Source organism: Oryctolagus cuniculus, chromosome 18 (assembly GCF_964237555.1).
Source record: "Oryctolagus cuniculus chromosome 18, mOryCun1.1, whole genome shotgun sequence".
Lineage (NCBI taxonomy): Eukaryota > Metazoa > Chordata > Mammalia > Lagomorpha > Leporidae > Oryctolagus > Oryctolagus cuniculus.
The window spans coordinates 9,624,218-9,696,306 of record NC_091449.1 but is presented as its reverse complement, the minus strand read 5'-3'; the positions used below and the strand labels follow the sequence as shown (position 1 = coordinate 9,696,306).

Genomic DNA, 72,089 nt, shown 5'->3' with positions numbered 1-72,089 from the left:
TTTGGTGCATCTAATAAGGGTGCTGCTCCCCTCCTGGTCCAGCTCCCTGTTGGTGCAGAAGGTGGCCCAAGTTCTTGGGTCCCTGTGCCAGGGTAGGAGACCTCAGTGAAGCTCCTGGCTCCTGGCTCCTGACTTCAGGCTGGCCAAACCTCAACTGCTGCAGCCATTTGTGGAGGGAGCCAGCTGATGGCAGACCTCTCTCTCTGCCTCTCTGTCACTTTCTTTCTGAAACTCTACCTTTCAAATAAGAAAAATAAATCTTTAATAAAAAGAATTTCTCGAATTTTTATGTAATTTCACCAATGATAATATGAATTTCTGTCTTAAATCATATAACTGCACTGTATATAATCTGCTCATGCCTTTGTAATGATATTAATTTTATTCTTTCTCAAATTGACCCCTCCAAAGGCATGAAGAAGACAAGTGGAGATAGCAGATGTTTTATTTGTATTCAATCTCAACACAAAAACTTTCAATATTTAGCCATTATGTGGTAATGTTGATGTGTAGATATCTTTCTTTCTGCTGTGTGATATCAATCTTAACCATTTCCAGGGGTGATTCTCTTGGTCACTGCTAGACTCTGCTTGGAGAGCACTGGATTCATTTCTACAAATTGTGGGACTGCTTCTCATTTGCTTCCTGAACGAGATGGCCTCAGTGTCATACTTCTCACACCAGGTTTATTTGGTTTTCCTGCAATGTGACTGACAGAGTGCTCCCTTTCTCTCCCTAGGAAGTGTTTATAGATGTTTTTTGTCCCACACCATTGAAGCATTCTCTGGAATTCCTCATGGAACGATTTTTTTCCTGCTGCTCAGTTTCATCCTGGGAAGCTCTGCAAGTTTGTGACTTTCTACAGTTTCATGTTTCTATGATGAGTTAAGTTTTCTGAGAATTTCCCAGTGTGTCTCAGCCTTCCAAGTTTATTAGCATAGTCATGATATCATGATATCATTTTTAGAAAATGCAATTTCTTAGTTGTGTTTTTTTGTTATTTTTTCCTTTTTTTATTTAGTAAATATAAATTTCCAAAGTACAGTTAATGGATTACAATGCCTTCCCCCCCATAATTTCCATCCCACTCACACCCCTCCCATATCCCGCTCCCTCTCCCATTCCATTCACATCAAGATTCATTTTCAATTATCTTTATATACAGAAGATCGATTTAGTATATATTATGTAAAGATTTCATCAGTTGGCACCCACACCGAAACACAAACTGTAAAATACTGTTTGAGTACTAGTTATAGCATTACTTCACATTGGACAACACACTAAGGACAGATCTCACATGAGAAGTAAGTACACAGTGACTCCTGTTGTTGACTTAACAATTTGACACTCTTGTTTATGGCATCAGTAATCTCGCTAGGCTCTAGTCATGAGTTGCCAAGGCTATGGAAGCCTTTTGAGTTCGCTGACTTCAATCTTATTCTGACAGGGTCATAGTCAAAGTGGAAGTTCTCTCCTCCCTTCAGAGAAAGGTGCCTCCTTCTTTGATGGTCCCGTTCTTTCCACTGGGATCTCACTTGCAGAGATCTTTCATTTAGGTCTTTTTTTTTTTCCCAGAGTGTCTTGGCTTTCCATGCCTAAAATACTCTCATGGGCTTTTCAGCCAGATCCACATAACTTAAGGGCTGATTCTGAGGCCAGAGTGCTGTTTAGGACATCTGCCATTCTATGAGTCTGCTGTGTATCCTGCTTCCCATGATGGATCGTTCTCTCCCTTTTTGATTCTATCAGTTAGTATTAGCAGGCACTAGTCTTGTTTGTTTGATCCCTTTGACTCTTAGACCTATCAATTGTGAACTGAAATTGATCACTTGGACTAGTGAGATGGCATTGGTACATGCCACCTTGATGGGATTGTATTGGGATCCCCTGGCACGATTCTAACTGCACCATTTGGGGCAAGTCCGATTGAACATGTCCCAAATTGTACATCTCCTCCCTCTCTTATTCCCACTCTTATATTTAACAGGGATCACTTTTCAGTTAAATTTAAACACCTAAGAATTATTGTGTGGTAATTACAGAGTTCAACCTTAAGTATTAGAACAAAACAAGAAAAAATACTAAAATGAATAACATTGTATATCAACAGGACAAGAGCTGATCAAGTCACTGTTTCTCATAGTGTCCTTTTCACTTCAACAAATTTCCACTCTGGTGCTCAGTTAGTTGTCGCTGATCAGGGAGAACATATGATATTTGTCCCTTTGGGACTGGCTTAATTCACTCAGCATGATGCTTTCCAGATTCCTGCATTTTGTTGCAAATGACCGGATTTCATTGTCTTTTACTGCTGTATAGTATTCTATAGAGTACATGACCCATAATTTCTTTATCCAGTCTACTGTTGATGGGCATTTGGGTTGGTTCCAGGTCTTAGCTATTGTGAATTGAGCTGCAATAAAAATTAAGGTACAGACAGATTTTGTGTTTGCCAATTTAATTTCCTTTGGGTAAATTCCAAAGAGTGGGATGGCTGGGTTGTATGGTAGGGTTATATTCAGGTTTCTGAGGAATCTCCAGACTGACTTCCATAGTGGCTTCACCAGTTTGCATTCCCACCAACAGTGGATTAGTGTCCCTTTTTCCCCACATCCTCGCCAGCATCTATTGTTGGTAGATTTCTGAATGTGAGCCATTCTAACCGGGGTGAGGGGAAACTTCATTGTGGTTTGATTTGCATTTCCCTGATTGCTAGTGATCTTGAACATTTTTTTCATGTGCCTGTTGGCCATTTGGATTTCCTCTTTTGAAAAATGTCTATTGAGGTCCTTGGCCCATCTCCTAAGTGGGTTGTTTGTTTTGATGTTGTGGAGTTTCTTGATCTCTTTGTAGATTCTGGTTATAAACCCTTTATCTGTTGCATAGTTTTCAAATATTTTTTCCCATTCTGTCGGTTGTCTCTTCACTCTCCTGACTGTTATTTTGCAGTACAGAAACTTCTCAATTTGATCCAATCCCAAATGTTAATTTTGGCTTTGACTGCCTGTGCCTCCAGGGTCTTTTCTAGGAAGTCTTTGCAGGGTTTCTCCAATGTTCTCTAATAATTTGATGGTGTCAGGTCATAGATTTAAGTCTTTAATCCATGTTGAGTGGATTTTTGTGTAGGTGAAAGGTAGGGGTCTTGAATCATGCTTCTGCACATGGAAATCCAGTTTTCCCAGCACCATTTATTGAATAGACTGTCCTTACTTCAGGGATTGGTTTTGGATCCTTGATGAAATATAAGTTGGCTGTAGATGTTTGGATTGATTTCTGGTGTTTCTATTCTGTTCCATTGGTCTATTCATCTGTTTCTTTTTTTTTTTTATCTTTTATTTAATGAATATAAATTTCCAAAGTACGTCTCATGGGTTACAATGGCTTTCCCCCCCATACCGTCCCTCCCACCCACCACCCTCCCCTCTCCCACTCCCTCTCCCCTTCCATTCACATCAAGATTCATTTTCGATTATCTTAGTATACAGAAGATCAGCTTATTATACCTTAAGTAAGGATTTCAACAGTTTGTTCCCACACAGAAACATAAAGTGAAAAATAATAGATGATTTTTTTAAAATGATGATGAAATCAGATCAGACCTATTGTCATGTTTAATCCCAGTGAGAGTCAAGTTGGGAATTGATAGTTTCTTTTTTTTTTTTTTTTTTAACAGAAGATCAGTTTAGTGTACATTAAGTAAAGATTTCAACAGTTTGCACCCCCATAGAAACACAAAGTGAAATATACTGTTTGAGTACTCGTTATAGCATTAAGCCTCAGTGTACAGCACATTAAGGACAGAGATCCTACATGAGGAGTAAGTGCACAGTGACTCCTGTTGTTGACTTTACAAATTGACACTCCTGTTTATGGCATCAGTAATCTCCCTATGCACCAGTCATGAGTTTCCAAGGCTATGGAAGCCCCTTGAGTTCTCCGACTCTTATCTTGTTTAGACAAGGTCATAGTCAAAGTGGAGGTTCTCTCCTCCCTTCAGAGAAAGGCACCTCCCTCTTTGAAGACCTGTTCTTTCCACTGGGATCTCACTCACAGAGATCTTTTTGCCAGAGTGACTTGGCTTTCCATGCCTGAAATACTCTCATGGGCTTTTCAGCCAGATCCGAGTGCCTTTAGGGCTGATTCTGAGGCCAGAGTGCTATTTAGGACATCCGCCATTCTATGAGTCTGCTGAGTATCTCACCTCCCATGTTGGATCACTCTCCCCTTTATTTATTCTATCGGTTAGTGTCAGCAGACACTAGACTTGTTTATGTGCTCCCTTTGACTCTTAGTCCTTTCATTATGATCAATTGTGAACTGAAATTGATCACTTGGAATAGTGAGATGGCATTGGCACATGCCACCTTGATGGGATTGAATTGGAATCCCCTGGTATGTTTCCAACTCTACCATTTGGGGCAAGTCAGCCCGAGCATGCCCCAAATTATACATCTCTTCCCTCTCTTATTCCCACTTTTATGTTTAACAGGGATCACATTTCAGTTAATTTTCAACACTTAAGAATAACTGTGTGATAATTACAGAATTAAACCAGTCATATTAAGTAGAACAGACAAAAAAAAAATACTATGAGGGATAATGTATTAAGTTGTCCATTAGCAGTCAGGGCTATGCTGATCAAGTCACCATTTCTCATAGTGTCCATTTCACTTCAGGAGGTTTCCTTTTTGGTGTTCAGTCAGTTGTCACCGATCAGGGAGAATATGGTATTTGTCCCTTTGGGACTGGCTTACTTCACTCAGCATGATGTGTTCCAGATTCCTCCATTTTGTTGCAAATGACTGGATTTCGTTGTTTCTTACTGCGGTATAGTATTCTAAAGAATACATATCCCATAATTTCTTTATCCAGTCTACCATTGATGGGCATTTAGGTTGGTTCCAGGTCTTGGCTATTGTGAATTGTGCTGCAATAAACATTAGGGTGCAGACCGCTTTTTTCTTTATCAATTTAAACTCCTTTGGGTAAATTCCAAGGAGTGGGATGGCTGGGTCGAACGGTAGGGTTATATTCAGGTTTCTGAGGAATCTCCAGACTGATTTCCATAGTGGCTTCACCAGTTTGCATTCCCACCAACAGTGGGTTAGTGTCCCTTTTTCCCCACATCCTCGCCAGCATCTGTTGTTGGTAGATTTCTGTAGGTGTAGCCATATTAATATCAGATGAAATAAACTTTAATACAAAAACTGTTAAGAGAGACAAAGAGGGACACTATATAATGATTAAGGGTTCAATTCAACAGGAAGATGTAACTATTATAAATGTATATGCACCTAATTACAGGGTACCGGTCTATTTAAAAGATATGTTAAGGGACTTAAAGGGAGATTTAGATTCCAATACAATAGTACTGGGGGACTTCAATACTCCACTCTCAGAAATAGACAGATCATCCGGACAGAAGATCAACAAGGAAACAGCAGATTTAATTGACACTATTGCCCAAATGGATCTAACAGATATCTACAGAACTTTCAACCCTACATCTACAGACTTCACATTCTTCTCAGCAGCGCATGGAACCTTCTCTAGGATTGATCACATACTAGGCCATAAAGCAAGTCTCAGCAAATTTAAAAGAATTAGAATCATACCATGCAGCTTCTCAGACCACAGCGGGATGAAGCTGGAAATTAGCAACTCAGGAAACCCCAGAAAGTATGCAAACACATGGAGACTGAACAACATGCTCCTGAATGAACACTGGGTCATTCAAGAAATCAAAAGAGAAATCAAAAACTTTCTGGAAGTAAATGAAGACAACAACACAACATATCAAAACTTATGGGATACAGCAAAAGCAGTATTGAGAGGCAAATTTATAGCAATAGGTGCCTATATCAAGAAATTGGAAAGGTACCAAATAAATGAGCTTTCAGCGCACCTCAAGGACCTAGAAAAACTGCAGCAAACCAGACCCAAATCTAGTAGGAGAAGAGAAATAATTAAAACCAGAGAAGAAATTAACAGGATTGAATCCAAAAAAACATTACAAAAAATCAGCCAAGCGAGAAGCTGGTTTTTTGAAAAAATAAACAAAATTGACACCCCATTGGCCCAACTAACTAAAAAAAGAAGAGAAAAGACCCAAATCAATAAAATCAGAGATGAAAAAGGAAACGTAACAACAGACACCACAGAAATAAAAAGAATCATCAGAAATTACTACAAGGACCTGTATGCCAGCAAACAGGAAAACCTATCAGAAATGGATAGATTCCTGGACACATGCAACCTACCTAAATTGAACCAGGAAGACATCAAAAACCTAAATAGACCCATAACTGAAACAGAAATTGAAACAGTAATAAAGGCCCTCCCAACAAAGAAAAGCCCAGGACCAGATGGATTCACTGCTGAATTCTACCAGACATTTAAAGAAGAACTAATCCCATTTCTTCTCAAACTATTCAGAACAATCGAAGAAGAGGGAATCCTCCCAAATTCTTTCTATGAAGCCAGCATCACCTTAATCCCTAAGCCAGAGAAAGATGCAGCACTGAAAGAAAATTACAGACCAATATCCCTGATGAACATAGATGCAAAAATCCTCAATAAAATTCTGGCCAATAGAATACAACAACACATCAGGAAAATCATCCACCCAGACCAAGTGGGATTCATCCCTGGTATGCAGGGATGGTTCAACATTCGCAAATCAATCAATGTGATTCACCACATTAACAGACTGCAGAAGAAAAACCATATGGTTATCTCAATTGATGCAGAGAAAGCATTTGATAAAATTCAACACCCTTTCATGATGAAAACTCTAAGCAAATTGGGTATAGAAGGAACATTCCTCAATATAATCAAAGCAATTTATAAAAAACCCACAGCCAGCATCCTATTGAATGGGGAAAAGTTGGAAGCATTTCCACTGAAATCTGGCACCAGGCAGGGATGCCCACTCTCACCACTGCTATTTAACATAGTTCTGGAAGTTTTAGCCAGAGCCATCAGACAAGAAAAAGAAATCAAAGGAATACAAATCAAGAAGGAAGAAGTCAAACTATCCCTCTTTGCAGACGATATGATTCTTTACTTAGAGGATCCAAAGAGCTCTACTAAGAGACTATTGGAACTCATAGAGGAGTTTGGCAAAGTGGCAGGATATAAAATCAATGCACAAAAATCAACAGCCTTTGTATACACAAGTAATGCCATGACTGAGAAAGAACTGCTAAGATCAATCCCATTCACAATAGCTACAAAAACAATCAAATACCTTGGAATAAACTTAACCAAGGACGTTAAAGATCTCTACGATGAGAATTACAAAATCTTAAAGAAAGAAATAGAAGAGGATACCAAAAAATGGAAAAATCTTCCATGCTCATGGATTGGAAGAATCAACATCATCAAAATGTCCATTCTCCCAAAAGCAATTTATAGATTCAATGCAATCCCAATCAAGATACCAAAGACATTCTTCGCAGATCTAGAAAAAATGATGCTGAAATTCATATGGAGGCACAAGAGACCTCGAATAGCTAAAGCAATCTTGTACAATAAAAACAAAGCCGGAGGCATCACAATACCAGACTTAAGGACATACTACAGGGCAGTTGTAATCAAAACAGCATGGTACTGGTACAGAAACAGATGGATAGACCAATGGAACAGAATTGAAACACCAGAAATCAATCCAAACACCTACAGCCAACTTATATTTGATCAAGGATCTAAAACTAATTCCTGGAGCAAGGACAGTCTATTCAATAAATGGTGCTGGGAAAACTGGATTTCCACGTGCAGAAGCATGAAGCAAGACCCCTACCTTACACCTTACACAAAAATCCACTCAACATGGATTAAAGACCTAAATCTACGTCCTGACACCATTAAGTTATTAGAGAACATTGGAGAAACCCTTCAAGATATTGGCACAGGCAAAGAATTTCTGGAAAAGACCCGGGAGGCACAGACAGTCAAAGCCAAAATCAACTATTGGGATTGCATCAAATTGAGAAGTTTCTGTACTGCAAAAGAAACAGTCAGGAGAGTGAAGAGACAACCAACAGAATGGGAAAAAATATTTGCAAACTATGCAACAGATAAAGGGTTAATAACCAGAATCTACAAAGAGATCAAGAAACTCCACAAAAACAAAACCAACAACCCACTTAAGAGATGGGCCAAGGACTTCAATAGACATTTTTCAAAAGAGGAAATCCAAATGGCCAACAGGCACATGAAAAAATGTTCAAGGTCACTAGCAATCAGGGAAATGCAAATCAAAACCACAATGAGGTTTCACCTCACCCCGGTTAGAATGGCTCACATACAGAAATCTACCAACAACAGATGCTGGCGAGGATGTGGGGAAAAAGGGACACTAACCCACTGTTGGTGGGAATGCAAACTGGTCAAGCCACTATGGAAATCAGTCTGGAGATTCCTCAGAAACCTGAATATAACCCTACCGTTCGACCCAGCCATCCCACTCCTTGGAATTTACCCAAAGGAGTTTAAATTGGCAAACAAAAAAGAGGTCTGCACCCTAATGTTTATTGCAGCACAATTCACAATAGCCAAGACCTGGAACCAACCTAAATGCCCATCAATGGTAGACTGGATAAAGAAATTATGGGATATGTATTCTTTAGAATACTATACCGCAGTAAGAAACAACGAAATCCAGTCATTTGCAACAAAATGGAGGAATCTGGAACACATCATGCTGAGTGAAGTAAGCCAGTCCCAAAGGGACAGATACCATATGTACTCCCTGATCGGTGACAACTGACTGAACACCAAAAAGGAAACCTCCTGAAGTGAAATGGACACTATGAGAAATGGTGACTTGATCAGCATAGCCCTGACTGCTAATGGACAACTTAGTACATTATCCCTCATAGTATTTTTTTTTTGTCTGTTCTACTTAATATGACTGGTTTAATTCTGTAATTATCACACAGTTATTCATCTGTTTCTGTATTAGTACCATGCTGTTTTGATAACAACTGCCCTGAGTATGTCCTGATACCTGGTATTGTGATGCCTCCAGCTTTTTTTTTTTGACAGAGTGGATAGTGAGAGAGACAGAGAGAAAGGTCTTCCTTTGCCGTTGGTTCACCCCCCAAATGCCGCCTTTGCCGGCATGCTGCAGCCGGCGCACTGCACTGATCCAAAGGCAGGTGCCAGGTGCTTCTCCTGGTCTCCCATGGGGTGCAGGGCCCAAGCACTTGGGCCATCCTCCACTGTACTCCCGGGCCACAGCAGAGAGCTGGCCTCAAGAAGGGCAACCAGGACAGAATCCAGTGCCCGACCGGGATTAGAACCTGGTGTGCTGGCGCCGCTAGGTGGAGGATTAGCCTAGTGAGCCGCAGTGCTGGCCCCGGCTTTATTTTTGTTGTACAAAATTGCTTTAGGTATCCAGGTCTCCTGTTTCTCCATATGAATTTCAGCATCGTTTTTTCCACATCTGAGAAGAATGTCTTTGGTATTTTGATTGGTATTGTATTGAATCTGTAAATTGCTTTTGGGAGAGTGGACATTTTGATGACATTGATTCTTCCAATCCATGAGCAAGGAAGATTTTTCCATTTTTTGGTATCCTCTTCTATTGCTTTCTTTAAGGTTTTGTAATTTTCATCGTAGAGATCCTTAACATCCTTGGTTAAGTTTATTCCAAGGTATCTGATTGTTTTTGTAGCTATTCTGAATGGGATTGATCTTAGAAATTCTTCCTCAGCTGTGGCATTGCCTGTGTATACAAAGGCTGTTGATTTTTGTGCATTGATTTTATATCCTGCTACTTTGCCAAACTCCTCTATGAGTTCCAATAGTCTCTCTTTTTTTCTTTTTTTCTTTTTTTTTATCTTTTATTTAATGAATATAAATTTCCAAAGTACGACTTATGGATTACAATGGCTTCCCCCCCATACCGTCCCTCCCACCCACAACCCTCCCCTTTCCCACTCCCTCTCCCCTATCATTCACATCAAGATTCATTTTCGATTATCTTAGTATACAGCAGATCAGCTTAGTAAACATTAAGTAAGGATTTCAACAGTTTGCTCCCACACAGAAACATAAAGTGAAAAATAATAGATGATTTTTTTTTAAAATGATGATGAAATCAGATCAGACCTATTGTCATGTTTAATCCCAGTGAGAGTCAAGTTGGGAGTTGATAATTTCTTTTTTTTTCTTTTTTTTTTTTTTTTTTACAGAAGATCAGTTTAGTATACATTAAGTAAAGATTTCAACCGTTTGCACCCCCATAGAAACACAAAGTGAAGTATACTGTTTGAGTACTCGTTATAGCATTAAGCCTCAATGTACAGCACATTAAGGACAGAGATCCTACATGAGGAGTAAGTGCACTGTGACTCCTGTTGTTGACTTTACCAATTGACACTCCTGTTTATGGCATCAGTAATCTCCCTATGCACCAGTCATGAGTTTCCAAGGCTATGGAAGCCCTCTGAGTTCTCCGACTCTTATCTTGTTTAGACAAGGTCATAGTCAAAGTGGAGGTTCTCTCCTCCCTTCAGAGAAAGGTACCTCCTTCTTTGAAGACCTGTTCTTTCCACTGGGATCTCACTCACAGAGATCTTTTTGCCAGAGTGTCTTGGCTTTCCATGCCTGAAATACTCTCATGGGCTTTTCAGCCAGATCTGAGTGCCTTTAGGGCTGATTCTGAGGCTAGAGTGCTATTTAGGACATCTGCCATTCTATGAGTCTGCTGAGTATCTCACTTCCCATGTTGGACCACTCTCCCCTTTATTTATTCTATCGGTTAGTGTTAGCAGATACTAGACTTGTTTATGTGCTCCCTTTGACTCTTAGTCCTTTCATTATGATCAATTGTGAACTGAAATTGATCACTTGGACTAGTGAGATGGCATTGGTACATGCCACCTTGATAGGATATGAGTTCCAATAGTCTCTTAGTAGAGTTCTTTGGGTCCCCTAAATAAAGAATCATATCATCTGCAAAGAGGGATAGTTTGAGTTCTTCCTTCCCAATTTGTATCCCTTTAATTTCTTTTTCTTGCCTAGTAGCTCTGGCTAAAATTGTGAGAACTATATTGAATAGCAGTGGTGAGAGTGGGCATCCTTGTCTGGTACCAGATCTCAGTGGAAATGCTTCCAACTTTTCCCCATTCAATAGGACGTTGGCCGTGGGTTTTTCATAAATTGCTTTGATTGTATTGAGGAATGTTCCTTCCATACCCAGTTTGCTTAGAGTTTTCATCATGAAAGGATGTTGTATTTTATCGAATGCTTTCTCTGCATCTATTGAGATAATCATATGGTTTTTCTTCTGCAGTCTGTTAATGTGGTGCATCACGTTGATTGTTTTGTGAACATTGAACCATCCCTGCATGCCAGGGGTAAATCCCACTTGGTCTGGGTGGATGATCTTTCTGATGTGTTGTTGCATTCTATTGGTGAGAATTTTATTGAGGATTTTTGCATCTATGTTCATCAGGGATATTGGTCTGTAATTCTCTTTCAATGCTGCATCTTTTTCCGGCTTAGGAATTAAGGTGATGCTGGCTTCATAGAAAGAATTTGGGAGGATTCCCTCTTCTTCGATTGTTCTGAATAGTATGAGAAGAATTGGATTTAGTTTCTCTTTAAATGTCTGGTAGAATTCAGCAGTGAATCCATCTGGTCCTGGGCTTTTCTTTGTTGGGAGGGCCTTTATTACTGTTTCACTTTCTGTCTCAGTTATGGGTCTGTTTAGGTTTTCTTTGTCTTCCTGGTTCAATTTAGGTAGGTTGCATGTGTCCAGGAATCTATCCATTTCTGATAGTTTTCCCTGTTTGCTGGCATACAAGTCCTTGTAGTAATTTCTGATGATTCTTTTTATTTCTGTGGTGTCTGTTGTTACGTTTCCTTTTTTGTCTCTGATTTTATTGATTTGGGTCTTTTCTTTTTTTAGTTAGTTGGGCCAATGGGGTGTCAATTTTGTTTATTTTTTCAAAAAACCAGCTCCTCGTTTGGCTGATTTTTTGTAATGTTTTTTGGATTCAATCCTGTTAATTTCTTCTCTGATTTTAATTATTTCTCTTCTCCTACTAGATTTGGGTCTGGTTTGCTGCAGATTTTCTAGATCCTTGAGATCCATTGAAAGCTCATCTATTTGGTGCCTTTCCAATTTCTTGATGTAGGCACCTATTGATATAAACTTTCCTCTTAACACTGCTTTTGCTGCATCCCATAAGTTTTGGTATGTTGTGCTGTTATCCTCATTTACTTCCAGAAAGTTTTTGATTTCTCTTTTAATTTCTTCTATGACCCATTGTTCATTCAGGAGCATGTTTTTCAATCTCCATGTGTTTGCGTATGCTCTAGGGATTCCTGAGTTGCTAATTTACAATTTCATTCCCTTATGGTCTGAGAAGCTGCATGGTATAATTGTAATTCTTTTGAATTTGCTGAGACTTGCTTTATGGCCTAGTATGTGATCAATCCTAGAGAAGGTTCCATGTACTGCTGAGAAGAATGTAAATGCTTTATGTGTAGGATGAAAAGTTCTGTAGATATCTGTTAGATCCATTTGGGCTGTAGTGTCATTTAAGTTTACTGTCTCCTTGTTGATCTTCTGTCCTGTTGATCTGTCTATTTCTGAGAGTGGAGTATTAAAGTCCCCCAGTACTATTGTACTGGGGTCTAAGTCTCCCTTTAAGTCCCTTAACAAATGTTTTAAATAAACCGGTGCCCTGTTATTAGGTGCATATACATTGATAATCGTTATATCTTCCTGTTGAATTGATCCCTTAATCATTATATAGTGCCCCTCTTTGTCTCTGTCTTTTTTTTTAAATATGGAACGCTTCATGAATTTGTGTGTCATCCTTGCGTAGGGGCCATGCTAATCTTCTCTGTATCATTTCAATTTTAGTATATGTGCTGCCGAAGCTAGCAATCTTTGTCTCTCTTAACAGTTTTTATGTTAAAGTTTATGTTGTCCGATATTAAGATGGCTACGCCCGCTCTTTTTTCATTTCTGTTGGCATGGTATATCTTTTTCCAGCCTTTCACTTTCAGTCTGTATGCATCTTTGTTGTAAAGATGTGTTTCTTGTAAGCAGCAAATAGATGGGTTTTGTTCCTTAACCCAATCAGCCAATCTGTGTCTTTTAACTGGACAGTTCAGGCCATTAATGTTCAATGTGACTATTAAATAAGTGGTAACTTTGCCCTGCCATTTGCCAAAGATATTTTCTAATATATGCTTTGAATTCCTTGTGATCTTTTGCTGTGAGGTTTCCTTCTTTTACCTTCTTTACTATTGATGACCGTGTTTCTGTGTTTCTGTGTGCAACACATCTTTAAGTATCTTTTGCAGGGCTGGACGAGTGGCGACAAATTCTTTCAATTTCTGTTTGCTATGAAAGTTCTTTATTTCCCCTTCATTCACAAATGAGAGCTTTGCAAGATATAATATTATTGGCTGGCAGTTTCTCTCTTAGTACCTGGGCTATGTCTCACCATTCGCTTCTAGCTTGTAGGGTTTCTGATGAGAAGTCTGCTGTGAGTCTAATTGGATATCCTCAGAGAGTAATCTGACGTTTCTCTCTTGCACATTTTAGGATCTTTTCTTTATGTTTCACTGTGATGAGTTTAATTACAACGTGTCATGGTGAGGATATCTTTTGGTCATGTTTACTAGGGGTTCTTTGAGCTTCCTGTACTAGGATGTCTCTGTCCTTCTCCAAACCTGGGAAATTTTCTGCTATTTTCTCACTAAAAAGGCATTCTAATCCTTTCTCCCTCTCCATGCCTTCAGGAACTCCTAGAACCTGAATGTTGGGTTTTTAAATAGTATCCTGTATATTCCCCACAATATTTTTTAGATTTCTAATTTCCTCTTCTTTTCTTTGGTTTGACTGTATGTTTTCCTGTTCTTTGTCTTCTAAGTCTGATATTCTCTCTTCTGCTTCACCCATTCTGTTTGTAAGGCTCTCTAATGTGTTTGTCATTTGATCTATTGAATTCTTCATTTCATTATGATTTCTCATCACTATCACAGTTTCATGTTCTACTAGTTGTTTCATTTCATTTTGATTCCTTCTTAATATTTCATTTTCACGAGAAAGATTTTCTATCTTGTCCATTAAGGACTTCTGTAGTTCAAGAATTTGTTTTTGAGAACTTCTTAATGTTCTTATCAATTTTTTGAGATCTGCTTCTTGCATTTCTTCTATGTCATCATCTTCATAATCTTGAATTGGGGTGTCTTTTTCATTTGGGGGCATCATAGTGTCTTCCTTGTTCTTGTTACCTCGGTTTTTGCATTTGTTGTTTGGCATATTGGAGATATTCTTTGGTTTCTTCACTGTGGTGTTCTTTCTTGTTATACTATGACTCTGGATTAAGTGGACTCTCTGCTTTTGATGGAGTCTTAGAGGCTTGAGATGGGTGTGGCCTGAGAGCTCTGTTTGGTTCCTCAGGGTTAAGGGTGTTCCAAAGGTGACACTCCCAGGTTAGGCGTGGTTAATCTCTCTCTTTCTTTTTTTGATTCAAAAGGGAAGTAATTCCGCACAGCTGAATGGAATTGGAGGTAGCTAGCATTCGAATGATATACCCACAGGAGCCAGAGATCGGAAGTTCTTTCCCAAGGAGCACACAGGGAATCTGTTCTGCCCTCAATGTGGGCTCAAGTTCTCCTGCAGTCTCCCACTGGATTGCCAAGGTTACCAAATTGTAGCGTCTCTGGAGAGTACTCACATGAATTCTGTGAGTTCTCTCCCCCACCGTCTCTTTTTTTCACAGTTTCAGTTCAGTAGCATCACACATTCACTAGGTCCTAATCTCCTGTTATTTCACCCCCCGTCCCCCAGAGTCAGTTTTTTCTGCTAGGTTCAGGGCTGGTGCAGACCTGAGGTCACTTTGCTTATGACGTATGTCCAAGATGGCACCTGCTCTTTGTCTTGCTCGCCTTTGAGAGGTGAGCGGAGAGAGAGAAACTCGTGTCTGTATTGGTCACTTTTTTTTTTCTATCTCTCTCTTCTAGTTAGCCTGGTGAACTTTTCCCCACGGGGTTTCAGACCTCGTTCCCTCTAGTCTCCTCTTTCCGCTTGCCTGTCGGTGTCTCGGTTTATTGAGGTTCGGCTCACCTTGCGTTCCAGTGCTGGTGTGTTGAGTCTGCCGCTGGTGTCTCGAACTGTGGGCTGCCACGCTCTCCATGCAGGTCCACTGTGAATCACTAGTTCCGGAAGAGTTTCCTCTCCTGTTTCTTCCCCTACTCTTCCTTGAACCTGCAGTATCTCCACTTTTATTAAACTGTCTCTCCCCGGACTATCAGTGTGCTCCCTTCCTATTCCACCATCTTGCACACTGTTCTTCTTAGTTGTGTTTTTAACATTTAAAGTCTGATGTTATTAGTGTCTTCTCTTTAGGAAGTGCAGCCATCTCTCTAGAGGGTGGTTAATTTTGTTAGTCTCTAGAAAAATGGTATTTTGAGTTTATTTTTCCACAGTGCATTTCACAATAGATTTTCCCACTTTGTTCTTACTATGGAATACTTTTCTTCTGAACATAGAAATCAGTGCTAAAAATTAAAATGTTCTTTTTGTAATTCCCCATAATTGTGTAAGATAACTTGTCAAGTTCAACTCTTCAGCTTTGCTCTCATTCACATCAGTGTTTGCTGTGTGGCTGCATTGATTACATGGTGCATGTGATAGCAGAAGAGTGGAGTCGGGCATTTGATAGTGACTTGTGTGTTGGTCAAGGCATTAGGTGCAGCAAGTGAATTCACGTGCTCCAGTTTTTGTAGTCTGTCCTTTTGTCTGCTGGTTCCATGGTTACTGAAGGACTTTGGTTAAATATTCTACTCAATGGTGGATTTTCCTGTTTTTAAAAAATCATTTCTTGGCCAGCGCTGTGGCTCACTAGGCTAATTCTCCACCTGTGGTGCCGGTACTCTGGGTTCTAGTCCTGGTTGGGGCTCCGTTCTGTCCCAGTTGCTCCTCTTCCAGTCCAGCTCTCTGCTGTGGCCCAGGAGGGCAGTGGAGGATGGCCCAAGTGCTTGGGTCCTGCACCTGCACGGGAGATCAGAAGAAAGCATCTGGCTCCTGGCTTCGGATCGGTGCAGTACTGGCCATAGCGGCCATTTGGGGCGTGAACCAACAGAAGGAAGACCTTTCTCTGTCTCTTTCTCACTAACTCTGCCTGTCAAAAAATCATTTCTTGTGTTTTTACATTAAATATTGATAAATACTTAAAATAAATATTTAAAATTTAAAATAAATATTGGTTTTAGTCCATTATTCATTAACTATTTCAGCTTTATGGAGGTATAATTGACAAATATAAGCTTGTATTTTTAGCTAGTATATTGGGATGATTTGATATGAATACTACCTCTAAGATAATTAACATAATACACAGAAACCTTTGTGTGCATGGTGACAGTTTGTAAGACCTATGATGTTATCAAAATTTAATTATACAATACATTCTTATTGTAATACATATATTATCAACTATATTCAACCCATGTTACTTTAGCTATCTAGAATTTATTCATCTGATAACTCTACAGTGTCACTAACACCTCTCCATCTCTCACCCCTGTTTCCCAGCTCAGGTCTATGTGTAGATCTGCCATTCTTTCTTTGTGTTAACTAGTGAAATACCATAAACATTTTACTTTGTTCGTAGTGCATTTCTCCTAATATCTAACATGATATCTGTTATATTAAAAAGCCTATATAACAGAATTTAGTTTACAAGATATCAGAAATTGTAAAAAGAATGGATAGCACAGGAATGCAATCGTGTGATTTTGTATTATCCTCTGCTGTGGAGTGTTGGGCAGAGTTTCAGTGCTCTGAGAGATGACTGTGTATAATGTTTGTGATATTATTTTGCTCTTGCCAGCAATGCCAAGTAAGACAGCATAAAAAAAGTGTGAGCTGACGGGTGAGCAGACTGACCTTGGTTTCAGTCCCTCAGTTGGACACTTCCTTGTTCCTATGACTGAGAGCTACATTTTTCCAGAAACTTCTTCCTTCCCTTCCTTGTAAAGCCCTTCAGCAGACTCAGCCAAAAGAGATCCTACTAGAGTTTGGAATGGTAGCAGTGGGATTTTGCACTTCTTTCATTTAATATTAAGTCATCAGACTCAGTGTAGCTCCCCATGGGCTACAGCTTTCCACTCGTCTTCCCCCAGGGCCCCCAAGGCTATGCATGTGCCCAGGGCTGCAGTTCCCTCAGTGTTGGTGCTACTCTGACACTTCTGCAGGTTCCCCTGTACAGACCAACCTTGATCAACCACCCAGGGACTGTGGATGTTCCCAGCATCTCCCCGCTGCCCTCCCAGTGAGCGCCCCACTGAGCTGTGTTTGGTGACCTGCTCTGTCCTCCTGGGTGCCCTTTCTAGGCTTTGAAGCTCCTCCCACCTTTTCATAGGCTCTGCTGTCCATCTGACTCCCTCTTCATTAAAGATTCTATTTCTCATGTTTTTTATTAGTGTAACTAATGTAACTTAACATGGCTATTTTAAATTCCCTCCATGATGACTCTACCTGGACAACCTGGTGCCTTCTTTTGGCATGTGTGAGGTGTGTCTCTGTCATGTTTTGCAAGTACTCGTGTGTCAGAATTTCTCTTGGTGATTTTGTTTTATTGATGATCAACAGCAACCACACATTGAGCTGTGAAGTTTACAGAGAGTGCCTGCCACATCCTATTTTGTTTCATTTTTCCTTTTTGAGTCCTAGTAAGGGCCTGATGGGTGCATGATAAACTGTGCAGAGCTGATGCTGGGTGGGTTCAGTTGAGAGGCAGATATTTAGCCAGGACCTCTCATGCTTGGCAGAAAGAGATCTGAAGTACATAAGTACTGAAGGGAATTTTGGGAGTTCAGCTCGATGATAGAATTCTGAGAGACTTTAAATTGTGAACAGCAGGTAAGTGGAGTGAGCAGAGAATTTGACTGAAGAAGGAGTTCTTGTGACAGGCCATGCTTGTGATAGCAGACAAGGAATGATGGTCAGAGAGCCTGAAGGTGAACCAGAAACTGTCATCCTGTATATTAAAGACAGGTTGCACTAAAAAACTAAATTCATATATTTGTTTTATGAAAGGAGACAGAGATTGGGAGGGAGAGAAGGAGAGAGAAAGAGTGAGTGAGCAAGCAAGTACAGACTAACCCAGTGGTTCCTTCCCTATGAACCTGAAACAGTAAGAGCTGGCCATGTTCAGGGATCAGGACTTCATATATCTCTTCCATATGACTGCCCTGGGCCAATTCCCTCAAGCCATAATCTGCTGCCTCCTAGAATATGCATTACCAGGAATGTTGATTCAGAAGCAGAGTCAGGATTCTAACCTGGGCACTCCGATATAGCTTTTGAGAATCCCAGAGTCTTTCCATTTCTCTTAATGCACAACCTAGGATTTAAAAAATATACATATATATATTTATTTTAAAGTCAGAGTTGCACAGAGTGAGAGAAAAGGTAGAGCCAGAGGTCTTCCATCTGCTACTTCACTATCCAGTTGGCCACAATGGCTGGAGCTGTGCAAATACAAAGCCAGGAGCCAGGAGCTTCCTCCAGGTCTTCCCATGAATGTGCAGGGGCCCAAGGACTTGGGCCTGCTATCCCAGACTACAGCAGAGAGCTAGATTGGAAGTGCAGCAGCTGGGTCTCGAAATGGTACCCATATGGGATGTGGCACTGCAGACAGTGGCTTTTACCTGCTACCCAATTGTGCTGGCCCTTCTAGGATGCTTTTTTAAAAATTAAGAGTAGTAGGCTGGCACCACGGCTCACTAGGCTAATCCTCTGCCTTGCGGCACTGGCACACTGGGTTCTAGTCCTGGTCAGGGTGCCGGATTCTGTCCCGGTTGCCCCTCTTCCAGGCCAGCTCTCTGCTGTGGCTAGGGAGTGCAGTGGAGGATGGCCCAAGTGCTTGGGCCCTGCACCCCATGGGAGACCAGGATAAGTACCTGGCTCCTGGCTTCGGATCAGCGTGGTGCGCCGGCTGCAGTGCGCTGGTCACGGTGGCCATTGGAGGGTGAACCAATAGCAAAAGGAAGACCTTTCTCTCTCTTTCTCTCTCTCTCTCACTGTCCACTCTGCCTGTCAAAAAAAATTAAGAGTAGTAACATTGTTGACCATATTAGGTGACACACTTTCAAGTAATTCCAACTAGCATGGTCCTAAATTACAAAGACATTTGAAGGCACAAATTCGAGAACAGAAGACGAGTACTCTGTATTGATGGTGTTTGTTACATGTAGGATTTCTTCTTTTGTTAGATGATTAGAAGCCAGCACTGTAGTAGAGTTGATGCCAGAAGACAGAGTTGTTGTGAATCTGAGAATGGAATATATATAAGTTCAGATACTCTATGAATGTGTTCAGATTGGAGGAGACACATATGTAATTCACTAACAATCTGTTTAGGAAGGAAGGTGATGCCTTACATGACAAAGACATGGTCTCTGAGGGAATGACAGAAGCAAAACTCCTTAGTCCAATAAACGGAGATGAAGCACTAAGTCAGCCTCAGTCATACTCTTCCTGTTCTGTTTGTGAACCAATGGTTTCTGTCTGCATAACAATGCACAAAAAATGTTGAGCCAAAGTTTTAGATGTGGTGTAGGGAGAAAGGCACAGGGATACTTTGTTAGACTGCGTTCATCAATCCTGTGTTTGTCTGCCTCTTGGGGCCAGAATGTTTGAGGGCTGTCCCGTGCATTGTGGGATGTTGAGCTGCATTCCCAGCCTCTACCCACTGTGTTTCAGGAGCTCTTCAGTGTCTGAGAACAAAAATGTCTCCACACGCTGCTGTTAGATAAGGAGAGGCAAAATCCTCACTTGGAAAACCAGTTATTCCTTTTCACATTTTAAAATTTAATTAATTGCATTTAAAATTAACAGAAAAGTGATCTCTGTTAAACATATGAGTGGGAATAAGAGAGGGAGGAGATATATAGGTTGGCACATGCTCACTCGGACTTACCTCCAATGGTGGAACTAGAAATGTGCCAGGGGATTTCAACTCAATCTTACTAAGGAGGCAGATACCAATGCCAGTGCACTTGGTAAAGTGATAAGTATAAATACACAATCAATCAAAAAGATAGGGTATGTGTCGATGAGATTTCACAAATAAGACCAGTGTAAGCAAATAATGAAGGATAGAATTAAAAGGGAGAGAATGATCCTGCGGGGGAAACAGGACATACAGCAGACTCATAGAATGGCAGCACTCCTGCCTCAGAATCAACCCTTGGGACATTCAGATCTGGCTAAAAGGTCCATGAGAGTCTCACAGGCATGGAGAGCCATGACATGGTGGCAAAAAACAATCTAAATGAAAGATCCTGATGAACAAGACCCCAGCAGAAGGAACAGGCCATCAAGGAGAAAGGCGCCTTTCTCTGAAGGGAGGAAGGAACCTCCACTGTTTATATGGCCTTGACTAAACAAGTTCAGAGTCGGTGAACTCAAGGGGCTTCCATAGCCTAGACAGCTCATAGCAAGAGTCTCGGTGATTGTTGACGTCATAAATAAGAGTGCCAATTGTAAATCAACAACGGGAGTCACTGGGTACATGCTCCCCACGTAGGATCTCTGTCCTTAATGTGTTTTACTATGAGACTTAAAAACAACACTACTAGTCGAACAATACCCTATACCTTGTGCAGTTGAGTGAGTACAGCCTGTTGAAATCCTTGCTTAGTATATACTAAGTTGATCTTCTGTATATGAAGGTAATTGAAAATGAAACTCGATGAAGGGCAGGGTGGGAGAGGGAGTGGGAGAGGGGAGGCCACGGGAGGGAGGGAGGTTGGGGGGGGAGCCACAACAATACAAAAGTTGCACTTTGTAAATTCACATTTATTAAATAAAAAACTATATAACAAACAAAAAAAGAAAAAAAAAGAACTTAATACTTTACCCTTTTAGTATTTTTTATGCTCTACTTAAAACTATTGGTTGAACTCTGTAATTAATACACAATTACTCTTAGGTGTTTAATTAGTGGTATAACTAGTACTCAAATAATATTTTACACTTTGCAAACTGTTGAAATCTTTTCTTAATATATGCTAAATTGATCTGTATATAAAGATAATTGAAAATTAATCTTGATGTGAATGGAAGGGGAGAGGGAGTGGGAGAGGGGAGTGTTGTGGGTGGGAGGGAAGTTATGGTGTGGGGGGGGAAGCTATTGTAATCCATAAGCTGTACTTTGGAAATTTATGTTCATTAAATAAAATAAAATAATACATAGCCTTAAAAAATTTAATTAATTGGGGCTGGCGCCATGGGTCACTTGGCTAATCCTCCACCTGTGGAGCCGGAATCCCATATGGGTGCTGGATTCTAGTCCCGGTTGCTCCTCTTCCAGTCCAGCTCTCCGCTGTGGCCCAGGAAGGCAGTGGAGGATGGCCCAAGTGCTTGGGCCCCTGCACCCGCATGGGAGACCAGGAGGAAGCACCTGGCTCCTGGTTTCGGATCGGCATAGCTCCGGCCGTAGCAGCCATTTGGGGGGTGAACCAACAGAAGGAAGACCTTTCTCTCTGTTGCTCCCTCTCACTGTCAGTAACTCTACCTGTCAAATAAATAAATAAAAAATCTTTAAAATTTTAATTAATTCTATTTTTGATTGGTATCATACCTGTTTTAAACTGCTCTGAAGTGTTAAAAATGTTCCTTGTTTGAAAGAATTGTCTGCACTGTAAATTCTAATAAAGCAGTTCAAGTGCACATACTCCACTTCATGCATTAGAAGTAGAATATTCTTCAGAGAGGTGAAGACTTACACATTGGTTTAGAGATTACAAGCACTCTATACTCTGAAGAAAATATCACCTGCATATTTTTCATTCATAGGGGCCAACATGTCCTCGTGGTAATAGATGGGAATGTAGCATATGACATTTGATGTCCACTGCTTCATATCATGTATAACTAGTCTGAATTTCAAAGGATGCCCAAAGTCCAGTCCCTGGAAGTATCACAGTTGGGTCTGAAATAGAGAAGATTTGAACATTTTACCACTTCTCTCAAAGAGAGCTGTTAGTCATTCTAGTTTTCAACTATTGTAATATTGGTTGTCAAACATTTCTGTACATATCCAGAGTGATTCGAGGTCTTTCCATATGTATTACCTTTCTCCTAAGTGTATTTCAGGACATCACTGTCAATCCCAGTCATTCTAAATGGGCATGGCTGAAACCTAAACTCTCCAAGTGGATTTTCCTATCTTAACTCTTTTTTTTTTTTGGGTCATCAACATGCTTATCTACACCTCATCATTAGAACTATAAAAGCTGGATTGAATTTCACTGTGATTGGTCAGGGATATGTTAATACATATTGTCAATCCCGGAAGGCTGTAGCCAATGAAGCAAGATCATTATAAGTATTTTGGTGATTCATGATGTAGTGTTCCTGGCACTGATGATCTGGTCCAGCCTCTACATGGTGTGGATCCTCTACAGACACTGCAGGAGGGCCCAGCACATTCACACCTCCTGCCTCTCTTCCAACATGTCTCCAGAAAACAAAGCCACCCACAAAATTCTTCTGATGGTATTTTGCTTTGTGTTCTTTTATTTGTCAAACAACTGTTTAACCCTTTATGGATTTTATGCATCTGTAAAACACAAGGTTGGAGGGTATTGGTGGAATTTTAGCATCATGCTACCCAACATTTTGCCCCTTTTTTTCTGTTGAAATGTAATAAAATTATTCTCAAATTTACTTCCTTCTTTTCAAATATGAGAATGACCTGTTGTCCACGAGATTTCAGTGGCTGATCTGACATCATCTTCAACAGAGGAGTCTCCTTCAAGATTTATATGAGGAAAAGAAGCCATAGGGCCCTGGGGCACTGAAAATGGGGCTAGTTTGAGTGGAACTATGCAGTCCATTTCAAAACATTCAGGTTTTGTAATGTTAACATGAATCAAAACATATTTATCTTTACATAGAACACACAGTAAAGTAACATTTTGGGTTAAATAAATGTGTTGTATATCATTAAGCTAATTTTATCTGCTTGCTCTTGTCCTTTTGAATGGAGCACCTAGAAAATACTGAGTCACATTTCAGCTTGCCTTGTATTTCTGTTAAAGTGGGCTGTTAAAAGACTTCTCTTATGCATTAAATAAATACCACCCACCTCACATATTTTGGAGACTCATCTAGATTAGATGTGCCCCAGTGACCTAAAGATAAAACAAAGGAAGTAAAGAGAGCCCTAAAATTATCTGTGATGCTGGAAAAAATAGTTGTATTTGTGAAAAAATCTAGGAAAAAAAAGAGCTGAGTAAGAGGATGGGAAATTGTGGAAGATTCAATCATTAATATTTAGTAAAATGCAGGTTCATCTCCCAGCATTTGCATAAATTCATCCGTATTGATCCCCACCCTTTTTTAAAATAAAAAGATTTATTTATTTGAAAGTCAGTGTTACACAGAGAGAGGATAGGCAGAGAGAGAGAGAGAGAGAGAGAGAGAGAGAGAGAGAGAGAAAGTCTTCCATCTGATGGTTCACTCCCCAATTGGCCGCAACAGCCAGAGCTGCACTTATCCAAAGCCAGGAGCCAGGAGCCAGGAGCCAGGAGCCAGGAGCCAGGAGCTTCTTCTGGGTCTCCCACATAGTTGTAGGGGCCCAAGCACTTGGGCCATCTTCTACTGCTTTCCCAGGCCACAGCAGAGAGCTCGATTGGAAGTGGAGCAGCCGGGTCTTGAACTGGCACCCATATGGGATGCCGTCGCCTCAGGCCAGAGTGTAACTTAATGGGACACCGCACTGGCACCTCCCCTCTCCTTTTTATGATGACGTTTATTTTTTGGATCCAAGTTTCTGAGATATCAGTGAGAATTATCTCTACATTTACATACTCATCAGCAAGGGCCTGATTCTTTTCATTGCTGCATGGTGTATTGGCTCACAGTATATTTGTTTTGCTAAACTTTTCTAACCATCAACATTTTTTTCTCAGTTTCATCTTCCACATCTTAATTTCTATGTCCTACTTCCCTCATTGTTCAGTTCCAGTCCCCAGGGACAGCACTCTGGTGACTGTAGCTTGAACCTTTGCACATATCTTTGTTCCCAAGGCTAAGAAATTCCACCGCGCCTGTCCAAAGGTTCCAAGGTTTGGAACCCAAAATTTCAAGAGCTCCCATTTCCCCTCTCTTCAGCTTTCTATGGATCAAACACATTATCTAATGCCAGAGGGAGGCTCTTCCCATGCAGGAACTCAGTATTCTCCATGAGCTTTTAAAATTTGTTCTTTATCCTAATGTTTCAGTCAGGGTGACGTCGGGAAACACACCTCAGAGACCTTCAATGTGGACACTGCTTCATTACTGCGTGGCTGTCTTTCCTCCCCAGTTGTGTTTCCCTTCACGAAGTGTTGCTCCTCATGCTCCTCATGCCCCGTGGACAGCTCTCCCCGCCCCGCCCTCCTCCCCGTCGTGATTTCATCCTTGTGATCAGTACAGTTTGACATTTTCTTTTCCTTTAATTTTCAAATTGAAGTCTTATGATCGGGTATCATCGCCTTCAAACTTTTTTTTTAATGTTTATTTATTTGAAAGTCAGTTACAGAGAAGTAGAGGCAGAGGCAGAGAAAGAAAGATTGATCTTCCATCTGCTGGTTCAATCCCCACATGGTTCGAGGGCTCCCACGAGGGTGCAGGGGCCCAAGGACATGGGCCATCTTCTGCTGCTTTCCCAGGCGAATCTGTAGGGAGCTGGATGAGTAGACTACCCGGGACGTGAGCCAGTGCCCATATGGGATGCCAGTGTTGCAGGCAGCGGCCGTACCTGCTCTGCCCACAGTGCTACCCCAACGAATTTTCTAGAAGTTATTTTTTAAGTAGCACAATACTCAGTTTCTCTTGCTCCATGAATGTTCACTGTGGCCACACCCAGGCTTCAGCACCCAGATCCAGACCAGCACAGCTGCCCTCACCCCTCACCCCTCCCTGGCTGTGCCCCGTGGTGTCTACTCTAGACTAACGACCCCACCACCGTGCCAGGTCACCTGCTCATGCCCATTCGTCCCAGATGTCACTACTGAGTGGCCCCTAATTTCGCAAAGGAAATCACGCAGTTGCTGTGACTGTGTGATCTGTCAACAGTAGCTGCTGAGAGAGTGCTGAGGCCACTGACGGCACAGGTGAAATCGCACTTCCGGGTTGGCTGATGCTCCCGCCACTGAGCCTCTCTTTTTTTTTTTCATATTTATTTATTTATTTATTTATTTTTATCTTTTAGACCCCCCCCCACCCACCCCCGCCTCTCCTTCTCTCTCTGTGTAACTCTGACTTTCCAGTAATTAAATCTTTTTTTTTTATCTTTTATTTAATGAATATAAATTTCCAAAGTACGACTCATGGGTTACAATGGCTTCCCCCCCCCATACCGTCCCTCCTACCCACAACCCTCCCCTTTCCCACTCCCTCTCCCCTTCCATTCACATCAAGATTCATTTTCGATTATCTTAATATACAGAAGATCAGCTTAGTATACCTTAAGTAAGGATTTCAACAGTTTGTTCCCACACAGAAACATAAAGTGAAAAATAATAGATGATTTTTTTAAAATGATGATGAAATCAGATCAGACCTATTGTCATGTTTAATCCCAGTGAGAGTCAAGTTGGGAATTGATAATTTCTTTTTCTTTTTCTTTTTTTTTTACAGAAGATCAGTTTAGTGTACATTAAGTAAAGATTTCAATCATTTGCACCCCCATAGAAACACAAAGTGAAATATACTGTTTGAGTACTCGTTATAGCATTAAGCCTCAGTGTACAGCACATTAAGGACAGAGATCCTACATGAGGAGTAAGTGCACAGTGACTCCTGTTGTTGACTTTACAAATTGACACTCCTGTATATGGCATCAGTAATCTCCCTATGCACCAGTCATGAGTTTCCAAGGCTATGGAAGCCCCTTGAGTTCTCCGACTCTTATCTTGTTTAGACAAGGTCATAGTCAAAGTGGAGGTTCTCTCCTCCCTTCAGAGAAAGGCACCTCTCTCTTTGAAGACCTGTTCTTTCCACTGGGATCTCACTCACAGAGATCTTTTTGCCAGAGTGTCTTGGCTTTCCATGCCTGAAATACTCTCACGGGCTTTTCAGCCAGATTCGAATGCCTTCAGGGCTGATTCTGAGGCCAGAGTGCTATTTAGGACATCCGCCATTCTATGAGTCTGCTGAGTATCTCACTTCCCATGTTGGATCACTCTCCCCTTTATTTATTCTATCGGTTAGTGTTAGCAGATACTAGACTTGTTTATGTGCTCCCTTTGACTCTTAGTCCTTTCATTATGATCAATTGTGAACTGAAATTGATCACTTGGAATAGTGAGATGGCATTGGCACATGTCACCTTGATGGGATTGAATTGGAATCCCCTGGTATGTTTCCAACTCTACCAATTGGGGCAAGTCAGCCCGAGCATGCCCCAAATTATACATCTCTTCCCTCTCTTATTCCCACTCTTATGTTTAACAGGGATCACATTTCAGTTAATTTTCAACACTTAAGAATAACTGTGTGATAATTACAGAATTAAACCAGTCATATTAAGTAGAACAGACAAAAAAAATACTATGAGGGATAATGTATTAAGTTGTCCATTAGCAGTCAGGGCTATGCTGATCAAGTCACCATTTCTCATAGTGTCCATTTCACTTCAGGAGGTTTCCTTTTTGGTGTTCAGTCAGTTGTCACCGATCAGGGAGAATATGGTATTTGTCCCTTTGGGACTGGCTTACTTCACTCAGCATGATGTGTTCCAGATTCCTCCATTTTGTTGCAAATGACTGGATTTCGTTGTTTCTTACTGCGGTATAGTATTCTAAAGAATACATATCCCATAATTTCTTTATCCAGTCTACCATTGATGGGCATTTAGGTTGGTTCCAGGTCTTGGCTATTGTGAATTGTGCTGCAATAAACATTAGGGTGCAGACCTCTTTTTTGTTTGCCAATTTAAACTCCTTTGGGTAAATTCCAAGGAGTGGGATGGCTGGGTCGAACGGTAGGGTTATATTCAGGTTTCTGAGGAATCTCCAGACTGATTTCCATAGTGGCTTGACCAGTTTGCATTCCCACCAACAGTGGGTTAGTGTCCCTTTTTCCCCACATCCTCGCCAGCATCTGTTGTTGGTAGATTTCTGTATGTGAGCCATTCTAACCGGGGTGAGGTGAAACCTCATTGTGGTTTTGATTTGCATTTCCCTGATTGCTAGTGACCTTGAACATTTTTTCATGTGCCTGTTGGCCATTTGGATTTCCTCTTTTGAAAAATGTCTATTGAAGTCCTTGGCCCATCTCTTAAGTGGGTTGTTGGTTTTGTTTTTGTGGAGTTTCTTGATCTCTTTGTAGATTCTGGTTATTAACCCTTTATCTGTTGCATAGTTTGCAAATATTTTTTCCCATTCTGTTGGTTGTCTCTTCACTCTCCTGACTGTTTCTTTTGCAGTACAGAAACTTCTCAATTTGATGCAATCCCAATAGTTGATTTTGGCTTTGACTGTCTGTGCCTCCCGGGTCTTTTCCAGAAATTCTTTGCCTGTGCCAATATCTTGAAGGGTTTCTCCAATGTTCTCTAATAACTTAATGGTGTCAGGACGTAGATTTAGGTCTTTAATCCATGTTGAGTGGATTTTTGTGTAAGGTGTAAGGTAGGGGTCTTGCTTCATGCTTCTGCACGTGGAAATCCAGTTTTCCCAGCACCATTTATTGAATAGACTGTCCTTGCTCCAGGAATTAGTTTTAGATCCTTGATCAAATATAAGTTGGCTGTAGGTGTTTGGATTGATTTCTGGTGTTTCAATTCTGTTCCATTGGTCTATCCATCTGTTTCTGTACCAGTACCATGCTGTTTTGATTACAACTGCCCTGTGGTATGTCCTTAAGTCTGGTATTGTGATGCCTCCGGCTTTGTTTTTATTGTACAAGATTGCTTTAGCTATTCGAGGTCTCTTGTGCCTCCATATGAATTTCAGCATCATTTTTTCTAGATCTGCGAAGAATGTCTTTGGTATCTTGATTGGGATTGCATTGAATCTATAAATTGCTTTTGGGAGAATGGACATTTTGATGATGTTGATTCTTCCAATCCATGAGCATGGAAGATTTTTCCATTTTTTGGTATCCTCTTCTATTTCTTTCTTTAAGATTTTGTAATTCTCATCGTAGAGATCTTTAACGTCCTTGGTTAAGTTTATTCCAAGGTATTTGATTGTTTTTGTAGCTATTGTGAATGGGATTGATCTTAGCAGTTCTTTCTCAGTCATGGCATTACTTGTGTATACAAAGGCTGTTGATTTTTGTGCATTGATTTTATATCCTGCCACTTTGCCAAACTCCTCTATGAGTTCCAATAGTCTCTTAGTAGAGCTCTTTGGATCCTCTAAGTAAAGAATCATATCGTCTGCAAAGAGGGATAGTTTGACTTCTTCCTTCTTGATTTGTATTCCTTTGATTTCTTTTTCTTGTCTGATGGCTCTGGCTAAAACTTCCAGAACTATGTTAAATAGCAGTGGTGAGAGTGGGCATCCCTGCCTGGTGCCAGATTTCAGTGGAAATGCTTCCAACTTTTCCCCATTCAATAGGATGCTGGCTGTGGGTTTTTTATAAATTGCTTTGATTATATTGAGGAATGTTCCTTCTATACCCAATTTGCTTAGAGTTTTCATCATGAAAGGGTGTTGAATTTTATCAAATGCTTTCTCTGCATCAATTGAGATAACCATATGGTTTTTCTTCTGCAGTCTGTTAATGTGGTGAATCACATTGATTGATTTGCGAATGTTGAACCATCCCTGCATACCAGGGATGAATCCCACTTGGTCTGGGTGGATGATTTTCCTGATGTGTTGTTGTATTCTATTGGCCAGAATTTTATTGAGGATTTTTGCATCTATGTTCATCAGGGATATTGGTCTGTAATTTTCTTTCAGTGCTGCATCTTTCTCTGGCTTAGGGATTAAGGTGATGCTGGCTTCATAGAAAGAATTTGGGAGGATTCCCTCTTCTTCGATTGTTCTGAATAGTTTGAGAAGAAATGGGATTAGTTCTTCTTTAAATGTCTGGTAGAATTCAGCAGTGAATCCATCTGGTCCTGGGCTTTTCTTTGTTGGGAGGGCCTTTATTACTGTTTCAATTTCTGTTTCAGTTATGGGTCTATTTAGGTTTTTGATGTCTTCCTGGTTCAATTTAGGTAGGTTGCATGTGTCCAGGAATCTATCCATTTCTGATAGGTTTTCCTGTTTGCTGGCATACAGGTCCTTGTAGTAATTTCTGATGATTCTTTTTATTTCTGTGGTGTCTGTTGTTACGTTTCCTTTTTCATCTCTGATTTTATTGATTTGGGTCTTTTCTCTTCTTTTTTTAGTTAGTTGGGCCAATGGGGTGTCAATTTTGTTTATTTTTTCAAAAAACCAGCTTCTTGCTTGGCTGATTTTTTGTAATGTTTTTTTGGATTCAATCCTGTTAATTTCTTCTCTGGTTTTAATTATTTCTCTTCTCCTACTAGATTTGGGTCTGGTTTGCTGCAGTTTTTCTAGGTCCTTGAGGTGCGCTGAAAGCTCATTTATTTGGTACCTTTCCAATTTCTTGATATAGGCACCTATTGCTATAAATTTGCCTCTCAATACTGCTTTTGCTGTATCCCATAAGTTTTGATATGTTGTGTTGTTGTCTTCATTTACTTCCAGAAAGTTTTTGATTTCTCTTTTGATTTCTTGAATGACCCAGTGTTCATTCAGGAGCATGTTGTTCAGTCTCCATGTGTTTGCATACTTTCTGGGGTTTCCTGAGTTGCTAATTTCCAGCTTCATCCCGCTGTGGTCTGAGAAGCTGCATGGTATGATTCTAATTCTTTTAAATTTGCTGAGACTTGCTTTATGGCCTAGTATGTGATCAATCCTAGAGAAGGTTCCATGCGCTGCTGAGAAGAATGTGAAGTCTGTAGATGTAGGGTTGAAAGTTCTGTAGATATCTGTTAGATCCATTTGGGCAATAGTGTCAATTAAATCTGCTGTTTCCTTGTTGATCTTCTGTCCGGATGATCTGTCTATTTCTGAGAGTGGAGTATTGAAGTCCCCCAGTACTATTGTATTGGAATCTAAATCTCCCTTTAAGTCCCTTAACATATCTTTTAAATAGACCGGTACCCTGTAATTAGGTGCATATACATTTATAATAGTTACATCTTCCTGTTGAATTGAACCCTTAATCATTATATAGTGTCCCTCTTTGTCTCTCTTAACAGTTTTTGTATTAAAGTTTATTTCATCTGATATTAATATGGCTACACCTACAGAAATCTACCAACAACAGATGCTGGCGAGGATGTGGGGAAAAAGGGACACTAACCCACTGTTGGTGGGAATGCAAACTGGTCAAGCCACTATGGAAATCAGTCTGGAGATTCCTCAGAAACCTGAATATAACCCTACCGTTCGACCCAGCCATCCCACTCCTTGGAATTTACCCAAAGGAGTTTAAATTGATAAAGAAAAAAGCGGTCTGCACCCTAATGTTTATTGCAGCACAATTCACAATAGCCAAGACCTGGAACCAACCTAAATGCCCATCAATGGTAGACTGGATAAAGAAATTATGGGATATGTATTCTTTAGAATACTATACCGCAGTAAGAAACAACGAAATCCAGTCATTTGCAACAAAATGGAGGAATCTGGAACACATCATGCTGAGTGAAGTAAGCCAGTCCCAAAGGGACAAATACCATATTCTCCCTGATCGGTGACAACTGACTGAACACCAAAAAGGAAACCTCCTGAAGTGAAATGGACACTATGAGAAATGGTGACTTGATCAGCATAGCCCTGACTGCTAATGGACAACTTAATACATTATCCCTCATAGTATTTTTTTTTTTGTCTGTTCTACTTAATATGACTGGTTTAATTCTGTAATTATCACACAGTTATTCTTAAGTGTTGAAAATTAACTGAAATGTGATCCCTGTTAAACATAAAAGTGGGAATAAGAGAGGGAAGAGATGTATAATTTGGGGCATGCTCGGGCTGACTTGCCCCAATTGGTAGAGTTGGAAACATACCAGGGGATTCCAATTCAATCCCATCAAGGTGGCATGTGCCAATGCCATCTCACTATTCCAAGTGATCAATTTCAGTTCACAATTGATCATAATGAAAGGACTAAGAGTCAAAGGGAGCACATAAACAAGTCTAGTATCTGCTAACACTAACCGATAGAATAAATAAAGGGGAGAGTGGTCCAACATGGGAAGTGAGATACTCAGCAGACTCATAGAATGGCGGATGTCCTAAATAGCACTCTGGCCTCAGAATCAGCCCTAAAGGCACTCGGATCTGGCTGAAAAGCCCATGAGAGTATTTCAGGCATGGAAAGCCAAGACACTCTGGCAAAAAGATCTCTGTGAGTGAGATCCCAGTGGAAAGAACAGGTCTTCAAAGAGGGAGGTGCCTTTCTCTGAAGGGAGGAGAGAACCTCCACTTTGACTATGACCTTGTCTAAACAAGATAAGAGTCGGAGAACTCAAGGGGCTTCCATAGCCTTGGAAACTCATGACTGGTGCATAGGGAGATTACTGATGCCATATACAGGAGTGTCAATTTGTAAAGTCAACAACAGGAGTCACTGTGCACTTACTCCTCATGTAGGATCTCTGTCCTTAATGTGCTGTACACTGAGGCTTAATGCTATAACGAGTACTCAAACAGTATATTTCACTTTGTGTTTCTATGGGGGTGCAAACGATTGAAATCTTTACTTAATGTACACTAAACTGATCTTCTGTAAAAAAAAAAAAGAAATTATCAATTCCCAACTTGACTCTCACTGGGATTAAACATGACAATAGGTCTGATTTGATTTCATCATCATTTAAAAAAAATCATCTATTATTTTTCACTTTATGTTTCTGTGTGGGAACAAACTGTTGAAATCCTTACTTAAGGTATACTAAGCTGATCTTCTGTATATTAAGATAATCGAAAATGAATCTTGATGTGAATGGAAGGGGAGAGGGAGTGGGAAAGGGGAGGGTTGTGGGTCGGAGGGACGGTATGGGGGGGAAAGCCATTGTAACCCATGAGTCGTACTTTGGAAATTTATATTCATTAAATAAAAGATAAAAAAAATTAATAAATGTTTAAAAAGAATACCAATAACTTTCCATAAGATATCAATAGGGTTGATAAAGACAAAAACAGAACGTCATAGAAAATAATCATAACTTGGAAAGCGAAAATAAAGTCAGACATCAGATCTTGACCAATAAAATTAAGAAACCTCTGGTGAGACATGATTGCCACCAGCTGCGTGGAGACGAACTTCTGATGACGTGTGTTGTCCTAAAGTTTACTTTCTGACATTCAGCTTGGGAAAACGCCACCCCAGACACTGACATTCCACTGTGCATGATTCATTTTGCATCTGGGAGGGTGATTTGGGACTCTCCCAGGGCCTTCAAAGTGACAGTGATAAACAAGGTGGTGGAGGCAGCAGGTGATAAGGTGGCCAGTGTCCACCAGGAGGAGACGTCCCACCAGCCTGGGCCTGATCCATAGTCAGTGCCGGGCAGCCCCAGCCTGTGCAGGATGCCCCAAGTAAAGACCCTGCACCCCCAGCCTGTGGTAGGAGGATGCGAGGTCTCTCCCACCTGATCACACCAGGTCCCTTTTAATGTCTTCATGTTCATCCTCCCAGCATTTTTCTGTGGAGTTTAGCTGTATGTTCCTATTTTTGTTACCACTATGTTTCTTGTCACCCCTCCATTTGTTTTCACTCCTTCATTCTCTTCTTTCTCAGTCTCTGAACCTCTCCAGATCCCTCACTGCCTCCATCCACTGAGTTCTTTGCTTCTGCCCTATGCTCTGCTCTTTGCTTCAGTACCCACCTGGATGTTTATGACACTGGAATGAATGTGCCTCTAATTTCATGTCATAATTTTTATGTTAATGTTATATTTTTATAGCATTATTCCATTTTAAGTTATTACTTGTTTCAAATTAATATATACACCTTTTTATTTAAAAAGGCTTCAGTCACACTTAGATCAATTGATATCATTTCTAGTTAGAGGTTTTTTATCTTATATTAACTATTACGTTTTCATATATCTGTTGTGTAATTTAAAGTGTCAGACTTTAAATTTTTAGAAATGTAAATGTTCTTATACAGACTTTGCTTTCAGTAACCTTGAAAGTTCCTCAAATCATTTAAATAATTTAGTCAATGTCTCTATGAATATCTTTCTTAAAGCAATTACTCAGTGGTAAAAGACTGTTAATTTCTTTGTTGATATTAATGTTATTCTCTTTTTAAAATAGACCCTTGCAAACGTGTGATGAATAAATGTGGCAAAAGATATTTTTACTCATATCCAACCTCAAATCAAGGATTTTCAATACATAATCCTTATATGTTAGCATTGACATTGCAGATCTTTTATCATGTAATGCTAAGCCTTTCTTTTTGCTCTGTTATATAAACATTAACCATTTTTCTCCTCTATTACAGCTGTGGTTGATCTTACACATATCTTCATAATGTTAACCTTATCCTACCCTTTTTTCTTTATTCTGCTCCATGGTATAATGTAGGAGAAAGCATTTTCACACTTTCTTTACAGAAATTAAAATATCTTATTGAAGTTGTATAAACACACATCTAATCTGCTGAAGTTAAATGACAATCACCTCACCAAATGCTTAAGGGAATTGTCACATACTGAGAAAATTCGAGTTTCAACTTCTGTGTAATATTGATAATAGCAAAAGATCTGGAGTTGAAAGTTTTCAAAAAGAAGATGTGGAAACCAATGGGAAGCTTCAGAAGTCTTAGTGGTTTCTGAACCTCAGTTTGTTCAGTAAAATGATTCCCACCTTACCTTTCCAATTGGGTAATTCTCTTGACCTTTGGTAGACTCATTTTGGAGAGCACTGATTCACTTTATAATGAATTTGTGTAGGTTATTCTCCATTTGACGGATGGAGTAGGTAGTCCCATCTCTGTACATTAAGACTTGATTTATTAGCTGTTGCTGTCAGTGTTGTGCTCATTACATTATGTGATGCAGGGAATGCTCTTTTTCTGTCCATAGGAAGAGTCTTTAGACATTGTTTATTCCTCAGCATTGAGGCAATCATTGGGATTCTTGGTGGAATGATATTTTTTCCTGCAACTCACTTTCATCCCGGGGAACTTTGCACATTGGTGACTTTCTTTAATTCTAATGTATTTTTGGTGAGTCATGTTTTCTGGGGATTTGCCCATATGTCTCAACCTTCCAAATTTATTGGAATAGTCACAATATCATCTTTTAAAAGTATTATTAACTTCTCAGCTTTGATTTTAACATTTTAAGTCAGATATTATTGGTGTCTTCTCTTTAGGAAGTGCTGCCATCTCTCTAGAGATTTAGTAATTTTGTTATTCCTCAGAATAACTGCATTTTGAATTTATGTTTCCATAATGCATTACACAATACTTAAAGGTTTTTTCACTTTGTTCTTACTAAGAAATTTTTTTGGAATTTAGTGAAACATCAGTGATAATTTCTTTTTTAGAATTCATTATAATTCTGCTATGATAAATTATTCTGTTCAGTTAAACTCTTGCACTTTGCTCTCATTCGGTTCAGTGTTTGCCATATGGCTGCATGTTCTAGTGAAAATGGAGGTTGGGATTTGATAGAGACGCATGTGTTGGTCAAGGCATTAGGTGCAGAGGATGAACTGAGCTGCTCAACTTCCTGGTTGTCTGACTCCCCCTTTACTTGGTGGTTCTGAAATTGCATTGCCTTTGTTATGTGTCTTACTACAGTGGTGGATTCCTCTCCATGTTCTGATCCTTTCATGTGTTTGGACGTTCAGTGTTGATTCTCACAGATTTACAACCTTCATTATTGCGATGTGCACTTCATTATATCCAGCTCTTTTGTTCCATAAATGTTTGTTTTCCAGTGTTATTTGGCATGCACTTGCTTTCTGTTGCTTAGTTTGTATTTTGTTATCTTCCTTTATTTTGGATTTTGTCTTTCTTCTTTATTGGACTTGTTTCTTTTACACACGTTGCAATTATCTTGAAGCTTCATGTATCTAATGTTTAATGGACACACCTTATGTTTGGAAGTCAAAATTGGCCCTATGTATCATGCCCCATCCAATCACTTTTGGATTGTGCATTGTATTTGTATGGATGCATTGGACAGCACATACTTGGGATGTGGTTTTTTGACTCTTGCATTCTCTGCTTTTACATTGTGATTTAGACTGTTTTCAGCTTTGTGGTGGTATAATTGGTAGATGATAGCCTATTTGATAGCTAACGTATTGGGATGATTTGACATACATTTGATATGAGTGCTACAACTAAGTTCATTAGCATACCAGTCACCTTCCATAGAAACCTTATGTGTTGGGGAGAGCATTGTAAGAGCTATGTTGTGAGCAAATATCAATGATATAGTACATTATTATCAAGTATATTCCACTCATATTGCAGCAGCTATCCAGAAAGTATTCATCTTCTGACTGCAAGGTTGTACCCTTTCACTAACATTGCTCTCCCCTACCTCATCACTCCTGAGAATCACCTTTCCTCTGTTTCTCAAACTTTGATCTTTTATAGTCCATATAGAAGTGACATCATAACTAGAAATCTATATAGAAAAGAAAGGTAATGTGTGCACAATAAAGACAATTGAGATAGTAAGTCTCTGAGAGAATGATATAGGCAACAACTCCAAAAATCAACAAACACAGATATTAAAGATATTAATTTAGAAGTCAGCCTCAGTGACTGTCATACCATTCCTGTTCTCACTATTTGTGAACCAACTCACTCTGTTTCCCCTAAAAGTGTTCAAAATATGTTTGGGCCAAAATGTTTATCTTACATGTGTTGCAGGGAGCGCAACTCAGTGATGATTTGAAACTGGGCTCATCAACTGTCATGTGACTTCTTTTTGGGGCCCAAAAGTTTTGTGGTATGGGCTATCCTGTGCATTTTGGGAAATTTAGTGCATGGTGGGAAATTTAACAGCAATCTTTTATTTATTTATTTATTTTTTTGGCAGGCAGAGTGGAGAATGAGAGAGAGAGACAGAGAGAAAGGTCTTCCTTTTGCCGTTGGTTCACCCTCCAATGGCTGCTGCGGCCAGCGCACTGCGGCCAGCACACTGTGTTGATCCGATGGCAGGAGCCAGGTACTTATCCTGGTCTCCCATGGGGTGCAGGGCCCAAGCACTTGGGCCATCCTCCACTGCACTCCCTGGCCACAGCAGAGAGCTGGCCTGGAAGGGGGGCAACCAGGACAGAATCCGGTGCCCCGACCGGGACTAGAACCCGGTGTGCCGGCGCCGCAAGGCGGAGGATTAGCTGAGTGAGTTGCAGCGCTGGCCTTAACAGCAATCTTGGCCTCTACCCACTGTGTGACAGGAGCTCTGCACCACGTGTGAGACCAAATATGTCTCCAAACACTGTTGGTTGGATGAGGGGAGGAAAAAAAGCTCCACTTGAAAACTCCATGCTACTTCCTTCTGTATTTTAAAAATGAATTACATATTCAGAGTGTCATAATATGTGGGTGGTTAAATGTTTTCTGTCTTGAAAGAATTGTGTCTGCAATCTAAATTGTAAAAAAGAAGTTCAGATATTCATAGTACTGTACATGTATCAGAAATGCAGTGTTCTTTAGAAAGGATAGGATAGACACATATCATCAGAGGTAAGAAGCAATCTAATACTCTGAAGAAAAAAATAACTTTTAATGTAATTTGTCATTCACAGATAACAACATGCCCTAATGGGAATGTAGGATGTGAGCATCCCGGTTCTCCTTCTTCATATCAGTTATTTCAGTAGTCTGAGGTTCAAACACTGCCCACTATTCTATTTCTGGAAGTGGCACAGCCATGTCTGAAATAGAAAATTTGACCATTTGTCCTCCCTCCCTGACACTGAACTGTCAGTCTTCACATTCTTCAAACATTCCTTGTTAAAAACATCATGTCGCAGTACAATCTATTTATTTTTCAGTGGATGCAACCTTACCTAACTGAAACATTGACATGTTTCCAGGTGACACAATTTTGAGCTTCTTTCTCATAGCTCAGATTTCTATTGGTGTCATGGCCAATTCATTTCTCTTCATGATCTATATCTATGCCTTCCTAATCAAGCCTCAGCTGAAGAAGCCCATAGATTCCATTTTCATGCACCTGACAGTGGTCAATATTATAACCATCGTGTTCCAGTCAATACCAGACATAGTGTCATCCTTTGGAGTCAAACGTTTCTTAGATAATGTTGGCTGTCAAAGTTTTTTTTACATCTACAGAGTCACCCGGGGTCTCTCCATCTGCACCACCTCTCTCCTGAGTGTATTTCAAGCCATCACTATCAGTCCCAGTCATTCTAAATGGGCAAGGCTGAAATCTAAGTTGTCTACCTGGATTTTCCCCTCTTTCCTAATCTTCTGGATCATCAACATGCTGATCTACATCCACATCATTGAAACTCTAAGAGCCAAATGGAATTTCACTGTCGTTGGTCATGGGTTTGTTCATGCGTACTGTCAAACCAGGCAGTCTGGAGATCGCCATTCAGGGTCATTTGTAAGTGTCATGTTGACTCGTGATTTCCTGTTCATGGCACCAATGATCGTGTCCAGCCTCTACATGGTGGGGCTCCTCTACAGACACCACAGGAGAGCCCGGCACATCCATAGCTGTGTCCTTTCCAGGCAGACGTCTCCAGAAAACAGAGCCACCCACACTATCCTTTTGCTAGCATTTTGTTTTGTGTTCTTTTACTGTTGCAACAACTTTGTGTACATTTATGCATTTTATAGACCCGAGAAAGACTCAAGATTGGAGGACATTAATGGAATATTATCATCATGCTACCCAACATTCTGCCCATTTTTGCTGATGAAAAATACCAAAAATATTCCCAAATTGACTTCTTGCCTTTAATGAGAATGCCTTTTTCTGCAAGAGCTTTCCTTGGTTGATGTGACATCATTTACTCCAGAGGAGTCTATAAAGATTTTATCAGGAAACAAAGGCAGGTGACCATGGACCTAATCTCACTTGAAGTATTCGGCTCATTTAAAAAACACATTTCAAAAATGTTAAATTGAATCAATATATAAATTTTCAAACCGTGTACATGTTTAAGTTATGCTGTGGGTGTAATTAATGTATTGTCTATTATTAAAGCTAGTTACTTCTGCTTTTAATGCACCTACTGTAAAATGCAGAATTGTATTTGGCATTTGCCTCAGATTTGTTCAGCTGTGCTGCTCCTAAGAACTTCCTTCTTCACTTACAAAATTTTAACACCCAGGTCTCATTTTTCAGGGACTTGGATAGTTGCTGGCTGTGTATCAAGTGACCTCAGGAGATAAAACACAGGAATTCCTAAAGAATGGGATGCAGGAAAAATAGATGGCCCTGTGTAAAGAGCTCAGAAAACAGAGGTGATGAAGATGGGAAATCTAGGAGGTTCATTGTTTAACAATGAAATGCAGGGGTGTCCCCCAGCATGTGCATAAATCCTTCCATCAAGATCCCCTCCCCTTCTCATGCTCATATCTGTGTTATTAGGATCCAGTCCCTTGTGCTGTCCAGGTGTTGTGTGCTGCAGTTAAATACCCACCAGCAATGGCCTGAGGCTTTCCCAGTGGTTGGGTTGTAGAGACTTTCAGTGTATTTACTTCATAAAACCTTTTTAATCAATGTAATTTTTTCCCAATTTCATCTTCCCTATCTTACAGTCTCTAACCCACTTAACTTGTTGTTCCGTTCTGTTCCTCAGGGACATCAACACGTGCTCTGCAGCTTGAATCCTAGCACATGTCTTTGTCCCCAAGGCTGATGGATTTCACCTCACATTTCCCTTAGATTCCGAGGGTTGGATCCCTGTCTTTCAGGAGCTCACAGTTCCACTCTCTTCGGTTTTCTGTGATTCCAACCCATTATCTAACTCCAGAAAGAGGCTCTTCCTGTGAAGAAACTCTGTTCATTACAGGAGCTCATAAAATTTGTGCTTTATCCTGCTGTGTCAGGGTGACATTTGGAAATACCCCTCAGCGACCTTCAACTAAGAACTGGTCCATCGCTTAGTGGTGGTCTGTCTTCCACCATTGCCTCTTTCGGCTCCGGGATTTCTCTGGTCCTGAGCAGATGTGGCTGCCTCCTGGACGGCTCTCCACGTCCCCCTCTGCCCTCGTCATGGTTTCATTCCCTTGATCAGTGCAGTTTGAAATAGACTTTTCCTCTAATTACCAAATCCAATTCCTGTTTTGTGGCCAGCTGTCTTCTCCTTCAGAAGTAGTTTTGAATGTTGAAGTTCAGCAAATTCTCCGCAATTTCCTGTTCCACGGATTTTGGAGTGGACCCCCATGCACCAGCACCCAGATCCAGAAGCGGAACAGTGCCGCTTCCTCCATCCCTCACGACCCCCCTCCCCCGTCTCCACCGCGCCCCGTCCTTGTCTGGTCTTGTGTTGTTGCCCGTTCATCCATGAGGCGCTCTTGCGTGTCCTGCGTCCTCTCGGAGGTGGTCTGTGTAAGAGCGCCTCTGTCATGGGTCTGTGTAGGCTGTAAGAGAGTTGCGGGGTCTCCTGCTCAGGCACTTGGCCACTCAGAGGCGACATTGCAACTCTGGTCTGCTGGCTGGTGCTCAGGCCGCGGAGCCGCTCAGGAAGCACCGCCCTGAGGTCGCGGGGAAGTGACCTCATAGACAGAGCCCGGGTGCAGAGGCTTCTGGGCCCTGTGCTGAGGCGGCCGGGAAGTCCTCTCTGTTACCAGGTTTGATGAGTCCTTCTCTACAGCTTGGTGGAAACAATAAACATCCTACACAGGTATTTACCCTAGAAAGCCAACATTCACAAGAATTCCCTTTGAGAGAAACTGTCCCCAACATTTCCTCCAGGTTCCTTGCTGTGGCCTGCCTGAGCCCTGCCTGGACCATTTGGGAAGGGAACCAGCTGATGAAAGCTCTGCTCTCTCTCTCTGCCTCTTCCTCTCTGTAACTGTAACTTTCAAATAAATAAAATCTTTTAAAAGAAATGTAATAAGGCCACAATTCCAGTGGAGTGTAAACACGGGCTGAAACTCACAATCATATCCCAGGGTGACCACTTCATTCCTAACAGTTTTTTGTATTAATATTAGCTGTCACTTATCAGATGTTGTCTTAATACAAATTTTGTATTTCTATGTGCATATTAAGAAGATTTTTATAAATTGTTTAAATTCATAGAATGATTAATAATGGAAAAGTTGCAAAGCACAGTGGGAATCTTATCAGCGTACTTTATTCGTTAACGTAAATACAATGCAGAACAACAGTGGGGTGTCAAACATGTGAGGAAGACATTTAACACCCTTGACCTACCTGCATAGAACAGTAATTCCCACAATTATGCAAAATCCTCATGTTTCTTTCCCTGCACAGTCGAGGCACTTGGAAAAAGCAATTGTGTAGTGAATACACAGTGAGTGTTTACAGGAGTCAAGAGTTTAATTCATCTAGACACGTGTGATCTGTGTATAGTCATAATAAGTACAAGACTAGAAGTAAATTATTTTTTTAAAAAAGACTTCATTAGGGGGCTGGCACTGTGCGCAGTGGGTTAATGCCCTGACCTGAAGTGCTGGCATCTCATATGGGCACCGGTTCAAGTTCTGGCTGCTCCACTTCCAATCCCGCTCTCTGCTATGGCCTGGGAAAGCAGTAAAAGATGGCCCAAGTCCTTGGGCCCCTGCACCTGTGTGTGAGATCTGCAAGAAGATCCTGGTTCCCGGCTTCAGACTGGCGCAGCTCCAGCTTTTGCAGCCAATTTGGGAGTGAACCAGCGGATGGAAGACTCTCTCTCTCTCTCTCTCTCTCTCTCTCTCTCCCTTTCTCCCCTCTCTGTAACTCAAATACATAAAACTTTAAAAAATTAAAAAAGATTTATTTGAAATGCAGAATTACAGAGAGACAGAGGAAGAGAGTGAAAGGTCTTCCAGCTGATAGTTTCCTCCCCAAATGGACCCAAAGGCTAGGGATTTGTCTTTCTGAAACCAGGAGCTTTTTCTACATCTCCCAAGTGGGTGCAGTGGCACAAGCACTTGGTCCATTTTCTGTTGTTTCCCCAGTCACATCAGCAGGGAACTGGACTGGAAATGGAGCATTCGTGACAAATAAGCACCCATAGAGGATGTTGACACCACAGACGTCAACTTTATCTGCTACACAACATGCCAGCCCCCAAATAAATATTGAATAAGAAAGAGTACTCATAGACCTTATCCATATACATTCAACCTAAGAATATTATTTGTAAATAACAGAGAAAAGTGAACTAAAATTCCTTCCTATAAAGTCAATTATGTAAATAAGTGTGTGGATTGAATGAGCACCTTATAAGAAAACAATGATACTAGAACAAGTACAGCAGGGACCAGTAATAGGCAGCAGGTTAACCTCCTGCTTGTAAGCCACCCCGCCCGTGGAGTGTCAGCTGCCCCACGGTCCAAGCAGCTTCCTTATGGGGTGCCTAAGAAAGCAGCACCTGGGCCCAAGCAGTTTCACAAATGGGATTCCTGGCTCCTGGCTTCAGTGTGGACCAGCCTCAGGCATTTTGACAATTTGGGGAAATAACCATCAGATAGAAGGTATTCTCTCTCTGTCTCTCTGTCTCATTTTGCCTTTCAAATAAGGCACACTTAACTCTATTAGGCCTTTGGGCCCCCCTCACCAAGATGACCATTATGTTTAGTAACACTAGATTACCAGACTTTACAATTTTTAGACATTTGTATCAATACTATTTTATATCATGACATAATACAGTAAAAATTTGATCATTATTACAAGGTGATTATTTAAAGATTTGAAAATAAGCACATATTTAAATAACCCATAGCTCTTAATAAAAACTTAATTGTTTTTAAACAGAATTTAACAGAGACATCAAGAGAATGTAATAGATTGCTTTAACTCATTGCTTTAACAGAGAACCAGTAATAGCCTTTGTATTCAAAAATTTCTTTTTTTATAACTTTTTGTGACTTTCACACACCCTCTTTAACTTACTTGAAGCATTCTATCATTTTTATTTTAGTCTAGAGTAAACTAGCCATCAGGATGAAGTAATTTTTACAAACTATGTCCTTTATTTAAGAGAAACTCTTTTCATTTTGACCTTTTTTTACCAAGCACATATCTCTATACTTGTGATGTTTTCCATCTGCCAATTTTCTTGCTTTACATTTTTTTGACAGGCAGAGTGGACAGTGAGAGAGACAGAGAGAAAGGTCTTCCTTTTCCCGTTGGTTCACCCCACAGTGGCTGCTGCGGCTGGCCCACCGTGCTGATCTGAAGCCAGGAGCCAGGTGCTTCTCCTGGTCTCCCATGGGGTGCAGGGCCCAAGCACTTGGGCCATCCTCCACTGCACTCCTGGGGGCCACAGCAGAGAGCTGTACAGGAAGAGGAGTGACCGGGACAAAATCCAGCACCCTGACCAGGACTAGAACCCGGGGTGCCAGTGCTGCAGGTGGAGGATTAACCTACTGAGCCACAGCACCTGCCTTGCTTTACATTTTGAAATAACCTATTAAAAATCTCTAAGACAACATTTTTAAACAAGGTAACACATCAAATTTTAGTATTAATTACTTTTAAGTGATGTTGAACTATTTTTATATGGACAATCTATGAAAACACATTAGCAAATTCAAGTAGTTTTTCTATAGAACATAAGATGTTCAGAGTACCAAAGTTTACATTTAGACACATTTATTTTGTTTGCCTTTACCCAATTTAAATTAGCAGTTACACCTAAATGACTTAAGATGCTGATATTATATATCTCTATCTGAATTTAATTAAAATTAAAGTTGTATTTATCTAAAACAAGTGCTAATTACCTAATTAGTGTTTCATTGAGTACTGACTCCCCAGAAATTTGTTAAAACAAATTGCAAAATAAGTTCAGCAGGTTACAAAGCAATATCTTCTGGCTTGCTCAAGATAAAACAGAAGAGCCATCAGAAGGGTGGGATACCCAATTTGTTTCATTGATAAGACAGGGAAAGTAGACTTTGGACCAGGCCTTGTTCTAAGATAAAGTTCAAATTCTGAGATAAGGCAAGTGGGAGGAGAGTTACCCAGTCTCTAGGCCAAATTCAAATTTCGCGCCAATCTTGCATGCTGCTGCTTTGAGACCCACCAACAGAGCCTGGTGATAGACATGGAGTCTCTCCTTACCTTGTGCCATGGGGCCCCAGCCTAAGAGGCAGAGCCACCGTGGTTTCTGGCTGGGGGTGACTCCCCTGCAGCTCCAAGTAGGCTGAGATGGCCCTCCTTCAGGTTACGGTGTATGGTACCTGATCTGGGTTTCTGGTCCAGGGCTGAAAGACCAAATCCTCAACTCTGGAAATAACACTTAGGTTAGACATTCCTTTCCTGCACCGAAAGTGGGCCATTCTGAGGAACAGAAATTAACAGAAATTAGTTTAATTGCAATGGCCTTTTTGAACATTTACATTGTTATTATTAGCCACCTTTTTGACATCTTTTCAATGTGCAAGAGTTAGATCCAGTGGAGAGGATGAAGTTGCCCCCATGTTTTGTGCAGATAAATCAGTCGTCAACATAAATAACAGAAGAAAAGAACCACTCAACAAAAAGATGATTAAATATGGGGCCTGTACAAAATTTCCATGGACAAATGATCTGATTGGTCTTGAGTGCTCTGAAGAGGGAGCCAGAAGGAGAACAAAGACTGTATGAATAGGATGGGGACTCTGCAGCAAAGTCTCTTCCTCATTCCCAGACACAAGGTGGACCTTCCTAGGTCCCAAATGGGGGCCCCTTGAGGTTGGAATCCCCACTAGAGTTACAAGAGGGACCCTAGGTCCCCTGATGAGAGGATTTCGAGATTGGGCTTCTCCCCCAGACAAGGAATCGGGACATCCCCCACTTCCTCCAGGGTTGTCCCACGAGCACGTCCACTCAGGCAAAACCCCCAGATCCAAGTGGGACCCAGTCCCAAAACGCATCCCAGATGCAGTCCAAGTGGGACCCAGTCCCAAAACACGTCTCAGACACAATGGCAGCTGCACCAACAAGATCAGAATTGAAAGTTACACAATTGGACAAAGGACAAATAGACTAACGAACTTACCCGGTTGACTGGTGCAAACCTTTGGGGTCAAGGTCGCTGGGGGCTTCTGGGGATCCCAGATGAGGCCCCAGATGTTATGCCCAGATTGTTGGATCCCCAAAAAGCTATCAGTGACCTGATCACACCGAAATGCAAAAGCAAGGTTTATTTTGAAAGTACAAGGGGTGGCAGCGACCTTATCTTACCAGCCGATGCAGTGGAGGTCAGAGGAAGGCCCCGGCCTTTGTTTGGGAGCATTTTTAAAGGAAAAAACCACAGGGTTACATCAGCAGGGGCTTACAGTATGGGGCTTTTGGTGATTGGATGGAGCTGTTTTGGGTTGCTCTTAGTCGAATGGGAGGGGGGCGGTCTCCATTTGGCTTGAATTCAGGGAGTTACCTCATTTGGTAATCTCTACCGAGCTATCCTTGGCCTACTGAGCTGTCCTTGGTAAGCTTTGGTATCTCCAGACTGCCTGCTTTTACAAGGACTCGGGCCTGCCACGGGAAACGGAGGCTGCTTTTTATTGTTTTAAAATAGTCACTTTGTCTCTTCACTCTCTCTGCCTCTTCCTCTCTATAACTGTAACTTTCAAACAATTAAAATCTTTTAAAAGAGCCGGCGTCGTGGCTCAATAGGCTAATCCTCCACCTTGCGGCGCCGGCACACCGGGTTCTAGTCCCGGTCGGGGCGCCGGATTCTGTCCTGGTTGTCCCTCTTCCAGGCCAGCTCTCTGCTATGGCCAGGGAGTGCAGTGGAGGATGGCCCAAGTGCTTGGGCCCTGCACCCCATGGGAGACCAGGAAAAAGCACCTGGCTCCTGGCTCCTGCCATCGGATCAGCGCGGTGCGCCGGCTGCAGCGGCGGCCATTGGAGGGTGAACCAACGGCAAAAGGAAGACCTTTCTCTCTCTGTCTCTCTCTCTCACTGTCCACTCTGCCTGTAAAAAAAAAAAATCTTTTAAAAGAAATGTAAGAAGGCCACAGTTCTACTGGAGTGTAAACATGGGCTGAAACTGACAATCATATCCCAGAGTGACCACTTCATTCCTACACATTTTTTTTTGCATTTATATTAGCTGCCACATATCAGAGGTTGTCTAAATACTGTTGTGCCTGAGCGAATGCTGACAGAGGAGCGCCACACACTAAAAAGTTCTAGAGTCCTTTATTGCCAGTGGCTGAGAGTGGGCTCATGCCCCAAAGAACTCTCGACCCCGAGGCTCAAAACTACAGGGCTTATGAAGGCAAAAAACACAGGACCAGGAGGGGAATACATGGTTGCTAAGATCAAGAGGGAGTACATAGTTACTGGGGTCAAGCTAACCTAAAACCTATGTGAAATTAATATTCATTATAATCTTGATAGTACCAGTTAATCTTAACAATTATCACTTATAATCTTGACATTAATCCATTTATTGGTTTTAATTATATGTAGGACATATACAAATCACATTTTTTTGACAGGCAGAGTGGACAGTGAGAGAGAGACAGAGAGAAAGGTCTTCCTTTGCCGTTGGTTCACCCTCCAATGGCCGCCATGGCCGGTGCACCGCGCTGATCCGATGGCAGGAGCCAGGTACTTATCCTGGTCTCCCATGGGGTGCAGGGCCCAAGTACTTGGGTCATCCTCCACTGCACTCCCTGGCCACAGCAGAGAGCTGGCCTGGAAGAGGGGCAACCGGGACAGAATCCGGTGCCTTGACCGGGACTAGAACCTGGTATGCCGGTGCCGCAAGGCAGAGGATTAGCCTAGTGAGCCGTGGCGCTGGCCACAAATCACATTTTTATCATTAACCCAGGTGCAACCTTTCTATTCGAGCTTGAGAAATCACGCTAGGGGGTTTCTGTGCTCTGCCAAATGAGATGTAGTGCACTGCTATTGTCTGTTTTAGATCATAGTTTCAGACCAGAGTCTCATGGTGGGGGGGTTCTTTCTCAGAATGGAGTCTCAAGTGTTTCAAAGTGGAGTCCCTACTGTCAAGGTGCTACTTCAATACAAATTTTGTATTTCTATATGCAAATTTATAAGATTTTAATAAGTGGTATAAAATCAATAGAATGATTAAAAATGGAAAGATTGCAAAGCAAAGTGGGAATCTTATCAGCGTACTTTACTCATTAACATAAATACAACCCAGAACAACAGTGGGGTGTCAAACATGTGAGTAAGACATTTAACACCCTTGACTTACCGCATAGAACAGTAATTCCCACAAGGATGTAAAATCCTCATGTTTCTTTACCCAGTACAGTCAAGGTGCTTGGAAAAAGCAACTGTGTAGTGAACACACAGCGAGTGTTTAAGGAATCAAGAGTTTAATTCAGGCCGGGGCCATGGCTCAATAGGCTAATCCTCCACCTAGCGGTGCTGGCACACTGGGTTCTAGTCCCAGTCGGGGCGCCGGATTCTGTCCCGGTTGCCCCTCTTCCAGGCCAGCTCTCTTCTCTGGATCGGGAAGGCAGTGGAGGATGGCCCAAGTGCTTGGGCCCTGCACCCACCTGGGAGACCAGGCGAAGCACCTGGCTCCTGCCTTCGGATCAGCGTGGTGCACCGGCCGCAGCGCACCAGCCATGGTGGCCATTGGAGGGTGAACCAACGGCAAAAGGAAGACCTTTCTCTCTCTCTCTCTCTCTCTCTCTCACTATCCACTCTGCCTGTCAAAAAAAAAGTGTTTAATTCATTTAGACACGTGGATCTGTGTACAGTCATAATAAGTACAAGACTAGAAGTAAATCATTTTTTAAAAAGACTTATTTAGGGGACCGGCACTGTGGTGCAGCAGGTTAATGCCCTGGCCTGAAGCGCTGGCATCCCATATGGGCACCAGTTTGAGTTCTGGCTGCTCCACTTCCAATCCAGCTCTCTGCTATGGCCTAGGAAAGCAGTAAAAGATGGCAGAGTCCTTGGGCCCCTGCACTCATGTGGGAGACCTGGAAGAAGCTCCTGGCTTCTGGCTTCGGATCGGTGCAGCTTGGGCCATTGCAGCCAATTGGGGAGTGAACCAGCAGATGGAAGATCTCTCTCTCTCTACCTCTCCTCTCTCTGTGTAACTCAAATACATAAAACTTTAAAAAATTAAAAAAGACTTATTTATTTGAAATGCAGAGTTACAGAGAGACAGAGGGAGACAGAGAGGTGTTCCACCTGCTGGTTCCCTCCCCAAATGAACCCAATGGCCAGAGACTTGCCTTTCTGAAGCCAGGAACTAGGAGATTTTTCCACATCTCCCAAGTGGGTGCAGGAGCTCAAGCACTTGGGACATTTTCTGCTGCTTTCCCAGTTATATCAGCAGGGAGCTGGACTGGAAGTGGAACATTCAGGAGAAACAAGCACCCATAGAGGATGCTGGCACCACAGGCATCAACTTTATCTGCTACACAACATGCCAGCCCCCAAATAAATAATTGAATAAGAAAGAGTACTCATAGACCTTATCTATATACATTCAACCTTAAGAATAGTATTTCTAAATAGCAGAAAATTCCTTCCTATAAAGTCCATTATGAAAATAAGTGTGAGGGGCCGGCGCCGCGGCTCACTAGGCTAATCCTCCGCCTAGCGGCGCCGGCACACCGGGTTCTAGTCCCGGTCGGGGCGCCGGATTCTGTCCCGGTTGCCCTTCTTCCAGGCCAGCCCTCTGCTGTGGCCAGGGAGTGCAGTGGAGGATGGCCCAGGTGCTTGGGCCCTGCACCCCATGGGAGACCAGGAAAAGCACCTGGCTCCTGGCTCCTGCCATCGGATCAGCGCGGTGCGCCGGCCGCAGCGCGCCGGCCGCGGCGGCCATTGGAGGGTGAACCAACGGCAAAGGAAGACCTTTCTCTCTGTCTCTCTCTCTCACTGTCCACTCTGCCTGTCAAAAAAAAAAAAAAAAAAAAAAAAAAAAAAAAAAAAGAAAATAAGTGTGAGGATCAAATGAGCACCTTTAAGAAAACAATGATACTAGAACAAGTAGAACAGTGGCCAGTAATGTGCAGCAGGTTAACCTCCAGCTTGTAAGCCAGCACACCAGTGGAGTTTCAGCTGCCCCACAGTCCAAGCAGCTTCCTTATGGGGTGCCTAAGAAAGCAGCACCTGGGCCCAAGCAGTTTCACAAATGGGATTCCTGGCTCCTGGCTTCAGTGTGGACCAGCCTCAGGCATTTTGACAATTTGGGGAAATAACCATCAGATAGAAGGTATTTCTCTCTCTGTCTCTCTGTCTCATTTTTCCTTTCAAATAAATGTTTAGGGGTCAATGCCATGGCTTACTTGGTTAATCCTCTGCCTGTGGCACTGGGTTCTAGTCCTTGTTGCTCCTCTTCCAGCACAGCTCTCTGCTGTGGCCAGGGAGGGCAGTAGGATGGCCCAAGTGCTTGGGCTCCTGCACCTGCATTTAAAGAAGAAGTAATTCCATTTCTTCTCAAACTATTCAGAACAATAAAAAAAGATGGAATCCTCCCAAATCCTTTCTATGAAGCCAGCATCACCTTAATCCCTAAGCCAGAGAAAGAAGCAGCACTGAAAGAAAATTATAGACCAATATCCCTGATGAACATAGATGCAAAAATCCTCAATAAAATTCTGGCCAATAGAATACAACAACACATCAGAAAGATCATCCACCCAGTCCAAGTGGGATTTATCCCTGGTATGCAGGGATGGTTCAAAATTCGCAAATCAATCAGTGTGATTCACCACATTAACAGACTGCAGAAGAAAAACCATATGATTATCTCAATAGATGCAGAGAAAGCATTTGATAAAATTAAACACCCTTTCATGATGAAAACTCTAAGCAAATTGGGTATAGAAGGAACATTCCTCAATATAATCAAAGCAATTTATGAAAAACCCACAGCAAGCATCCTATTGAATGGGGAAAAGTTGGAAGCATTTTCACTGAGATCTGGCACCTACAGGGATGCCCACTCTCACCACTGCTATTTAACATAGTTCTGGAAGTTTTAGCCAGAGCCATCAGACAAGAAAAAGAAATCAAAGGAATACAAATCAAGAAGGAAGAAGTCAAACTATCCCTCTTTGCAGACGATATGATTCTTTACTTAGAGGATCCAAAGAACTCTACTAAGAGACTACTGGAACTCATAGAGGAGTTTGGCAAAGTGGCAGGATATAAAATCAATGCACAAAAATCAACAGCCTTTGTATACACAAGCAATGCCATGGCAGAGAAAGAACTGCTAAGATCAATCCCATTCACAATAGCTACAAAAACAATCAAATACCTTGGAATAAACTTAACCAAGGATGTTAAAGATCTCTACAATGAGAATTACAAAATCTTAAGGAAAGAAATAGAAGAGGATATCAAAAAATGGAAAAATCTTCCATGCTCATGGATTGGAAGAATCAACATAATCAAAATGTCCATTCTCCCATTAGCAATGTATAGATTCAATGCAATCCCAGCCAAGATACCAAAAACATTCTTCTCAGATCTAGAAAAAATGATGCCTAAATTCATATGGAGGCAAAAGAGACGTCGAATAGCGAAAGCAATCTTGTACAACAAAAACAAAGCTGGAGGCATCACAATACCAGACTTAAGGACATACTACAGGGCAGTTGTAATCAAAACAGCATGGTACTGGTACAGAAACAGATGGATAGACCAATGGAACAGAGTTGAAACACCAGAAATCAACCCAAACATCTACAGCCAACTTATATTTGATCAAGGATCTAAAACCAATTCCTGGAGCAAGGACAGTCTATTCAATAAATGGTGCTGGGAAAACTGGATTTCCATGTGCAGAAGCATGAAGCAAGACCCCTACCTTACACCTTACACAAAAATCCACTCAACATGGATTAAAGACCTAAATCTATGACCTGACACCATCAAGTTATTAGAGAACATTGGAGAAACCCTTCAAGATATTGCCACAGGCATAGAGTTTCTGGAAAAGACCCGAGAGGCACAGGCAGTCAAAGTCAAAGTCAACTATTGGGATTGCATCAAATTGAGAAGTTTCTGTACTGCAAAAGAAACAGTCAGGAGAGTGAAGAGACAACCGACAGAATGGGAAACAGTATTTGCAAACTATGCAACAGATAAAGGGTTAATAACCAGAATCTACAAAGAAATCAAGAAAATCCAGAAAAAAAAAAAAAAACAAACAACCCACTTAAGAGATGGGCCAAGGACCTCAATAGACATTTTTCAAAAGAGGAAATCCAAATGGCCAACAGGCACATGAAAAAATGTTCAAGGTCATTAGCAATCAGGGAAATGCAAATCAAAACCACAATGAGGTTTCACCTCACCCCGGTTAGAATGGCTCACATTCAGAAATCTACCAACAACAGATGCTGGCGAGGATGTGGGGAAAAAGGGACACTAACCCACTGTTGGTGGGAATGCAAACTGGTCAAGCCACTATGGAAGTCAGTCTGGAGATTCCTCAGAAACCTGAAGATAACCCTACCGTTCGACCCAGCCATCCCACTCCTTGGAATTTACCCAAAGGAATTTAAATTGGCAAACAAAAAAGCGGTCTGCACCCTAATGTTTATTGCAGCACAATTCACAATAGCCAAGACCTGGAACCGACCTAAATGCCCATCAATGGTAGACTGGATAAAGAAATTATGGGATATGTACTCTTTAGAATACTATACCACAGTAAAAAACAATGAAATCCAGTCATTTGCAACAAAATGGAGGAATCTGGAACACATCATGCTGAGTGAATTAAACCAGTCCCAAAGGGACAAATATCATATGTTCTCCCTGATCGGTGACAACTGACTGAACACCAAAAAGGAAACCTGTTGAAGTGAAATGGATACTATGAGAAATGGTGACTTGATCAGCATAGCCCTGACTGCTAATGGACAACTTAATACATTATCCCTGTTAATGTTTTTTTTTTGTCTGTTCTACTTAATATGACTGGTTTAATTCTGTAATTATCACACAGTTATTCTTAAGTGTTGAAAATTAACTGAAATGTGATCCCTGTTAAACATAAGAGTGGGAATAAGAGAGGGAAGAGATGTATAATTTGGGACATGCTCAAGCTGACTTGCCCCAAATGGTAGTTAGAAACATACCAGGGGATTCCAATTCAATCCCATCAAGGTGGCATGTACCAATGCCATCTCACTATTCCAAGTGATCAATTTCAGTTCACAATTGATCATAATGAAAGGACTAAGAGTCAAAGGGAGCACATAAACAAGTCTAGTACCTGCTAATACTAAGCGATAGAATGAATAAAGGGGAGAGTGATCCAACATGGGAAGCGAGATACACAGCAGACTCATAGAATGGCAGATGTTCTAAATAGCACTCTGGCCTCAGAATCAGCCCTGAAGGCATTCGGATCTGGCTGAAAAGCCCATGAGAGTATTTCAGGCATGGAAAGCCAAGACACTCTGGCAAAAAAAAAAAAAAAGACCTAAATGAAAGATCTCTGTGAGTGAGATCCCAGTGGAAAGAACAGGTCTTCAAAGAAGGAGGTACCTTTCTCTGAAGGGAGGAGAGAACTTCCACTTTGACTACGACCTTGTCTAAATAAGATAAGAGTCGGAGAACTCAAGGGGCTTCCATAGCCTTGGAAACTCATGACTGGAGCATAGGGAGATTTCTGATGCCATATACAGGAGTGTCAATTGGTAAAGTCAACAACAGGAGTCACTGTGCACTTACTCCTCATGTAGGATCTCTGTCCTTAATGTGCTGTACATTGAGATTTAATGCTATAACGAGTACTCAAACAGTATATTTCACTTTGTGTTTCTATGTGGGGCCACAGCAGAAAGCTGGCCTGGAAGAGGGGCAACTGGTACAGAATCCGGCACCCCGACTGGGACTAGAACCTGGTGTGCCAGCGCCGCAAGGCGGAGGATTAGCCTAGTGAGCCACAGCGCCAGCCTATAGCTTTATTCTAATATGTCAGCTTTTTATTGGTGTCATGGCAAACTCATTGCTCTTCATTATACACACATACACCATCCTAATTGAGCCTCATCTGAACAAGCCCATAGATTCAATTTTCATGCACCTGATAGTGGTCAATATGTCAACCATTATCATCCGGTCAATATGAGAACTCATGTCATCCTTTGGAATCAAAGCTTTCTTTGATGATATTGGTTGTCAAACATTTCTGTATGTAACTAGAGTGATTTGAGGTCTTTCCATAGGTACTACCTTTCTTCTAAGTGTATATCAGGCCATCACTGTCAGTCCCAGTCATTCTAAGTGGGTGTGGCTGAAATCTAAACTCTCCAAGTGGATTTTCCCCTCTTTACTCTTTTTTTGGGTCATCAACATGCTGATCTACATCCATGTCATTGAAACTTTAAGAGCTAAAGGTAATTTCACTGTGGTTGGTCATGGATATGCTAATGCATATTGTCAAACCTGGAAGCTCGGAGACCATGAATCAAGGTCATTTATAAGTATCATCTTGATTCATGATGTAGTGTTCCTGGAACTGATGATCTGGTCCAGCCTCTACATGGTGTGGATCCTCTACAGACACCGCACGAGGGCCCAGCACATTCACACCTCTAGTCTCTCTTCCAAGACATCTCCAGAAATCAAAGCCACCCACACAATCCTTTTTTTGGTATTTTGCTTTGTGTTCTTTTATTTGTCAAACAACTGATGCTTTATGGATTTTTTGCATCTGAGAAAAACTCAAGATTTGAAGTTATTGGTGGAATTTTACATACATGCTACCTGACATTTTGCCCCTTTTTTTCTGATGAAAAATAACAAAATTATTCTCAAACTGACTTCCTTCCTTTCAAATATGAGAATGACCCGTTGTCCACGAGCTTTCAGTGGCTGATTGACATCATCTTCAAAAGAGGACTCTCCATCAAGATTTATGCCAGCACCACGGCTCAATAGGCTAATCCTCCACCTGTGGTGCCGGCACACCAGGTTCTAGTCTCAGTTGGGGCACCGGATTCTGTCCCGGTTGCCCCTCTTCCAGGCCAGCTCTCTGCTGTGGCCAGGGAGTGCAGTGGAGGATGGCCCAAGTGCTTGGGCACTGCACCCCATGGGAGACTAGGAGAAGCACCTGGCTCCTGGCTTCAGATCAGTGTGATGGGCTGGCTGCAGCATGCTGGCCGGCCATGGTGGTCATTGGAGGGTGAACCAATGGCAAAAGGAAGACCTTTCTCTCTGTCTCCCTCACTCTACCTGTCCAAAAAAAAAAAAAAAAAAACAACAACAACAAAAAAAAGAGAAAATATAAAATTACATTTGGACTTGCCTGATATTTCTGTTAAACTGTCCTGATCATAACGTCTTCCCTTATCCATTCAATAAATAACACCTACCTTGCATATTTCAGGAACTCACTTAGAGGTTGGATGTGCCCCAGTGACCTAAAGATAAAATGAAGTACAAAAAGCACTCAAGAATGTCTGTGGTGCAGGAAAGATAATTGTGTCTGTGAATAATGCTATGAAAATAGAGGTGATTAAGAGGGTGGGAAACTGTGGGAGAGTCAATCCTTAATATATAGTAATATGCAGGGGGACTTCCCAGCATCTGTGTAAATCCATTCATAATGATCCTCTCCCCTCCTTATGCTGATGTATTTATTATTTGGATCCAATCCATTGGGATGTCATTGAGAAGTGTCTCTTCATTTAAATACTCGTCAGCAGGGGCTGATTCTTTACCATTCTGCATGGTGCATTGGCTTACGGTATATTTACTTTGCTAAATCTTCAAGCAACATCGTTTTTTCCTGTTTCATCTTCTACATCTTAATTTCTCTGTCTTACCTCCTTGTTCAGTTCCATTCCCCAGGGACAGCACACTAGTGACTGTAGCTTGAACCTTTGTACAGATCTTTGTTCCCAAGGCTAAGGAATTCCACCTCACCTGTCCAAGGTTCTGCAATCCTCAAGAGATCCCATTTCCTATATCAACCTTCTCCAAATGACTCGGGTATGCAGCCAGAAGTGAAAACAACTGCAATAGTGTGGTGTAGCTCATGGGATCTGGAGAATGGATTTATAAATGCATTTTGGAGGAAATGGAGATCAACTCAACTTTGGACAGGAGAGAAAGAAGAAACGACTGAATGAGCTGATCTTCATGGATCCTACATTGTAGCTCTAACACCTTGGAGGAATGCCTTTCCAGCATTAGCCTTAGTTCCTTCATGTGTAAAGTAAGAGAATGGACAACATGAGCAATGTATTGTCAACTTCTTCCTATAACTAAAGATCACCAGCTTAAAAAAAAAAAAAAAAGAGATCCCATTTCCCCTCTCTTTGGCTTTCTGTGGTTCAAACACATTATCTAACACCAGAAGGGGGCTCTTCCCATGCAGAAACTATTTTGTCCATGAGATTTTAAAATTTGCTCTTTATCAGGATGACATTTGGAAATACACCTCACTGACCTTCAGCACAGAAAACTATTTCATTACATCTTGGCTGTCTGTCCTCCCCAAGTTCCATTTCCCCTCAGGAAATGTTGCTCCCACTGAGCAGGCACTGATGGCCTGCAGATAGCTCTCCCCCCCTCCTCTGCCCTCCTGAACATCATGGTTTCATCTTCTTGATCAGTACAGTTTGAAATTTTCTTTTCCTAGAATTTCAAAATTCAATTGAAGTCTTATGATTGGATGTCCTCTCTTTCAAATGCACTTTTTAAGATTTATTTATTTATTTGAAAGTTGGTTACAGAGAATGAGAGGCAGAGGCAGAGAGAGAGAATCTTCCATCTGCTGGTTCCCTCCCTAGATGTCTCCAGGTATTCCATATGGGTGTGGGGCCCAAGGACCCGGGCCATCTTCTGTTGCTTTTCCAGGTGCATTATTAGCAGGGAGCTGGATCAGAAGTGGAGCAGCTGGGACTTGAGCCAGTGCCCATATGGGATGGCACTGTTGTAGGCAGCAGCCTTACCTGCTCTGCCACAGCACCGGCCCACAACAAATTTTCTTGACTTTTTTTTTTTTTAAAAGTAGCAGAGAACTAGTCAGTTTCTCTTGCTCCATGAATGTTCACTGTGGCCACACCCAGGCTTCAGCACCCAGATCCAGACCGGCACAGCTGCCCTCACCCCTCACCCCTCCCTGGCTGTGCCCCGTGGTGTCTACTCTAGACTAACGACCCCACCACCGTGCCAGGTCACCTGCTCATGCCCATTCGTCCCAGATGTCACTACTGAGTGGCCCCTAATTTCGCAAAGGAAATCACGCAGTTGCTGTGACTGCGTGATCTGTCAACAGTAGCTGCTGAGAGAGTGCTGAGGCCACTGAGGGCGCAGGTGAAATCCCACTTCTGGGTTGGCTGGTGCTCCTGCCACTGAGCCTCTCAAGAGGCTCCGCCCCAGGGACGCAGAGCAGTGACGTCATGGTCAGACCCGGCTTTGGCCGCTACTGGCCCCCAGCTGAGGCCTCGAGGAAGGCCTGTTTGTCTCTGGGTTTGCCGAGACCACCTCTGCGCTTGGTAAAAACCATGAACAATCACAGGTATTCCCAACACAGAGCTAATCTTCATGGGAAATCCCTTGGTGAGGGTAACCTCACTGAAATTTCCTGCATGCGTGCCCTGCACATGCACAGGTTCTCCCCAGGCTGCCATTTTGACAGAAGCTGGTGGACTTGGAGGCTAAGAGGGCAGACACTGATTTTCTCAGGCTCGTGGGGCTGGCGTCTGGGATGAGGGCGCCAGCATGGCCGGGCCATGGGAGCGCTCTCCCCCTGTCTGTGGCGGCCATCTTGTTGCTGTGCCCTCCCTGGGGAGGGGGTGTTCTGGTCTCCTCCTCGTGAGGAACAGAACTCTGACGGGGCCAGAGCCCCCCTCACGGCGGCCGTCACTTTCCTTCTGTCAAGACCTCATCTCCAAATACAGTCACATGTGGCCCTGGGCCTTCCGCGTTTGCATTTCAGGGCATTACTCTGTGACACACACGCACACACACACACACACACGTGTCGTATTGACACCTAGAAACCTCCATACCTCTGGAATATATAACTTTTTATGCCAGTGCTTTAGGTATTTTTTGGGAGGCAAAGGCGGTTTGCTTTTTGAATGGTTTCTGCCTTATCTTCCTCAGGCAACAGGTGATGAGTGAACCAGGTCGCATGCAGTGCAAATCTGCGGACTTATTCCCCCGCCCCCCTGAAACCCATGAACATTGGTTCCCTGATTGTGTCTGGTGCCACTCGTCTGATCATCCCCAAAGCAGCAGAATTTGAATTCAGCTCAAGCAGGTTCGGAATGCACTGTGCTTCCAAAACAAATGGTAAAATCCTAGTAAAATGCCACCAACAGGATGTTTCTTCTACATACCTTGTTTGGATTTTTACAACTAGGATCATGGGTACCTGCCTTACAGAAGAGAACAGATGTTATGCATTCTATACTTCCAACCACACTTCCAACGCTTCCTGGCTCCACCCACCCAGTACCCATCCCTTCCTTCCTGTACTTCATTAGGTTTTTTGTTTGTTTATTTATTTATTTATTTTGACAGGCAGAGTGGATAGTGAGAGAGACAGAGAGAAAGGTCTTCCTTTGCCGTTGGTTCACCCTCCAATGGTCGCCACGGCTGGTGCGCTGTGGCTGGTGCACCGCGCTGATCCGATGGCAGGAGCCAGGAGCTTATCCTGGTATCTCATGGGGTGCAGGGCCCAAGGACTTGTGCCATCCTCCACTGCACTCCCTGGCCACAGCAGAGAGCTGGCCTGGAAGAGGGGCAACCGGGACAGAATCCGGTGCCCCGACCAGGACTAGAACCTGGTGTGCTGGCGCCGCAAGGTGGAGGATTAGCCTAGTGAGCCACGGCGCCGGCCCTACTTCATTAGGTTTTGCAGAAACATAGTTTTAATCCACTCTGAAGTCACAGACGCATTTCACCATTAATCATAATACTCAATAAGTAGTAAGTAGGAAGATTTGCCTGGCCTGTGGCTGAGCAGGTAAGTGGCAGCCTGCAGGATCGATTCGATCCTGGGTGCTCAACTTCCAATAAAGTTCCTTGCTAATGGGCCTGGGAAGAATAGCAGAATATGTCCCATGTCCTGGGACCCCTGCAACCACGTGGGGAACCCAGAGGAAGCTTGCTTTCTCCCAAGCCGTGGCCACTGTTTCCATTTGGGGTATGAGCCAGTGAAGGAAGACCACACACTCTCGCTGCTTGTGCCTCACCAGTATCAGTTACCCAACTTTCAAAGCAGCTTCCTTGTAAGGTGCCTGAGAAAACAGCAGAGAATGACCCAAGAACTTGGGCCCAAGCAATTCACAAATATGAAATTCCTGGCTCCTGGCTGCAGCCTGGACCAACCTCAGTGATTTTGGCAATTTAGGGAAGAAACCAGCAGATGAAATATCTCTCTCCTTCATTCTGCATTTCAAATGAATACATAAATGTTTAAAAATGAATAACACAGTAACTACCCAAAAAGCCATAAATAGGATTGATAGAGAGCTAAATTCATAAACAATAAACCAAAAATTGGTAACAGAAAGTAAAGTCGGGCTGGTGCTGTGGCACAGCGGGTTAACACCCTGGCCTTAAGTGCTGGCATCCTATATGGGCGGTGATTTGAGACCAGGCTACTCCACTTCTGATCTGGCTCTCTGCTGTGGTCTGGGATAGCATTAGAGGGTGGCCCAAGTCCTTGGGCATCTGCACCTGCATGGGAGACCTGGAAAAGCTTCTGGCTTCTGGATTCAGAGTGGCACAGTGCTGGCCATTGTGGTCAATTGGGGAGTGAACCATCAGATGGAAGACTTCTCTCTCTCTCTCTGCGCCTCTCCTCTCTCTGTGTAGCTCTGACTTTCAAATAAATAAATAAATAAAATATTCAAAAAAAAGTAAAGTCAAACATCAAGTCTTGAATAATAAAATTAGGAAACTCATAGTGAAATCATGATTACCACCAGCTGTGTGGAGACTAACTTCTGATGACGTCATCCTGAAGTTTATTTTCTGATGTTTAGCTTGGGAAAATGCAATACTGTGATTTGAGTGGCAAACATCATCATTTGCCACATTGAAAATATGTGAAAAATATTTGGTGTCCTTACACAGTCCTTGAATGTTGGAGATAATTAGTGGGGAAGATGCATCACTGAATGAACCTGAATTGTGAATCCCTAAAAAGCAACTCTTTAACTGTGTGTGTGTGTGCACACATGTGTAAAGTGTAATCAGCCGGAGACACTGGGTCATATCCCCACCCTTGGCATATGACTTTTTTTTAAAAAAGATTTATTTATTTATTGAAAGGCAAAGTTACAGAGAGAGAGAAAAAGATAGGGGCAGCGAGAGAGAGAGAGAAAGAGAGCAAGAGAGAGGTCTTCCATCTACGGTTCACTCCCCAGATGGCTGCAATGGCTGGAGCTGTGCTGATCCAATGCCAGGAGCTTCCTTTCATTCTCCCACGTGGGTACAGAGGTCCAAGGACTTGGGCCTTCTTCCACTATTTTACCAGGCCATAGCAGAGGGCTGGATCAGAAGTGGAACAGCTGGGACTCCATGCTCTGAGATGCCGGCACTTCCTGTGGTGGCTTTACTTGCTACTCCACAGCGCCGGCCCCAGCATGTGACTTTTACCTGGGTGTGGGTATTGAATTCTGAAATGGAGCTGTTCCCTCTGAGCTCAGGTGCAGCCTCTGTGGAGGACAGCGGGCTGGAAATTGAATAAATGTATAGGAAATCAGCCAAGGCTAATATGTCAGAATGAGTAGCTTGGGAGAAAGAGGGGCATGTTTATTTTAGGAGCAGGTGGAGGTGTTCACAATTATCGAAAGAGTGCTATTAACCAAGCTGCTTTGCATGTATATATTTCATTTTCTCACTTCCTGTAGTTTGCATCCTGTTAGGTGGAAGGTCCGGAAGGTTCTGGGAGGAAGGTCATTCTTACATGGAGTCACACACATTTTAACAGACAGGTGGAGTCCACAGCAATCCGTGGGTGCCCAGCCTCAGCTGAAACTCAGTGCGAGGGCGGCTGGGGGAGGAGAGAATGTATTTTTCCGGACTCAGCTCCAGGGCTCCACCAAGTCACAGACTGCGATGATTGCCACCAGCTGCGTGGAGACGAACTTCTGATGACATGTGTCATCCTGAAGTTTACTTTCTGACGCTGCTCAGCTGGGGAAAACGCAGCCCCAAGCGCCAACTCCACGCTGCCCCTGAGGAAGACCCGATTGCCACCCAGGAGACTCATTGTGCATCTGGGAGGGCGATTTGGGGCTCTCCCGGGGGCGTCAAAGTGACGACGATAAACAGGGTGGTGGAGGCAGCAGTGACAAGGTGACCGGTGTCCACCGGGAGGAGACGTCCCGCCGGCCCGGGCCTGATCCACAGTCAGTGAAGGGCAGCCCCAGCCTGTGCAGGACGCCCCCGGTAATGGCCCTGCACCCCCAGCCTGGGGCGGGAGGGTGGCGAGGCCTCTCCCCCTGCCCGCTCCCTGCTCTGTGTGTGTTCCAGGGTCTCCCTGGGTTTTTGTTTTTTTTCAGATGTGTCCTGCTAACACTGTTTTCCTGTACCGTGTTGTTTCTCTGTCCATCGCTCTATTTGTTTTCACCTCTTCCTTCTTTACACCGAGGGTCTCTGAAGCTCTCCAGATCGCTCGCTGTCCTGTGTGCACCGAGTGTTCTTTGCTTTTCCACTGTGCGCTCCTCTTTGCTCTGAACACCTCAGTGGTCCTTACTACATTGCAAGTCCTATACCTGGAAATCCATCTTGTTACTTCCCATTCTGTTCCGTCCTGTTGTTTCATCATTCCATTTTGTTACTTCCCTATCAATTGAATGGATCCACATTTTAATTTTAAGGGATTTGTATTTAGATAATCTTATATCATCATTTCCAATTGGAGATTTTACGTTTTTTCTCATCTGTGAATTCTGACGTTCATCATGGTTGTGTTGAATAGTATCAATTATAGGAACTCAAATATTTTCTTTTTTTAAAATGGTGTATATATTGACTTAGCGATCAGTAACCTTGAAAATTCCTCGAATCAGAGCGGGCGTGTGATTCTTCTCATATGGCGCTAGTTTAAGTCCTGGCTGCTCCCCTCCTGGTCCAGCTCCCTGTTGGTGCTGAAGGTGGCCTAAGTGCTTGGGTCCCTCTGGCAGACCCTATACTGGGGTAGGAGACAGACAGGGTGGAGCTCCTGGCTCCTGGCTTCAGCCTGGCCCAACCTCAGCTGCTGCAGTCATTTGGGGAGGGAGCCAGCTGATGGGAGACCTCTCTCTCTGCCTCTCTCTGTCACTCTCTTTCTGGAACTCTACCTTTCAAATAAGGAAAATAAATCTTTAATAAAAAGAATTTCTCAAATTGTTTGGGTAATTTCACCAATGATTCTATTAATTTCTGTCTTAAAACTTATAACAGCTCAGAATAAAATCTGCTAATTCCTTTGTAATGTTTTAAATTTTATTCTTCCTAAGATGACCTCTCCGAATGCATGAGGAAGAGGAGATAGCAGATGTTTTATTTATATTCAATCTCAACACAAAAACTTTCAGTATTTAATGATCATGTTTAATATTGATGTGTAGATATTTTATCATGTAGTGTTAAGCCTTTCTTTCTGCCATGTGACATCAATCTTAAGCATTTCCCGGGGTGATTCTCTTGGTCATTGCTAGACCCCATTTGGAGAGCGCTGGATTCATTCCTACAAACAAATTCTGGGGTGGTTTCTTATTTGCTTCCTGAACTAGATGGCCTCATCATCATACTTCTCATACCAGGTTTATTTGGTTTTCCCGCACTGTGATTGACAGAGTGCTCCCTTTCTCTCCCTAGGAAGTGTTTATAGATGTTTTTGTCCCACATCATTGAAGCATTCTCTGGAATTCCTCGTGGAATGCTTTTTTTCCTGCTGCTCAGTTTCTTCATGGGAAGCTTTGCACGTTTGTGACTTTCTACAGCTCTCATGTTTCTATAGTGAGTTAAGTTTTCTGAGAGTTTCCGAGTGTGTCTCAACCTTCCACATTTATTAGCATAGTCATGATGTCATTTTTAAAATATGAAAATTCTTAGTTGTTATGTTTTGAATATTTGAAGTCTGCTATTATTGGTGTTTTCTGTGTAGGAAGGCAACCATCTCTCTGGAGGGTGTTTAATTTTGTTAGTCTTTAGAAAAATGGCATTTTGACTTTATTTTTCCACAGTGCATTTCACAATAGATTTTTCCACTTTGTTCTTACTATGAAATGCTTTCCTTCTGAACATAGTGTTAAAATAAAATGTTCTTTTATTTTTGTAATTATGCATAATAATTTAAGATAACTTGTTCAATTCTTCAGCTTTGCTCTCATTCACGTCAGTGTTTGCTGTATGGCTGTGTTGATTACATGGTGCATGTGATAGCAGAGAAGGGGAGTCAGGTATTTGACAGTGACTTGTGTGTTGGTCAAGGTATTAGGTGCAGCAAATGAATTCACATGCTTGAGTTTTTAAAGTCTGGCCATCTGTCTGCTGGTTCCATGGTTACTGAAGGACTTTGGTTAAATCTCCTACTGCAATGGTGGATTTTCTTTCTTTTTTTTTAAATAATTTCTTGTGTGCTTATGTTAAATATTAATTCTATTTTTAGTATTTACAAATTTATTTTTACCAAAGTGGATTTCATGATATCCAGCTATTCTGTTCCCTAAATGTTGGATCTGTCCAATGTTATACTGTGTGCACCTGCTTTCTGTTACTTGGTTGGTAGTTTTACAGCTTCTTTTTCTTTGTTTTGAAACTTTCTCTTCCTTCCTAATTCCAGTTAATTCAGAAGACATTTGTCTTTGTATTGAAGTTCAGTTTGTCTTATTTTTATATGGATACTCCAATGTCCACAAATTAATATTGGCCCCAAATATCATGTCCTGGTCAGTCACTTTAGGACTATATGTGCTTTTGTATTTACAGTGTGAATGCCATGGACAGCACATAGCTGGGATGTGCTATTTTTGACTCTTGCATTCTCTGCATTTGCTTGGTGGATTTAGCCCATTTTTCATTAACCTTTCAGCTTTATTGTGATATAATTGATGAATAAAATCTTGCATTTTTAGCTAATATATTGGGATGTTTTGATACACAACTGTAATGAGTTCTTCCTCTAAGTTAATTAATGTTAACACTCACCTAGAAAACTTTGTGTGCATGCTGAGAGCTTGTAAGACCTATGATGTCAGCAAAATTCAATGGTAGAATACAGTATTATCAACTGTATTCATCCCATGTTACTTTAGCTATCCAGAATTTTTTTTATAACAAAGCAATTCCATTTCAAAACTTTTAAGTTACAGCAGTCACAGAAAAAATGGGGTAGAAACAATAGAAGAATGACCAGGAGTACTGTATTTACTGTGTTTTTAACACTGTCATGGCTTTATTCAAAACACAGTTGTACAGAAGTATTAACTTCAAAATTTTTAAGGAGAGATTCTTGAGGAACTTAACACACTACCTACATACTGTCATACAAAGAGAATTAAAGTAGGACCAAAAATGTCTACAAAATATAAAACTCACCCTTACTTGGTTGCCTAAAAATACCACCCACAAAACCACTAAGTCTTAAAAGTTATCTGGAGACTCTAGGTGTTGTTTTCAAACCAAAGAACTCTTAATTTTGATTGCACAATATGATGATTTATAAGAAAGTCAATATGTAGATTTCATTTAAAAAATTATAATCTGCATAGTATTCAATGAGAATTGTTAAACACTAAAACAGGGCATTTCAACTCTGAAAATTAGGAGGAAAATATGAAAGTCTTTTGGAAGAGTTCAATCCCCCCACTAAACTTATCCCAAGTGTTTTATTTCAGTCAGTTGTGCAACTTTTTTAGTTTCTCCACAAATAACTTCACTTTTACTTTAAAACATAAAGCATACATTTTAAACTAATAAAGCAGCAGAAAAAGTATACTCAGTAATTTAAATGTGTCCCAGTATTGAAGCATAATTTCAATTAATATGATGAAACTTCAAAAACTTACAAATATTCAAACAAACTTTTAGATAATTGAAGTTAAAAAAAGCAACTGTCTTGAACATGGAGCCTCAGTGACAAAAAGGGAAATGGACTTGTCTACTCATTAAACTTTATTTAGTCGCCATGCAAGGAAACAAACACTCACACTTATCCCAAAAATTTTGAATTTTTAATGAACATCCACTTGAAAGCAAGTCAATTTACTATCCATTTAATTTAAAATATTTTTCCAGCTGCCTATTGTATATCAATTAAATGCCATATCCACAATGCTTTAAAACTACAGGAAAAATAATTAAAGGTTCTATTCAGTCCTATCAATACTTTGCAGAGTGATATTCAAATCACTTGAGAAGCTAACTTAAAAATTTCATTTGAACATCTCATAATGATCAACAGGCAATTTTCTGACTTCTAAAGAACACTAACATTGCTCCCAAAAGCCTCCTCTGCTTTTCTTTCTTCATCCTACTATTACAGTTTCACATGTTATCAACCAAGAAATGCAGTCTGAGGTGTTGTCAATCAAGAAAGATTAATGTAAGCAGAGCTTGTTGCATAAAATTACATCAATAATAATATCTGTGTCTCAGAAAATAGTCAATTTCTTTTCCTTTCCTTGTTTAAAACTCAGGCCTGAAAAGGGAGGTGAGGTTTAAAACTAAAAGTTTTCCTGGGTATCTCCACAAGTTTCCTACTTTATTTTGGGATAAAGGGAGGGAGCAAAACATTGAGAAAAGGTGATCATAATGGAATTTTTGGGAGGCAAAAGAATGCTCACAGCTAGAAACAAAAACTGGCCAAGCATTGGCATGTTGTGATCTGCAGCCCGAGTAAAGGGCTCACCACACAAGTGTAGACTTAGTATGAGCGACTCATCCTTCAAAGATAAAATCTTGGGGCCGGCGCCGTGGCTCACTTGGTTAATCCTCCACTTGCGGTGCCGGCATCATATATGGGTGCCAGGTTCTAGTCCCAGTTGCTCCTCTTCCATATCAGCTCTCTGCTGTGGCCCAGGAAGGCAGTGAAAGATGGCCCAAGTGCCTGGGCCTCTGCACCCGCATGGCAGACTGGGAGGAAGTACCTGGCTCCTGGCTTCAGACGGGCGCAGCGTCAGTCATAGCAGCCATTTGGGGAGTGAACCAATGGAAGGAAGACCTTAAATAAAAAAAAAACTTACCAGCCACAACAAAACTCATGGACTACATTGTTGAACAGAACCTCCACACAACCCATGAACTAGATTGCTGAATAGAACCTTTACTATTCTGCTCCTCCTTTCCAAGTTACTCTTGTGACAAAAAAGCACCCAAATGTCTTAGCCCGAAAACAAGTCATTTCCTTCAACTAAAGATCTCTGGATCACTTCTAAAAAAACCAACTTATTTTAGTGACTATTGTTATTTCATATTACAACTGACTGTAATCTTAGTTAATTTATAAATAACTTTAAAACCTTATGAATGAAATGCACCAAACTACACCTGTGTAAAAGTGATCATGTTTTAATTATGAGCTAAAAAATGACTAATAGAGTGAGCATAAATTAGAGAAATTAAGATTCTAAATAAATTGCTAGGGAATTTCACAATGGGGGCCACAGAAAATTATTCTCCACATACAATATGATCATTAATATACTAGTACTCTTATTTGGAGTGATAAGGCAAAAATAGTAAAACCAAACTTCTGTAAAAAGTTACACTTTCTCTTCTGAAGGGACAGCTATTGTACACAGAGAAACAGAAGAAGCGATCATTCCATTGCACACCCAGGAACATTAGGGACTCTGTCTCAGAATGATCTAGTCATCTTCTTCTTCTTCATCATCTTCAGCATCTCGTTTCCTCTTCTCCCCTAGAAGACACTCTTCATCTTCCTCCTCCTCTTCTTCGACATAGTCATCATCATCTTCATCCTGAATTTCATCTTTCATTAAGTATGAGAGGCCCACTTCTTCTCCCTCTCCCAATTCTGAGCCTGCTTCATCCTCATCCTACTCTTCTTCCTCAAATCCTTCAGGTGGACCAGCTTCATCTTCTTTCTCATCATCATCTTCATCACCGTCCTCATCGTCCTCTTCTTCAGGGTCTGGGGCTTCATTATCCTCCTGATCAAACCAATCCAAGTACATGATTTGCTGCAGCAGTGCAAAAATGCTTCCTCTGTAATCTTCCAGTGCGGGGCATGAGGGTGGCCATGGCGCGGCTCACGGGGAGGTAGCGGTACCGGCCCTGGGGAGGGCGGCGTGGCCATGGCCTGGCGATGGCGCCGTGCCTGCGTCTCGCTGTTGCCCTCATGGGCCTGCACACGCTCAAGGCTCCGGATGGACCCCGCGCTGGAACCGGGCCTGGAGCTGGCGCCCTTTGAGTGGCAGCTGGAGGGGGCCGGGGCCTGGCGCCTAGTGCCTGGGCCCCTGCTGCACCTGCTGCACCGCGGAGCTGGGCAGCCCCCCGGGGCTGGCAGCCCTGACAGAAGAAAGGCTGCGGAGCGCCATCCTCCTGGCCGCGTGGAGCTGCAGGTGCTGCGGGCGGTGGCTACCAGGCGAGGCCAGCGGAGAGGACCCCTCAATGAGTCCACTGTCGACTGGAGCTCAGTCTGGGTGCGCGGCCCCCCGGCGGCGTGTGACCCCGGGTGTAAGTGGTTCTGGGGACCCCGAGGCTGCTTAGAGGCACTCCGCCTGGGCCATTATGAAGCCCGCAGCACTGGCCAAAGCAGCATCTCCGCCGAGGGGGGCCGGCCCGAGGGCTCCTTCGGCAGTAGGGAAGGCGAGAAGGCGAGCTGCGGAGGTCGGTTTGCAGGGAGTGGAGGACTTGGAGGGCCCGGACCCCTGCTCGCTGTCCTCGGATCGCCTAGCGACCAGGACACAGTTCACCTCCCCCATCCCCGACATCGAAGGAAGGCTGTCATCTGGGGAAACCTGGTCCCTTCAGCCATGAAGGCAGAGACAGCACCCCAGTCCCCGGAGACACCACCCGAGTCCAGCGGCAGCCTCTGCTTCAGCGGCCCTCCGGGAAGGACGATGAGGAGGCGGACGCCATCTACGCAGCGCTGGACAAGAAGGTGGCACGGAGAGGATGTTAGACGGGCGGAGTCCGAGTTGTTTACAAGGAAACTTGATTGGGCACAGGCATCAGGAGAGATGACGTCAGTGCGTGGACTCAATGGAAACCGAGCGCATGATAGGGTAACCTTTGAAACGATTGGCTGGTTTCTCTTCCCCTCCGCTACAGCTTTGTGGTTTTTTGCTTTAAAAGAGGCTTACTGCGCAATAATAAACGAGTTCCTGCTTGACTGGACTCGCTGCTGTGTCTGCTTGTCTCCGGGATCAAGGGAGGCTGGGAACGGGGGAGCAGCGCACCTACCTTTCCTGGAACCCAGTCCAACCTCGTTTGGGTGGACCAACACCCTGCATTCCAGGCTTGTGATCTCACAGTTAAACAAGTCAAGACTTTTGAAATTTTTAAGATTTTGTAGAGCTTCAACTGTACTAAGATCTTTGATTTTGTTTCCACTAAGATTGAGGTAGGTAAGATTTCGGCATTTCTCTGCCAGGACTTCCAAGCCTCCAGAAATTATATTGTCATTAAGTTCCAACTTTTGAAGTTTATTTAAGCTGGGAAGCTGGGCCAAAGACCTGAGTTCTACATTAGCCATACTCAGAAACTCGAGTTCTTTAAGAGTATCTTTCAGACCTTCAATTTCCCCATTGACACAAAGGCAGTTATCAAGGACTAACTCTGTCACCTCCTCCGGGGCTCTGTTCCTTAACTCCAGGTTACTCCTCTTCTTCATCTTCATGTCCTCCTCCTGCTCTTCTGTGACTACTCTCCTCCTTTGTCCTTTCCTGCCTTTCCCAATAACCCCAACCCTAAGTTTTTTTTTTTTAAATTGGAAATGAATGAAAAGAAATGCAAATATAAACACCTACTACCACCAGATAGGTGTGAAAGAGAAAGAAAAGAATGGCAAATGGAGTCCAAGGGGTTGGGACTCTAACTCAGCTGCCCCCATCTCCCTGTCCACACACCCACATGTGCACATATAAGCATGCACACATACTCACACGCACACACACAACGGCACACACACACAGAGTCGCAGTTTCTTCCCCTTCAATGGGTGCTCAGAGAGCTATCCAGAATTTATTCATCTGATAACTCTACACTGTCACAGCTCTCCATCTCTCACCCTCTGTCTCCCAGCTCCTGGTAATCACTGTCTCCTTTATTTTACTAACTTTGGTATTTTATATCCAACATTGTACAGTCTTTGTCTTTCTGTGCTTTGATTCTTTTACCCAACACAACATCCTGTAGGTTCATCCATTTGTCATGAATTGCTGGAGTTTTTCCTTTTTATGAATGAATAAAATTCCTTTTATGCACATTTTTTTCACCCTTCACCTGTTGATGGATCCTAAGGTTGTGCTCATATCCTGGCTCCTATGAATTGTGCTGCACTGAACATGGGAGTGCATATGTATCCTTGATATATTAATTTCACTTCTATTTGGTATTTATCTAGTTGTTGGACTGCCTGATAATGTCAGCTCTAGTTTTAATTTTGTGAGGAAAATGCCACACAATTTCCCAAGAGGAATGTTGCATTTTATTCCCAACAGTGTACAAGAGTTCCTTTTTATTCATACCCTAACCAGTGCTCACCATCTGTTGTGTCATTGATAGTGACCATCCATCGCTGTGGGGTGGTGTCCCTTTGTGATTTTATTTGTTATATCTTGATGATTAGAGATATTGAGTGTTGTTTCAAATACTTTTGGCCAGCTTTTCATGGAGTGCTGGCCAGTTGTTTGTCTTCTTTAGAACAACGTCCATTCAGACTCTTTGTCCTGTTCATTATATAGTTTGCACGTATTTTCTCCTAGTCTGTGGGAAGACTTTCAATGCTGTTGATTTTTTCCTTTCTCTGTGCAAAAGTTTTTTTTTATTTTGGTGTAGGCTGGATTGTTTTCAGTGATTTCAGAGTCATAACTGAATAATTATTGCCCAGATATATAAAATAATTTTTTATTAGAAAATTTATTATTATTTATTGAAAGAGAATGTGAGATAGAGAATCTTTTTGTTAAGATTTATTTATTTATTTGAAAGGCAGAGTTACAGTGGCAGAGTGAGAGAGAAAGGGAGAAAGAGAGGGAGGCAGAGGTCTTCCATCTGCTGGTTCACTCCCCAAATGGCTGCAATAGCCAGAGCTGAGCCAATGCAAAGCCAGGAGACAGGAATTTCTTCCAGGTCTCCCATGTGAGTGCAAGGGCCCAAGGACTTGGACCATTTTCTACTACTTTCCCAGGCTACAGCAGAGAGCTGGATCAGAAGTGGAGCAGCTGGGACTTGAACCAGCACCCACAAGGGATGCCAGCATTGCTGGTGGTGGCTTTAATAGCTACCCACAGCACCTATATGGGATGCCAGTGCTGCAGGCTGGGGATTTAACCCCCTGCATCACAGTTGGCCCCAGTGCGTCTCTTCTTAGGTCAGTTCCTTGCTGTTTAGGTGAGTATAAGCCTCTGATACAGTTTGATGTCAGGACATCTGATGATCCAGTTTGGGTTTGTCTATTACAGTGTCTTGTGCTCCATATGCGATTTATGACAGATTTTTCAGTGTCTGTGAAGAATGTCATTGGAATTTAGATAGGGATTGCCTTGAATCCATAGATCACTCTCAATATATGGATATTTAACAATATGAATTATTCATTTTCCTGCTTTGTTTCTATGGTTCTGACTTCAAGGACTACATTGTGTGTATGTGGCAGGAGTGGGCATCCTTGACCCTGCTCTTAGAGGGGAATGCTGCATCTTCTTATATTTGAGGCTGATTAGCTGTGAACTCATCACATAAGGAATTCATGATACATAGTTTGTTGAGACTATTTTTTTTTTAACATGAGAGGGTATTCACTGTTGTCAGGTGCTGTTTTCTGCACCTGTTGAGATGACCATATTGTTTTAATTTTTCATTTTGTTAACGTGCTACATCATGTTTGTTTATTTGTGATGTGGAACCATCATGCATCTCTGGGAGGTCATGACAATTTATAGTGAATGATCCTTTTATTGTGCATTGACTTCACCTTCCAAGTACCTTATGGGACGTTTCTCAGCAGTGTCCATCAGAGATAATGGCCTGTAATTTCCTTATCTCACAGTGTCTTCATCCTGTTAAAAATCAGGGTAATTTAGTCCTACAATGAAAGTGGAAGTATCCCCTGTCTTGATGTTTTGGAGAACTTTGAGAAGGATATTATGTGGTCTTCAACTGTTCATTAAAATTCAATATTGAAGCAAGCTGGTTCTGGATTTCTTTATGGGAGATGATTTAATTTTCTTATTCATTGTCTTCTGTTCAGATTTCTTCATGAATTATCTTGGTAGGTTGTGTGTCTCTAAATTTATTCATTTCTTCTATTTCTGTTTGCTTATATATCATTTGTAGTAGGATGTTACAATCCTTTGTATTTCTGTGATATCAGTTGAAATGTTTCCTCTTTTATCTCTGTTCTCATTTATTCAGTTCACTTTTTTGAATAATTTAGCTAAATGTTATCCTCTGCTTCATCGTTCCCATATATTTTGCCTTTTGACATTCTAGTACAACTTTAATCTTTCTCTTTCATCCTCATTTGCTTGTGTGTCTGTGCAAACCCATTTGATATATATATATATATATATATATATACACAGAATGAATATATAGTAATTTGTTTATATAGACAAATAGAATTAGAAGCAGCTCTATGCATAGATCTGCCAGTGTAACTTTCTTCTTGCTAACAATAGATAAACGATAAGAATTTTACTTTCTTCATTTCTCCAATATCTAATATGATATCTGTTAAGTTAAAAACTCTATATAACATAATTTAGTTTACAAGATATCTGAAATGGTAAAAAGAATGGATAGCACAGGAATACAATCATGTGTGATTTTTTTATTATCCTCTGTTGTGGAGTGTTTTGCTGATTTTCAGTTCTCAGAGGGATGACTGTATATAACATTTGTAAGTATGCTTTGCTCTTGCCAGAATTCCAAGGAAGAGAGCATAAAAGGTGTGAATTGAAAGGTGAGCAGAGTGACTTTGATTTCAGCCCCTCAGTTGGACACTTCCTTTTGCCTAAGACTGAGAGCCACATTTTTCCAGAAACCTCTTCCTTCCCTTCTTTGTAAAGCCCTTCAGCAGACTTCGTCTAAAGAGTTCCTAACAGAGTTTGGAATGGTAGCAGTGGAACGTAGGCCTTCCATATTTTAATATTAAGTCATTGGACTCAGTGAGGGACCGGAATCTCCCCATGGGCTACAGCTTCCCACTCGTCTTCCCCCAGGGCTCCCAGGGCCATGCATGTGCCCAGGGCTGCAGTTCCCTCAGTGTTGGTGCTACTCTGACACTTCTGCAGGTTCCCCTGTACAGACCAACCTTGATCAACCACCCAGGGCCTGTGGCTGTTCCCAGCAGCTCCCCCTGCCCTCTCAGTGAGTGCCCCACAGAGCTGTGTTTGGTGACCTGCTCTGTCCTCCTGGGTGCCCTTTCTAGACTTTGAAGCTCCTCCCACATTTTCATAAGCTCTGCTGTCCATCTGACTCCCTCTTCCATAAAGATTCCATTTCTCACGTTTTTGAATTAGTGTAACTGTTGGAATGTTAACATGCCTATTTTACATTCCCTCCATGCTGATTCTACCTGGACAACCTGGTGCCTTCTTTTGGCGTGTGGGAGGTATGTCTGTCATGTTTTTCAAGTACTCATGTGTCAGAATTTCTCTTTGTGGTTTTGTTTTATTGAAGGTCAACAGCAACAACACATTGAGTTAGGAAGGTTACAGAGAGTGCGTGCTACTTCCTAGTTTGTTTCCTTTTCCCTTTTTGAGTCACAGTAAGGGTTTGATGGCACCCACTCTTCATAGGGTGTGCAGAGCTGATGTTGGGTGTGTTCCTTTGGGAGCCAGCTAAGTAATAAGGACCTCTCATGCTTGGCAAAAAGACACCTGAAATACATAACTAGTGAAGGGAATTTTGGGAGTTGAGCTTGATGATACCATTCTGAGAGACTGTAAATTGTGAAAAGCAGGTATATGGAATGAGCAGATAATTTGACTGAAGAAGGAGCTCTGGTGACATTGCCATCCTTGTGATACTGGACAAGGAATGAGTGGTCAGAGAGTTTCAAGGTGAATGAGAGAGAGAGAGAGAGAGAGAGAGAGAGAGAGAGAGAGAGAGAAAGGAGAGAGAAGGAGAGGAAGTGAGTGCAAACTAATCCAGTGGTTCCCTCCATATGTACCTGAAAAAGTAAGAGCTGGCCATGGCCAGGACTTCACATACATCTTCCATATGACCTATCTGGGCTAATTCTTTTGAACCATCATCTGTTGCCTCCTAGAAAAATGCATTAGCACGAATAATGATTCAGAAGCAGAGTCAGGATTCTAACCCGGGCACTCTGATATAGATTTTCGGAATCCCAGAGTCTTTACCATTCCTTCTTATGTACACTTCAGGATACATTAGTTGGAGTAGTTAACATTGTTGACCATATCATGCATCACAATGTTAAGTAATTCCAACAAATATACTCCTAAAGGCACGAATGGGAGAATGGAAGAATACTCTTGTATTGATAGTGTTTGTTACACATAGGATTTCTTTCCTTGTTAGATGATTAGAAGCCAGCACAGTAATAGAGATGATCACAGAAGAGAGAGTTATTGTGAATGTGAGAATGGAGCTTAGGAAGTTCAGACATCCATTAAATGTGGTCAGTCTGGAAGAGACACATATGAAATTCACTAGCAATCTGTAGGAAGGAAGGTAATGCCTTATATGAGAAAGACATGGTCTTTTTGAGAATGACATTAGCAAAACTCCATAGTCCAAAGAATATAGACAAAGCATTAAGTCAACCTCAATGACTGTCATACCCTTCCGGTTCTATGTTTGTGAACCAAGCATTTCTGT

The 72,089-nt window shown here is 41.9% G+C and overlaps 1 protein-coding gene, 1 non-coding gene and 3 pseudogenes across 2 annotated transcripts; 3 read left to right on the top strand and 2 right to left on the bottom strand.

Annotated features, from left to right (window-relative positions):
• Positions 1-12,803: 12,803 nt before the first annotated feature.
• Positions 12,804-12,910, bottom strand: LOC127488376 (U6 spliceosomal RNA). The gene has a single exon (XR_007916070.1). It is a non-coding gene; the product is annotated as a U6 spliceosomal RNA (small nuclear RNA).
• On the top strand, positions 21,903-22,690 carry ORYCUNV1R-PS1504 (vomeronasal 1 receptor oryCunV1R-ps1504 pseudogene; annotated as a pseudogene).
• LOC138846661 (vomeronasal type-1 receptor 4-like) lies at positions 36,800-38,106 on the top strand. The gene has a single exon (XM_070063141.1). It carries the CDS (start codon positions 37,077-37,079, stop codon positions 37,980-37,982), a length of 906 nt encoding a protein of 301 aa, XP_069919242.1. The 5' UTR covers positions 36,800-37,076; the 3' UTR covers positions 37,983-38,106.
• A 13,950-nt stretch (positions 38,107-52,056) lies between these two features.
• Positions 52,057-52,974, top strand: LOC138846400 (vomeronasal type-1 receptor 4-like; annotated as a pseudogene).
• Positions 52,975-64,245: 11,271 nt separating this feature from the next.
• Positions 64,246-66,967, bottom strand: LOC100355663 (acidic leucine-rich nuclear phosphoprotein 32 family member E-like; annotated as a pseudogene).
• Positions 66,968-72,089: the final 5,122 nt, after the last annotated feature.

What these genes read in the sequence shown, in the direction of transcription:
- LOC138846661 (XM_070063141.1), top strand. Translation starts at nt 37,077, where the DNA reads ATGTTTCCAGGTGACACAATTTTGAGCTTCTTTCTCATAGCTCAGATT.